Below are 72089 nucleotides of genomic sequence, written 5' to 3'. Positions count from 1 at the left end.
AGGTCATATAAAATGCACAGACATGACTCATCCAAGCCACACTCCCTGGTTTATCATGACCTAATATCAAAAAGTCAAGAGTCCGGTACATTCCTGGCTCGGAACGACACATGTCCACCCCAGTGGTTATATTTACTTACAATACGCTTGGAGACTAGTCTAAGAAAGCATTGTCTGGGATGACGAGGGCAATTATAACAGTCACACTCAAGATGGCAAAAGGTAGGTCAGGATGGACCCCACAGTCCCGGTGAAGGCGCCCCGTGCCTTGAGGCATGGTGGAAGAGCCCAGAGCTTGGATTCCAAAGGCTCCATCCCCCCAGGGCGAAGCCGCTTCCTGGCAAGTCATCTCACCCTTGACATGGGATTTTAACATCCGCCTTAAATGTCTCCAGAGTCAAAGGAGCCAGAGAGACTCAGAATGTGGTGTCAGTCCTCCATCAGGCAACGTTTGAAACATTCCGAGAGTTCTTCCGGTATCAGCCTCCTTCCCCACTGGTGATGGCACAGGGGAGGAACTACAGCCCTTGGGAGGCTGAGACATGAGAACACAAATTCTACATAGCATGATCTCCCCATCAAGAAAAAAAAAAAGGCCAGAAAAAGTCTTTTTCCCATTGTCAGCTGCCCACTGGCTACAAGCAACAGCTGTAGGAAGGCAAACTGCGCTTGCAAGCGTTCTCCCAGCCCAGCTTTGATGAGATCTCCCCTTAAACAGGACTCTACAAAAGTGCAAGTACCTCTTGGGAAGTAACCCTTTTACAAAAGAACAACCCAGCATTTATTTATCACCCTCTGCACACTGGTGTCCCATATCTGCCCACTTACATCCCCTGAAGAATCTTGGATGCTCATATTTCTGGCCTCATTTTCCCAATAAGGAAAACAACGCTCAGGGGTCGGGGATTTGTCCACAGGTTCATAGCTTAGGGACCATGGCAGCAGGGGTCGGGGATTTGTCCACAGGCCCTGGCTCTGTGTCATCTGTTGCTGATGCTGTGATCTCTGCCCCGGCAAGCAGCTGTGGCTTGGACTCAGGATGCCTAGTCTGGGGAAAGAAGCTTAGGTAGGAACTGTGATGAAGACACAGAGACCTCCTTCAGAGTTGAGGACTGGCTCCAGCCAGTTGGACCAAGGCTTGAGAACTCTTCTCAGAAATTTTTCTCTTCCACAATTTTAACTCCAAGCACCTTTCAGGAGTCCCTGAGCCTGATAGCAGTAATATTCACCAAGCCTTTGGTGGTGATGTCTTCCCACAAAGCTATCAGAAGAAAGCAGGCCCTGGGAAAGCCTCAGAAGCAGGAAACCCATCTCTGGCCCTTAACCTACACAACAGGAGCTCAGAGGCCGGCCTGGCCCTGGGGCGCTTCTCTAGAAGACTCCAGACAGTCTTTGTGCGCAAGGATGCTGTCAGGCCTGTGAACTTTGCTGCTGACTGGAGAGATAACAGAGGCATTTCCAGGCCGCGGAACTAATGATGCTAGTTTACCACACAAGAGACAGCATAGCCTGTCTTCTTTATCTTACAGCACAGAGGCTCAGGACCTCGGCCACAGAGCTGGACAGGGGACCTGTACAGAGGACCCAAGCCTTAGCTTCCCTGTAAGCGTTCTAATCCTTCTCAGGAGAACTACCACACATAGCAGGATGTGGTGACTCATGCCTATAACATCTTCGCACTTGAGAAGATGAGGCAGGAGGATCGCTCAGGCTACTTAATGAGACCTTATTTCAATGTCCTCGCCTCACCTCACAAAACAAAAGTTCACCACCAACAAAACCTGCCACAAAACCACATAGAGCATTGGCATGCTCTGTGTTAGCGAGTCCCCTGTTGAGACTGATTCTGATCACCTTTCCCTGACGGTCTCCCGAGGGCCACTCTCCTGGACCTCGTGGCCTGGTGGCGGCGTGGGGGCAGGTCTGTTTTTCCACAGCACAGTGTGAGCTTGACTCTGAAGTGTTGGTGGGATGTATGGGTGGAGGTGAGAGGAACTGTTTGGGAAGGATGAGGAGGTGTGACCTTGTTGGAGGAGGTGTGTCACTGGGAGTGGGCTTTTGGTTAAAACAAACAAACAAACAAACAAAAAACAAAAAACCCAGGGCAATCCTAGTCTTGTTCTTCCTCTGCCTGAAACTCGTGGGCGGATGTGAGCGCTCAGGTAGAGTCACAGTGCCGAGTCTGTCTGCTGCCAACCTCTCCGCCATGATGACTGGCCATGGACTAGCTCTCTGTCAGCCATTCCCAATTAAATGCTTTCTTTTATGAACTGCCTTTGTCATGGTGTCTCCTCATAGCAATAGGACAGTACCGAAGACACATGTTGGCAATGTTACTGGCATTTTTAACTTTTATTGGTAATTGAGAAGTAATTGGATGTATATGGGAGTGTGGTGTGGTTCTTTAAAGTTTTATATATATATATATATATACATATACATATATATATATGTATATGTATATATATGTACATATATATATGTATATATATATATATTTGTTGTTGTTGTTGTTGTATAAACGTAGTGTGCCTGTGACTGGTGCGTGTGTAGAGGTCGGAGGACAACAGATAGGAATCCTCCTCTCCTTCTACCCTGTGGATTCTAGGGGTCTAACCTAGGGGCTCCGGGTGGGCGGCAAGCAGCTTTTCTCTGAGCCTAGCATGATGGTCATGATAGCGGGATACAGTCTGTACCAGCCAGACCACAATACTAGCATGTCTATCACCTGAAACATTTACTGTTTCTCTAACCAGGGAACTGATTCAAACTCCTTTCTCGAGAGTTGGAGGTGCAGCACAGTGTGAAGTGTGGGTTTAGCACGTTTGAGGCTGTAGGTTCACATACACACACACACACACACACACACAATTAAAATATTTAAAAAGGTATTTTCTTCTAGGTCTTTTGAAGCACTGTTGCCTGGTTTGTGTCTGGCCCCTCAGGCGGTCCTGTAGTGGCTGCTCTGCTTGCCTCTCCTTGCTTAGCCCGTGACTAAAGCGGCTTGGCTCCTTGGCAGGCTGCTCACTCAAGCTACCAGATGGCTAATTCCCTCTAGCTGTGTGACTTTAGGCCAATTACTTAAATTGAGTCTGCATTTATCCCGTTGAATAAGAAGAGCGGGACTTAGCCATACAGCCTTCTGCCCTAGAAGCTGCAGCGCGCAGAGGTGGCTACATCCCTTCAGTCCCACGGGCAAGTGTAGGCGCGGGCTGGGGCTAGCGCGCCCCCTAGAGGCCAGCCACAGGAGCCGTCTAGAAAGTTTTCTCGCACTGTTCAGTGGGATCCACCAGCCAGAAAGGGAAGTCTTCCTGCCCTGTAGACCAAGGAAAGGAGGTCATATCTGTCTTGAGAGCCACACCTGAATCCAGTTCTGCACACTTTTTTTTTGCTTGCTTGTTTGTGTGTGTGTGTTGTTGTTATTGTTGTTTGGATTTTTGTTTATTTTTGAGACAGTGTCTCTCTCTGTAACTCTGGCTGGCCTTGGACTTGCCATGTAGACCAAGCTAGCCTTAAATTCACAGAGATCTGCCTCTGTCCCCACGCTCAGTGCTGGAATTAAAGGCATGTACCACCACAATGGGCCCTGATTCCCTTTCTCCTATTTAAGAATACCAGCTCTTACATCAGTCAGAATCAGAGAACCTAGCGCAACAGCCAGCACATTGTAAACCGGAATAATGTTTACAGAAAACAAGAGGGAAAGAACTGCCTGGAAAGAAACAGAATGGGTCAGGGGACTCTGGCTAGAGAAAGCTTGGGAAAGCTACTCAGGGCAGAAGGGATGTCTTGATCCCCACCGGGGAAGAAGACTGCACAAACAGTACCAGGCGGCAGATAGCCCACTACCGACTTGCCTCCAGCAATACTGAACAGTGTATCAAACCAGATGCAGGGCTGTGCACGCGATGGCTGTGCTTGAGGTGAGGATTAGTTGTCCTGTTATTTCCTCCCCTTATGCACATCCTCAGGAGGCTCACAGCACTGTCAGCTGCCTTGGGTCGCATGCCTCAGAAGACCCAATGACTTCTGACTCACTTTCATGTGAGAAGGGTCAGTGCGTCTGTGTCTTGGTTCATGTCTGTCCAGGGCTGGCCTTAAGCTTTAAATGGGGCACCCCCCCTCCCTTGTACTTAGGGATCACTCTGGAAGAGGAGGTAGAAAGAGTGTAAGAAGCAGAGGTGGTGGATAACTCCAAAATAACGGTGTTTTCCAGGCAAGTGCAAATATGGACACATGGCTGTGTTCACGCCAGACAAAAAATCCCAGGTGGAGAGGTAAACCACGCACAAACCCCACGCCTAGCCGAGGAGCTCTGGCAATTGGTAACTACTGGGAGACAGAGACAGTCTTCCTTGGTTTTTGTTTGTTTTTGAGACAGGGTTTCTCTGTGTAGCCTTAGCTGTCCTGGAACTCACTCTATAGACCAGGTTGGTTTCGAACTCGCAGAGATCCACCTGCCTCTGCCTTCCGAGTGCTGGGATCAAAGGCGTGTGCCTCCAGCACCCGGCTCAGAGACAGTCTTCTTAAAGATGTCACCACAAGCAGGCTGACCACACTCCAGAGGATTGCGGGTGGATATGACACAAAGTTGAGTAGGTAGGGAAGGGTGGGTCTGGGAGGAATCGGGGGTGTGAATACAATCAAAATATAGTGTATGAAATTTTCAAAGAATTAATACATTAGAAAACCAAATATTAATTCTTCTGATCTATGAGCATGAGATCTCTCTCTCTCTCTCTCTCTCTCTCTCTCTCTCTCTCTCTCTCTTTCTTTTTTCTTTTTTGAGACAGGAGTTCTCTGTGTAATAGACCTGGCTGTCCTAGAACTAGCTCTGTAGACCAGGCAGACCTCGAACTCACAGAGATCTGCCTACCTCTGCCTCCCAAAGGCTGGGATTAAAAGTGTGTGCCACCAGCACCTGGCCCGACTGGCCTTTTTGAGATATGGTTTATCCATGTAGCTTTGGAGACCATCCTGGAAGGCATGCACCACCGCCACCCAGCGAGATGTCTTTTCCTGGTCTCTTTGTTTTCTTCTATGATTGTCGTCTTGCTTTTGCTTGTTGGTTGGTTGTTTTTTGTGTGTGTGTGAAAAGATTTCACTATGTTGCTTTGGCTGGCCAGGAATGCCCTACACAAAGCCTCAAAGAGGGCTTGAACTAATGGCATGTCTGCCATGCCTGGCCCGCAGTTTCTCCTGTGCCAATCGCCATCTCCTGCAAAGAGAAGCTGATCTGATGAGGGTAGAGAGGCGCACTAATGCGGGTGTCAGATGAGTTATTAGGAATTGGTTTGGTACTATGTCTGTCAGCAGAGTCCTTCCCTAGAAACAGCAGTGAGCCCTCCCCTAGAGCCTATGACCTGCCTGTGACCTGGCTAGCCACAGGTACTTGGTCCCATAACAGTGCCAAGTTCGCCTTTCAATCTGTGCAGAGAGGGGTGAAACACATCATCAAACTGTGTACTCCCAAATCATCCCTCAGGAGACTACTGTGGAAGCCCCTTTAAGGTAGATAGCCAGAGTTTCCCCCATAAAACCCTAGACAAAGAGGGGAGTCCCCTGGGTGAGCTCGTGAATGAAAGAAGAAGCTGTAACAGATAGAGAGGGTGTTATCAAACCGGCAACTTCCACAGAGACTGCGTGGGGAAGCTGAGGCAGTCAGCTAGCCTTTCAGTTGTCCGACCTATCTATTGCTAAATTTCCAGCTGCCTTTGCCCACTGCCGGCTGCAGGCACTTTTATACCATGGGATAAACGATATCTCCGTGGAGTTAGTTCACCTTCTAACTTGTTTCAAGGACATGGGGTTTTAACTCTTGGGTTCTTTTGAGGTACTCTCCTCCCTGACACAGAGTTGGGGGAGCCAGATTATCCCCAGACAAGGGTACTTGAAGGACATTTTGAGACAAACATGTTGTGTGTGATGGGGGGTGGGGAGTCGATCCCTCATCCTCAGCTGCTCAGGGAACTCAAACAACACGTGACTAATATGCCTCATTATATGCCTCAAAAGATCAGGCCGAGTAGTCACAGAGGAGGACCACCCGGTCCTCTCTTCTGTGCTCTGTGCAGTTGAGTGACACTCGCCCTAGGTAATGTAAACTGTATCTACTTACCTCAGATAGGGCACCAATGGTTGGCCAAGGTAAGGATGCCACTGAAGTCTAAAACGATGAACCCAGGAGTGTGGACGAGGGGCTACTTATGAGAAGAAATGACCCAAAGACAACTGCATCTCCAAAGCTCGCCCAAGCGTAGTGACAGCTCATGAAAGCGGGAAGCTTGGCACACAACCTGAAGGTAGATCAACTCAGTGTCATCTTTGTTTGTTTTGTTCTGTTTGAGACAGGATCTCTCTCCATAGATAGCCCTGACTGTCCTGGAACTCAAATGACCAGAAATGCTACTGATGATGTGGGAGCAAGGGTACCCTTATCCATTATCGGTGGATGAGTGAATTGGACATGTAACTGTCTCAATTAGGGTTTCCATTTCTCTAATAAAACACCATGAACAGAAGCAATTTAAGAAGAAAAAGGGTTGTTTCATCTTATGACTCTTAGGTCCCACTCCATCCCTGAGGGCGGACGGAGCAGGAACTTGGGGCGGGACCTGAAGCAGAGGCCAAGGAAGGGCGCTGCTGACTGACTCCTCCACTCGAAGCCTCTGGACCACCCATAGCAGCTGAGCCCTCCCACCTAAATTATAAATTAAGAAAGTGCACCACAGCCTTGCCCACAAGCCAACCAAGTGAGGGCATTTTCTCCTCCCAAACAATTCTTGTCTGTGTCAAGCTGACATAAGACTAGCCAGCATGGTCACTATGGTAATCAGTGTAGAAATTCTTTAAAAGTTAAAAGTAGAACTTCTTTTTCCATGACCTGGGAGCACCACTCCTGGTCACGTACTCGAAGGATTCGACATCTTACTATAAAGCTCTGTTCACAGCCGTGCTATTGCCGCTAATTTATCCCCAATAGCTAGGAAACCGAATCAGCTATATACGGTAGAGAAACACACACCATGAGCTTTTATAGCTGTTGGCCCCCCAAATATAGCTATAAAGTAAAATTATGAAATTTGAAGATAAATGGACGAAACTGGAAAACATTTTGCTAAATTCGGTATCACAGGACCGACAAGACAAAGGCCACATGTTTTCTCAAGTGTGGTTGCTAGCGGAAATGTTTTAGATTTGTAAGCTTCATTTGGAGTATCTGTAAAGGTGTGTCAGGAAGTTAGAAAGGGCCCGTGAGAGGGGGATGGGGGGAGGAAGGGAACAGAGCACGTGTGCTAATGAAGTAGAGGTGACGAGGGCCTGAAGGTCTATACAGTTTGGAGTGAGGAGGGGGCTAACTAAAACTAAGACTATCAAAGGGCTTTTGGAAACAAACTACTTTGTAAGACGATTAAAAAATATAGAAATTCAAAGGGAATTTGAATTTTCAACAAAAATCCCCGTGCCAGGCAGGAGATACCTCCCTAAGAGTTGCTAGCCACAGAGACCTCAGAACAAAATGGGCAATTGCCATTCCTCTTGGTTGCCCACCGAAACTAGATGGTAAGAGGTCCTGCTGCAGACACAAGGCCCTTTGGTTACAAGACACAGAAATGGAGCCGGAAACTCCCTCCTTGCTGGGTAGCTGATATAGGACTGGAAAGTACTCTTCAGGATGCCGGGGAGGAAGAGACATCAGTGTCTTACCCAGTGTGTGAATGCTATAGTACCAACAGCTTCTTTTAGAAAAAAAAAGGGGGGGGGGAACTGGAGAGATTGCTCAGCGGTTAAGAGCTCTGCCTGTTCTTCCAAAGGTCCTGAGTTCAATTCCCAGCAACCACATGGTGGCTCACAACCATCTGTAATGAGATCTGGTGCCTTTTTCTGGCCTGCAAGCATACATGCAGACAGAATATTGTACACATAATAAATAAATCTTTAAAAAAAGAAAAAAATATTCATTTTAAAAATAGTTGTGTGTGTGGGGGGGGCATGTGTGTGCGTGCTTGCCCAAGCCATGTGTGTGCAATACCCATGGAGGCCAAGAGAGGGTGAAAACAAGCAGGAAGCACTTTTAATCGCTGAGCCATCTCTGCAGCCCAAACTGACTGCTCTCTAATTGGATTTTGTCTGTTCTACAATAGGAGATCCATGCCTGGTACTTTAAATCTGGTAAACAAAGCCGGAAGACCTCTGGGGAGCTAGTGCTGTTTTCAGCCTTGGCCAGTGAAGCTTCTTTCCCTAGTGGCCATGGATAATGCAGACACACATACCTGGTCAGAATGATGAGAATGAGCGACTGTTTTGTGTTCAGCCCCAAGTGGAGCATCTGTTTCGCATGCCTCTCTCCCTCAAGGAACATCACAGGATAAGGGCGGGAGGGAGGCGGGGGATGCCCCTGGAGGATGGGGAGGAGCGCTGTGGCACACGCTCTGGACACAACATGGCAGTTGTGTTCATGGAATCACAGCAGTTGGGCTTACTTGCACAAACAAGACCTGTGCAAGAACAAGTCAGTCAGCATTCCAGTATGGACGGGAGGGAGAGTCGGGAGGCCCCACTCCTAGCTCTAACAGCCACTGATGGCTGCTGGGGGAGAGGGAGGGAGGAGTCTGTTTTCTTCAGAGGTGTGGTCACTGGTCGGATGTTCCTACTTCAGTAAATAATACCCATGCAGAGGAAACGAACAGATGAAGGGAAAAGCGCAACCGTAGGTCTAGAGGCTGTCCCCAGCGTCATGGACGCTAAGCCTCCGGAAGCCTAAACAAACGCTCTGCAAACTGTCTTGGTCACAGTGCTTTACCACAGCCGCAGCAAAGCAGCGGATGCAGCGTGTGTCACTCTGTCTAGAGTACACAGTACAGAGCCCCAGAGGCCAGGAGGGCGGTTGGTCCCCTGGGAGCTTCAGGCAGTTGTGAGCTACCCAAGGTGCGTGCTGGGGTCTGAACTCAGGCCCTCTGGAAGAGCAGCCAGCGCTCATAACCACTGAACAATCTCTCCAGCCCCTCAACATTCCTTTCCTGGTATTCATATGAGGAAACCCTCAAAATACTTAGAATTCATGGTGAGAAACACGTGGAGTGCAAATAACAGAAACGTTCTCGAACTTCTGAGAATGTTGACTTTCTGGCGTGCTAAGTCCCCTTAACAATGCCTGGCGAATCGTATGGAAAGGGTGCTTATAAAAAAATGTCCTCTGTGAGAGACATGAAAGAAAGTCAGGGAACCTCTCTGGGGGAGTCAAAGAAAGGATGCGCTTGTGGAATTCAGAACTATTTGGCTCCTAAAAGACAATAGGTTTCTTTTCTCTTTGTCAACCAAGTGTTCTCAGGCAACAGGACGGGAATGCTTATAGTAACGACCACTGGAGGTAGCTATTGTCAACTACACCGATTGACATTTTTAGGTCCCCTTCCCTGATGGCCAGACCAAGAGTGCGCTGTGCCTCTGAAAAGTCTCTTGGCGCCTTAGGTCAGGGGTGTAGAGTTTTTAAAGACCAAACCCACAATGACCGTAATTTACATTAATGCTAGAGGCAGGGCAGAGAGCTTTGAAATGCTCTTTCCTGGCAGAGCACTGTTGTTATTTTAGACATAACACGTTAGTTTGGGTTAATACATCTGCATTATGGTCAATCCATGGAAATCTCAACTGTGTTGCCAAGGCAGATGTGACGTTAGAGGGAGGAGGGGTAGATGGTTGAGAAGTGCCTAAGCAAACACGAAATGGAGTCAGAACAGTATGGCATTACCCTCATCATCCCACTTATTACTCAGAAAGTGTTGGTTCTAGAATTAGGAAAAATATTTTAAACAAAACACAAAAACATTAGGTTGGTGTGGTGGTACACACTCGTGATCCCAGAACTTGGGGGCTTGGGCCAGAGGACCATGAATTCAAAGCCAGCCTGTACTACATAGCAAAAAACCTGCTGAGAGAGAGGGGGGGCAGAGAGACTGTCCACATTTGGATCCGGGTTCCAAGTAAAGGAGACACCTTCCCACTGCCACGCTCACAGCTGCAAGAGTCACCCTAAGGACCTCGACTCAGGCTGAACTAGGGTCAGCCTTTGGTGCTGAAAAGGGTTCAGTAAAGCACTAGTTGGAAGCCTTATTAAAGGAATGAGCACAAACTTGGAGCGGGAGAGCGAGGAGAAGCCCAGAAGGAAAACACAGCCGAGAGCGTGATCCTTACAATGGACCAGCCAAGGCCCTGGGTTGGGGGTGGAAGTCACAGTAGACACTGGTGGTTCCCGAGGGGCACTTGGTAAGATTACAATCCATAACGCGAAAGTCTAGCCTGCCAGGGTCCAGGGAGGTTGGTTGTCTTGGCTGTAGACAGTTTTGTTTGAGATTCTCCTGAAACATCTTGGGCGGGGAATGAGGCCCTACCCAAGCCCGTGCACTTCCGGGCCTTAAACTAACATCACCGTTTCTTCAGCATTAAATATCTGTGCATGTGAAGGGTATTATTGCCAGTGGGGACCTCTGTGGAGGGAGCTAGTTATGCTGGGGTTCTTGTTTCTCTGCTGGGAGAAGCTTCAGCCTCAGTCCTGAGTGACAAGACTGTCCTGGAAGACCGTTTCCTTCCCTCCTGGGTCCCACCCTCACCTTCCCTGTCTTTTCCCTCTTGCCTCACAGCTAACAGCATAAGCCAATAGGAAAACAGAACGAGACAGAAGTAGAAGTTTTCTTCACAGAAGAGGCAGCGCATGACAAACATCCAAAGAGCTGTTTACCACAATTAGGGAGCAGGCAGGCAGTGTGAGCCAAGACTGGCATCGCCCACAGCCTGACTCCCACTCTGCTGGTGGTAATCCCAACAGCCTCTTAATGCCGGCTCTTTTTACTAATCATACACATTGATTTAGGGTGGGTGTGTTTATGTATGTGTTGGGACACATGCATGCCACAGGGATGTGGCATGTGGAGGCCAAAGGACAGCTTGAGGGGACAAATCCCTCCTTCCCCCATATGGGTCCTGATGATTGGACTCAGATTATCAGGCTTGGCGGCAGGTGCCATGAAGTCACAGCTAAAGGGGAAAAAACCTGACATTATTTTTGTTTGTTTGTTTATGTGTGTGTCTGTGTTTATGTGTGCATATGCACACTCAAAGGACATATCAAAGCAAACATGAAGTTTTTTTATTTTTCTCTTTTCATCTTTATGTGTGTGACAAGGATCTCTGCCCAACCATCTTGTAAGCCATTGAGACATTAGAAAACTGTCGTTTTCTCTTAAATTTGGACAATTACATACTGTTTACGATTTGAGTTTGGTTCCCTCAAAATAAATGTTAAAATATCAACTGCTGGAACTGAGTTTAGGTAAAGGAATAAAAGATAGGAAATTAAGTTGAAGTGAATTGAGATTAGCTATTATTAATAAAGGAAAAATAAAGGAAAAAAATCAGTCAGGTAATAATGGTACACATGTTTAATCTCTGCACTGAGGAGACAGAAGCAGATAGATCTCTGTAAGTTCAAGACCAGCCCAGTCTACAGAGCGAGTTCCAGGTCGGTTAGTTCTACACAGAGAAACCACCATCCTAAAAAAGTTAAATTTGGTTTCTATGAGAAAGGAAAAACCAAACTGTAACGGCCTACTAGAGATGAACGGGCAGCAGTTAGCTTTGACAGGAAGCGATAACAAAAATAAATGCTAATCCGAGATTTACATCAAGGATTTGCAAGGTCCAAAAAGAAAACAAACAAAAATACAATGATAGCAACCAAAAAAATGGTGGGGGTGGTTGTCCTGGATAGTTTCATGCCAACTTGACACAGGTATCTGAGGGCAGAGAATTTCAACTGAAAAAAATGCCTCCATAAGATGGGGCTGCAGGCAATCTGTAGAGCATTTTCTTACTTAGTAATTGATGTGGACAGACCCAGCCCATTGTGGCTGTTGCCATCCCTGGGTTGGTGGTCCTGGATTCTATAAGAAAGCAGGCTGAGAAAGGCATAAGGAGCAAGTCAGTAAGCAGTGCCCCTCCATGACCTCTGCATCTGCTCCTGCCTCCATCAGTTCCTTCCCTGTTAGAGTTCCTGTCCTGACTTCCTCCAATGATGAACTATTGCGGAAGTGTAAGCCAGATAAACCCTTTCCTCCCCAGCTCTCTTTGAGGAATGGTATTTCATCACAGTAGTAGTGACCCTAAAACAGGAACTGAGAGGAAGTACAGCAGTTAAGAGTGCTTGTTGCTCCTCCAGTGGCCTTGTTTGATTATCAGAACCCATGTCAGGGGAATCACAGTTGTCTGTAATCCAGAACCAGGGGTCCAATGCCCTGGCCTCTTCCAGCTCCTGCAGACATGTGCACGTACACATGCACATTCTAACAGTTAAAATGAGATTTTTTAAATAAGGTCTCATTCTGTAACCCAGAGGGCCTGGAATTTTCTAGGTAGACTAGACTTGCCTTGAACTAATGGAGATAAGCCTGCTCTGCCTCCAGAGTGCTGCAATGTATAGTTTGTACCACCTTGCCAGCCCTACAGATGAGATCAATCTTAAAATAAAAGCAAATCCTATACACACAAAAAATATATGTATTGAGTGTGTGTGAGTACTGTGTGTGCATGCATGTGTGTATGCATGTATGTGTGCAGGCATTCGTGAGTGTGTGCTTGTGCTAGACAACAGGAAAACCTGCTTGTGGCCAAAACGTCATGTTAGCCTTTTTGTTTTGATTCATTTTGTTTTTTTTTTTCTGTAAACATATTTACTTCTTCTGGTTTGGGAATTTTGTGGACTAAGTATTTCAGACAGCTCACCTTTCTGCAGCCAAAGTGCTTCATTTGCATACACTAAGGAAGTTGCTAGGCAGCTGCTCACAGGTTGCCCTGGTATACGGTCAGGCATGCCAAGGGCAGTTCACACCCAGAAGAAGAGGTTCCCAGGCCAGGAGCACTGGGCTGTCCCTGCTCTGGAATTCCAGGGCAGAAGTTATTTTTTAATTACCAGGGAGAGAAAATATCAGGTCTCCAAGATTTCTTCTCTCTTTTAAATAAAAGTTCAAACACACCACTTCAGGAAGTTCGCTTTTTCTCATGCTTGGAGAGTTTGCTGTAGGGACAATCAATGCTGCTGTTCACCGTGGATGTTCCCACCCTGCAAGGGAATCTGAAGTTTTCTCTGCTGAGCTCACTCTCATGTTGTCCTTGTGAGGACCTCCCGTCTGGACCTGGCATTCTTCTGTGGCGATGCCCTGGGAACTCCTTCCAGTAGAGGCTGATACGCAGGACCCATTAGGGCCGCACAAAGTCTGCTTTGCTACTGAATTTGACTCTGATGGGTAAAGGCACCGAAAATGCTGGCAAAAGAGAAGGAAAAGAAAACAGGCCTAAAAATTTTGAATCTGTACCCAAATTTAAGAGAAGGAAATTTATGATGAGGTTGGCAGTTCTCAAAGGAAAGACATAAAATAAGGTAGGAAAGGGTCCGGCTCTTCCCTGGCGTCCAGCCCTCCTGAGAACACAACCATGCGACACCAACATGTCACTGTCTTCTGTCACACTTCAAAAATGATCAGGTAGTCCTGAGCATTAGGACATACCGCTCAGTCAAGAGCAAGGCCTGGAAAATGGTCTAAAGATTACAGTTCTCACAGCAGGAGAGTTGTCTCTGCAGTGAAGAGCACTGGCTGTTCTTCCAGAGGAGCCTGGTTAGATTCCTGTCACCCACATGGTGTCTCACAAATGCCTGTACCTCCAGTCTCCAGGTATCCAACACCCTCTTCTGGCCTCCATGTGGTATAGTCATACATATGGGCAAAACATCTACACATAAAATATAAATGAGTAAATAAATAATTTAAAAAAGATTACAGCTCTCATCTTACTATTGTTTAGTTCGATCCCAGGCCCAAAATATCACTCATTACAGAAGAAGAAATGCCCTAGCTGAACAGCAGCCTTCCATGGTTGTCTGGAAGATAGTACAGCCTTGAACATCAGCATATCTTCATGAGGCTGGGACCACAGAGTGGCAGGAGTAGCAGCCGAGGTTAGCAAAAGTGAAGTGGATGTCTTCAGAGGTCTACAGAGGTCTAAGATGGTCTCTACACTATCACAATGTTCCTAAGAGTGAATGCAAGGGGGGGCTCCTAGAATTTTGCCTGGTCTACAAAAGGAAACCCTCCAGGTCAAGTAGCCACACACCTGGCCCAATTACAATGGAGAGTCCTGACCTCTGCTCCAGTTCAAGACCAGGGCCCCCCCAAGTTCCTTGAGTAAAGAGGAACCCGGGGCCCTTCTAGGGGAGACCCTTACTACTTCCCACAAGACTAGACTCATGAGTTCAGAATCAAGGGGAAGTGGGTCCAGCTCTTCCTGCTGTTGAATCCAGTAACACTCTCAGAGCAGATTTTCACTTCTCCTCCTGGCAACCACGAGCTCCACTGAATGTTAGTTTCCAAAGAGAAAACCCTCTCCACTGTGTCTCAAAATGGAATGAGGGGCAGCCACTTGGTCATTGAGGCTTTTTGTGCGATTGAACCAATAGGCACAAAGGATTGACTGAACGGATCCTCTTAGTCACCAAAGAGAAATGGGCAACAAAGAGAAGCATGTCTTTCTGGGGTTTCTTTTAATACTCCCCATGCCCAGTGGCCATCATAGAAACAAGCACACAAAACCCCAAGGCAACAGAGTCCCCAGTCCTTTGAGAGTTAAAGGAGGCAGGAGAAATACAGAACGGGTGATAAAAATGGGAGGAATTAGAGACAGCAGTGATGGTCTCTTGGCCAATTAAAGAAATGAGAGCACATTTATATATGCGTGTTTTCTCTTTGCTTGTTATATGCACATGTGCATGGACACCGGAGTCTTCCTCAGTCACTTGCCACCTTTTATTCAGATGTCTTTCTGTGAACATGCAGCTAACTGGTGGGCCAATGAACTTCAGTGCCAGTTTCAGGGATCCATCTTCCTCCACTGCACCCAACCATCTTGTCCTTGAGTCTTATCTAGGATTTAAAAAAAAAGTGTTCATCCACACAAATGCTTGTGTACATAATGCTCAGAGTAGTTCTATTTACAATGTCCCTGTGGTAGTTTGAATATAATTGGCCCCATAGGCTCATAGGGAGTTTACTATTAGCAGGTATTGATTTTATTGGAGTAGGTGTGGCCTTGTTGGAGAAAGTGTGTCTCTGTGGGGGTGAGCTTTGAGGTTTCCTATGCTCAAGATATTCTTATAGTGAGACAGACTATTTCCTGTTGCTTGCAAGATGTAGGAGTCCCAGTAACTTCTCCAGCACCATGTCTGCCTGCATGCCACCCTCTCCCACCGTGATGATAATGGACTAAACCTGTGAACTGTAAGCAACCCACCCCAGTTAAACGTTTTCCTCTATAAGAGTTTCTGTGGCTATGGTGTCTCTTCACAGCAATAGAAACCCTAACTAAGACAGGCCCCAAAGTGGAAAGAACCCAGACACCTGCCAACAAGGGAGTAAGCAAATTGTGCCATATCCATATAATGGAACAGAGCTCTGGATGGGGGCAGAAAGACATCCATGATGTACACAGACAAGTAAATCTCCAAATTATTATTCAGACTGTAAGAAACCAGATACAGAATATATACTGTATTATTCCATTTACATTCAGTCCTGGAAAGCAAAAGCTAATGTATGCATGTAGACTACAGATCATTGGTTGTCTGATGTGGGGTTCCCCTCTGTATGCTGTGAATACCATTGTTTAATAAAGAAGCTGCTTTGGGCCTATCACAAGGCAGAATAGAGTAAGGTTGGAATTCTAAGCAGAGGTAGAGGAGAAAGTAGGTGGAGTTGGTGAGAAGCCATGTAGCTGCCAGAGGAGACAGATGCCCAGAAACTTTTCCAGTAAACCACGAGCCTTGTGGTGGAATATAAAATAATAGAAATGGGTTATTTTAAGATATAAGAGCTAGCTGGCAATATGCCTAAGTGATTGGCCAAGCAGTGTTTTAATTAATACAGTCTGTGTGATTATTTTGGGTGTGGGCAGCCAGGAATGAAGAAGCAGTCTCTACCAACAGTTGTCTAGGGGTTGGGTTGCTTAGAAACACATTGAAGGAAGGGATAGATAGAAAAGAGACAGAGAAGACTTTAAAGGTTGATGGACATGTTGAGTGGTCTCCTTTGTGGTAGTGGTTTATGGTGATACTTATTCACTAAAACTTTTCCAAAGACCTGCTTCAAATTGCTCCAGTTCAGTATACAAAATCAGGGTTAAGGTGGTTTGGGAATGGAAAACTGCAAATACCAGTGTGGCTCTCCTCATTTTCTAGGAGAATGTCCAGGGTCTCAATCAACAAATTCTGCCACACAGGAAGATCCCTCCTGGGAAGGGTCCTCAGTCCAACTGCCTGGGCAGATGTTATGCTATTGGTAGTTACTGGGCATGTGGGATGGTACAGTCACAGACTCCTTTTTTTCTTTGCCAGGTTTGTAGGCTTTTCGTACCATGGTACCCTTAAATCCTGTTTGATTGGTTCTCTGGTTTTTTGAAGAAAGTTCAAGAACTTTGTTCTAGCTGTTCTAGAATTCCTCATGAGCTATGGATGTTGAATCTGTTTTTTGTTTTTGTTTTTGGTTTTGTTTTTTTTTGTTTTGTTTTTTCGAGACAGGGTTTCTCTGTAGCTTTGGAGCCTGTCCTGGAACTAGCTCTTGTAGACCAGGCTGGCCTCGAACTCACAGAGATCCGCCTGCCTCTGCCTCCCCAGTGCTGGGATTAAAGGCGTGCGCCACCACCGCCCGGCTGGATGTTGAATCTGGATCCAACTTTGGGGTTTCTCATCTTAATGACAGTGTAGGAGCATCATTTTATGTCATTTCCTATAGATGTTGCCTTAGATTACATAGTACAGACACCAGGGGCAATGGGAGGTGTCTCAGGTGGAGCAGGGTAGGGGCTTGCCGCTACCAGCTTGTCACCAGCAACAGGAAAGGTTGGAGCTTTCATCTCTTCAGGACATTACATACAGAAGTGGGAATGTATTGATAAATTCCATCACCGTGACAAATGCCCAACCAAGGCAGCTTACAGAGATCCATCTCCCTCTGTCTCCCACATCCTGGGATTAAAGGTGTGGGGCATCATTGCCTGGCCTCTAGTGGCTTAGTTTTACCCTCTGATCTTCAGGCAAGCTTTATTTATTAAAACATAAATAACATATCACTACAGTGAACACACCATGTCAGAAACATAGACAGGGCTGGAGAGATGGCTCAGTGGTTAAGAGCACTGACTGCTCTTCCAGAGGTCATGAGTTCAATTCCCAGCAACCACATGATGGCTTACAACCATCTGTAATGAGATCTGGTGCCCTCTTCTGGTGTGTGGGTATACATGGAAGTAGAATGTTATATACATAATAAATAAAAAAAAATAATGAGAGTCATAAACTTTAAAAAAAAAAGAAACATAGACAAACACCTTTTGTGTGTTGTTCCACAATGTCACAATTTATTGAATTACAATGAATTCACAAGGTTTAGCAGTTTTTTGGGGAGACAGGATTGGGGTTACAAATCAAGAGACCACTGCTAAAACGAAGAGAGCTCACCAACACAACGCACTCCTGAGCAGAGCGCACTTAGCAGTCCAACAGCAGCAGAAATGGTGCTCGTTTTTTACCCCAACACACGTGGGGCTTGGCTGTCCCTCCCTGGCAAAAGTGCAACCTTCTAATCTACTAGCCTTGAAAAAGACGGGGTGGCAGGGCCGCTCTGCCACACTCCAGGATTCATGGAGAAAGGAAGATTGACAGGTGGGATAGGACATGGGGGAGGCGTGGGGGGGTCAGATGTACACCTGCAGAACTCGTTTGACAGAAAAGACAATTTCCCCCACAGTTTCAGTGATGGAAATTTGATGCGCAATCCTGCTTTCGTTGGTGATCTGGCCACAGTAAACGCAGGTGCTTTTATTGCAATCCTAAATCCTACCGCGTGCGCCAACACATCCGGCGATCTTAATCGCTAATGTTAACCCTCACGTCACACATCACACAGTAAATGTCCCTATGCGGAAATGCGTGGTTTATAAAATTAACGCACGTTAGAGAGGCTGTGGCAGGGTTGAAGAAGTTCCAGAAGGTGTCTGAGAGAAAGCCTGCCTTAATAAGATAATGAGGCGGACCTGGCCGGAAGGGAGCTTCTGGCTAGAGTGTCCGCAGCAGTCAGGGTTTGAGAGCAAAGTTGTAAAAGGCAGCTGTGAGGTGAAAGGTCAAGCCAGGGCCTGCAGGCAGGGAACACCTGGGTAGGTCCAGAAGGGCAGCCTGGGCACAGTAGAATCGGCTGCATCAATGCTGAGGAGCCAAACTGAGCAGAGCTCTCTAGGGATAACTGCAGAGGCCCCTGCTTGGCACTTGACACACACACACGGGGCGTCAGGTGATAGGTGACATCGGGCTGTGCCATTTCAGTGCCAGGTGTCCGTCATCTTATGAGGTCAAGGTTAGGGAGTGACACCCCTTCCTTTGTCTGGCCTGTTTGAAAAGTTCTTGGGCCTGGTTTTCCTGTAAGATTGTAATGCAACCACGTGTCCCGTGGTCTCAATTCACCTTCCCCAGTAAACTACAAGGTGGCTCCTCTTTTCTTCCCAGGGATGCGTCATCCATAGGTTCATGCAGGATGTGTCATCTGACAGATGGTGCCCGTTCGAATGTGTCCGCCCAGGGGTGCTCCTTCTCCCTCAAAGTGGAGTCAAAAGTTGCTTAGAAATTGGGGACTCCTAGAGCAAGGCATAGTCTGAAAACCCACCACTTCATACAGCATGTTTTAGCCGATAACTTGGAGGAGAGCCTGCTCTCAATACAGATCTTTTCCATTTAAAACAACAAAACAAAAGAGTAAATGGGGCTGGGGTGATAGCTCAGTCAGGGCAGAGTTTGACGTGAAGCCCGAGGACCTGACTTTGGAACCCCAGGTCCCACATTAAAAAAAAAAAAACTGGGCACATCTATGCGCTTGTAATCCCAGCATCCTGGAGGTAAAGACAAGGAAAACCCTGGAGTTCACTGGACAGTTAATATAGCCAAATTAACAAGACCAGGTTTAGAGATAGATAGATAGAGAGAGAGAGAGAGAGAGAGAGAGAGAGAGAGAGAGAGAGAGACCCTGTCTAAAACCTCACAAACAAGCAAACTGGAGAGAAATAGTCAGAGATTCAACATTGACCTGTGACTCTACACTCATGCACTTACACATGCCTATGCACCTGCACACACTCATGTGCACACACACACACACACACACACACACACACACGAAGGGGAACACACCAGATGAAGGGGAACCTGAATAAAGTAATCCCACACTAGTTCCAAATAGTGTATAATAAGGATTTTTTTTTTATTTAAGGGGGACTCACAGATCACAACAGGGAACAGGAACAGAATCCAGCATCCAGATGTGAGAGCAGGGAGAGAGGGAGAGAAAGTGCACTAGAGAGAGGGCCACACCTTTTGATACCCAAAGCCACGCCCAACCTGGTCCAGCTTCTCAAAGGCCATCAGCTTAAGGAGGTTCCCCATCACACACACACACACACACACACACACACACACACACACACACACACACACACGAACACGAACACTTTTATACATACAAGAGGATATAAACTATGATTACATTTTTATAATTCTGTAAAACTGAAACTAATCAGTAGTGTGAAGGAACAGATCAATGGCTTTGGGCAGACAGGTCAGTATTTTTTCTAACACGTATTTCTGAAGGATGGGTCTGATTCCCAGTACTGTGTTACCTGGGCATGGCAGTAGACACTTGCAATCCTAGCACTTGGGAAGTAAAGGAAGGAAGATCAATAGTTATTTCAAGATTTTCCTCAGCTACATAGTGAGTACGAGTCCAACCTGGGCTAGCTGAGACCCTATCTCAAAATAAGAATATTAATAACATTAGATATCTAGTTAGCATTCAAAGTCCAATTATCCCATTCATGTCAGAATGGATTTTCCATAGTTACTTCAAATATCAAGATTTGGCCCAGCATGGTGGTACACACCTGTAAGGCCAGCACTCTGGATCACCGTATGTTCGAGCTTAGCCTGGGCTCCGTAGGGAGATTTGCAAACAAGCAAATGAAACGAAAGTCAAGATTGGAGTGCGCACTGCCATTGCGGAGGTGTAGCCTTCCGGGCACCTGTGATGCCTTCGCCCTACAGCTCCTTTGCTCATTTTACTGCTAGTGACGAACATGGGTGACATGCTCTGTGGATGGCTAGGGACTGGAGTCTGCAGATCTGACCCTCCTCCCGAGGGTGAGGAGAAATGTTTGTGTCTGCCCTGGAAGTGGGTCCAAATTCAGGTTCAATATCCCGCAATAACGTCATAGGTGATGCATATTTGAAGGAACTAATGTCACAAATATATTTCTGGACCCTCCCATCCTTAGACTGACTCTGGAAAGCAACTTAAGCAGGTCTCTGTGAAAATCCTAATGGGGAAACTGTCTATACACCCCTTCAATTGATTAAACTCCTTCATGTCTCTGCTCGATGCCTTAAATCTCATGGGGCTGAAAGTCTGCAGCTCTTGCTAGCCAGGGCCTTTCAGGTCTGAGGGTACGCTGGCAGCATAACCACAGGACACATGTCTGGGCAAAATGTACAAAAATAAGACTCACCCACAAGCAGCAAGCAGCTGGGTCCCTTCCTCCCTAGCTTCCCTATCTTGCTTTCTCTGTGTTGGCTGGAGGTAGAGTGGTCACGGGAGCGTTTGATGAGGGGATGCTCACCTGAGGAATTCTGCTACTGACTCTTCTCATCACTGTGACCAAACACTTGGCACAAACAATCCAGAGGGAGAAAGATTAGTTGTGCTCATACCCTTCTAAGCATGGGTGTGGGGAGACACAGGGGCTCCCGCTGCAGCTGCCTGAAGGCAGAGGAGAGAAATGCGAGAAGGGGCCAGCATGGGGAAGAGCCCCAGTGACACACACCCAGAGACCCTCTTCCTCTGGGTAGGCTCCCCCACCACCGTTTTCCATTTTCTAACAATGTCACCATGTTGTGAATCCATCAAGCAGTTAATCCATTATTTTGGTCAGAGCCCTTATGACAGTCCCTGGATATGCCTCACAGACAGGAATATTTGCCAGTTACGTGTTTCTCAATCCAGTCAAATTGGCAATCAAGATCAGTTAAGATTTCCTGGGATGTATCCATATAGTTCATATCAACATACATACATACATACATACATTTGGGAAGGTGCATATGCATGAGAATGTGAGACTATATACATGAGAACATATCATACCTTATCATATCATATCTACATTTTCTCAGTGTTCCAGCCTTCTCTGAAGTTCTGGGGCTCTAAATTTCCAATGTGTCTGCTGTTCCAAATGACTAAAGAATTTCTCAGTAGTTCCTATAACGCCATTAACTTTTATGAATGTTTGTTTCTACTTGGAATTTATCACACACGTGTGGCTTGCCTGCCCTCATGAGTGGGTTCATTCTTTGCTCTGTGCTGCATGGCTGACTGCCAAGAGCAGCACTGTGGGCCATGTCCAAGACACCATGCTCAAAGAGGGCTGCACAGCGGAGATGAGATCCCTCTGGATTTCCTATGGACCAGAAACTCCACTGAGTTGGTCCCTGGCCCTCATGCTTAGATAACTGTAACCCAGGATTCTGGCCATTTCCATAATTCTCCCTTTTTCCCCAGATTGAGATGTTTCAATTTTTCAAAGTTAAGTCACTGTGTTTGCCATCACTGGAGTCTGAAAAGTACTGGACAGCTGTGTTTCTTACTTTTCTTGTCACTCGGACCAGACGTGTAGCAATTTATGGGAGGAAAGCAATTTCTGGTGACGGCTAGAAAGGATACAGTCCACCATGGCCGGAAAGGCGAGGCGCCAACAGCTCCACAGAAGCGGGTGTTTGGGGCTTGGATCTGAAACTTCTTGAATCTTGGGTAAGAAAGAGTGGAGACGGCACATGAAGAGTGGAGACGAGACATGAAGAATGGAGAAGGGACACGGAGAGTGGAGAAGGGACACGGAGAGTGGAGACGGGACACGGAGAGTGGAGAGGGGACACGGAGAGTGGAGAAGGGACACGGAGAGTGGAGACGGGACACGGAGAGTGGAGACGGGACACGGAGAGTGGAGAGGGGACACGGAGAGTGGAGAGGGGACACGGAGAGTGGAGAAGGGACACGGAGAGTGGAGACGGGACACGGAGAGTGGAGATAAAGCAGAGCCAGCTACAGACCTCAAGGCCTGATCCTCTTCCTCCAGACAGCCAGGCCTGACAAAGACCCCACAACTTTCCAAATCAGCACCACCATATGCGGACCAAAAATTCATACATGAGGGCTCGTGGGGACTTGTACAACCAGGCCATAGTGTAATCCTGAGCCTCCCGCTTCCCTTCTGAGTTTCGTAGTCTCTCACTGAGGACTAGGTTTGGGTTGGGCAATAAAATAAGAAGGTTCGTACAAGGCAGAAATGTATTTGCTGTCACGTTTAGGGCAGAAGGTGAGCAGCGTAGAGCGTAAGTGTTAGCTTCATGGTGACAAGGACCTTCCACAGTGCTGCTACTATGTGAGATATTTTTTGAGATGACGTCATCTCTTAAGGTGGCTGCTTCCATTGTCTTCTCCTTCCAACCATAAGGATGATGTAGCAAGAAGAGACGTGCCCCACCCTTTAAGAAAACACCCTAGAAAGCTCATATGCCATCTGTAGGCCATAAGAACACAGTAATGCAGGCACTGGACTGCAGTAGAGGCTGGGAAACACCCCCATCACCACATGGTCAGCTAAAAACTGAAGATTCTATTTAAAGAAGGGAAAGGAGAAGAGGAAGAGGAAGAAGAAGGAAGATCTACAGCAGTTTCTGATCCAGCACCTAAAGGGTATTATTCCTTCTCTGAAGTTCAAGTACTGGAGAGCAAGGTCAAAGTTCAGCTTTCACTTTCCTTTGGTTTGAACAGGAATGTCCTCCGGCGGCTCCTGTATTGAGGGCCTGATCTGCAGCCATGGCCTCTATGAAAACTTGAGGAGGATCTAGGTGGAGGAGGAGGGCCACTGGGGGAGCCTCCCTGATGGAGAGGCTGCGACCCAGGCCTTTCTCTGCAGTGCTCCTGGCTGCCATGGAGGCAACAGCTTGTTCTTTGATGTGTCCTAGTCAACAGGATAAAGAACACTTCCTGGCTTGCCATGTGAGCCTCTCCCCTGCTCCAGGTCTCTACTATGCCACCCATACTTTGCTGTTCTCTGACCAGGCTGTCTTCCTGCCCATCATCCCCTCCACTTAGGATGTCACCATTTTTGAACTGAAATTCTCCTTTTACCTCTGTAAAAGACAAACATTTCTGTTTGTCCCTTCACTACAAGAAGAACGGCCATGGCGTTCCCTCCTGGGTTCCTATGGCATTTTCTTTGTATCCTCATCCTGTAGTGATCTCCCCATAAGGCTCTTATCCCAAGGAATGTGTGAGTTCCTCAGAGCAAAGAGCCTCCTGTCTCCACCCAACCACCTACATCCTCAGGATCTGCCCAGGGCTTCACGGGAACCAGCATAAGCATGGCCGTGCGTGAAGTAGTGACAGAAATGAAGACTTGCTTTTAAAAATGACGGAGTCCTATTTGCTTTCCTTAGCCAGACTGAACTAAATAGCGATTACAGCCAGCACTCTGAGGCCTTAAGGGACACATTCGACACTCCCTTATCCCCATGGGCCCTGATTAGGTGTTAGTCGGGACACCATCAAAAATGGCCTGGGGAGAGGTGAGGGTGGTTCATCCACTAGAACTAACCAGTGAGCTCAGGTTTGCCGATAGTAAACGTGCCCCTACTCCTTTCCAAGGTGCACGAACTCGTTCTGAGCCACCATTTACATCCCCCCCCAAGAATAACCAATGCACATTAACTCATTCTGAGCCACCATATACACTATTTCCCCAAGAGTAACCAACACACATTAACGCATTCAGAGCCACCATATGCATTTTCCCCCAAGAATAAGAAAGACTCAGAAACTGTTTACTTGTTTGTTTGGGATGGGGCCTCACTACGTAGTTGTGGTTGGGCTGGAACTTACTGTGTAGACCAGGCTGGCCTTGAATTCAGAGCTCCACCTGCCTATGCTTCTAGGGTGCTGGAATGAGAGGTGTGTGCAGCCATGGCCTGAAGGACTTAAAGATTTACTGTCATTTACTAGAAGATGTAACAGATCTTATGGGCCCAGACAAGGTGTGTTTTAGGAACCTCAAATTCGCAGAGCTTTAATGATGCCAAAGACACCACTATCCCACCCCTCCCCGACCACTGGATCACTAGACTTAAAGACCTGCAGTTCCCAGGCTCCATGCTGCCCTCTCCACAGACTGAAGGAAGATCAGTAGGCTCCCATCCCTCCCAGCTTTGACTCAGTGGTGGAATGGCTCCAGGGTTTTTGCTTCCAGATATCGGATGTGATCTGGAGAAACAGCTCTTCTTTACATTGACTTCCAGGTGTGAGCTGGCGATGGTACCTGGCATTGCTCATCCGTGCCTGGCAAGTGTTCTAACACTAAACTTAAACCAACAGCTCTTCCCATGGGTTGCAGGCTTCCCTTGGACCCCCTCCTTGGGCCGCTGCCATGCCATGTCAGCCACCATGACACCTGCTTGGGCTTTTACTGCTGTTGCCACCACCGTATACTCTCAACCAAAGTACATGCAAGCAGCTAGCTGCAGCTGCCCTTGACCAGGCTGTGCTACTCCCGTGTTCTCTGCACAGCCTTGTGGCACAGAGACAGCCAGTCTCACACTTCATTGTTGTCGTCAGCAGATCTGGTGAGACACCCGGGAATTTTTGAGGTAGGAATGAGTTTAAAGGAATGTTTTATCCACACATTAAGAATGGGGAACCATATTATGATGCAGTGAGTTAGGTATCTGTATGGTTTCACAATGGATGGTTTAAAAATGAAAACATTAAATGAGGAGATAATCAACTCAGCATTAGCTGGGATTGGCATAATGTCAAGTATAATCATTATCAGTTTGGTAATTCATGTTCTATCCTTTAAAAAGTGGGTTGATATTGATTCAAAATATGAAAAATTGACTGATAAGATACAATCCTTAGAAAGCCCTACTAAGGAAACTAAGAAAATATTCACATAGACAGGAGAGGTTAGAGCAAAAACTGCAACACCATCGCATTAAGAAACTGAAGAGGAGTGGCCCAAGGTTATTAGAAAACTAACCTTAATTTAGTGGGGGGGGGCGGGGAAAGTGAGGGGGTAAAGGAACATTGTTAGGTCTCAGAACCCCGGGACAAATGGCTGAGATGCTGGCCATAAAACGCTGGCCACTCAGTACCCGTGGCTCCTCCTAGCATTTCTCTCCTTGCCCCCTACCCTAAACCTCTCTCTCTCAGGAGCTGGCTTCCGGATTCCCTTCCCCTAGCCTGATCCCTAAGTAACTTAGCAATTTTGGCTCCTCTCTTGCGCCCCCTCCTCTCTTTCTTCTCATGGTCAGGTTTAGTCTGTTGGCCACATTCAGCCTGGACTCTTCCCTCTGCCTGCTTTCTCCCTTATATCTACAATAAAAAATCTCTTCCATACTTTAGTAGTCCTCCTTTTATTTCATTTTTTTTTATTCAAATATGTGTTTGAGTGCATGTGGAGGCCAGAGGTAAACCTTGGGTGTCATTTCTCAGAAGCTATCCACCTTGTTTTAAGGTCACTCACTAGGATCTGGTGTAAACATTGCAGCTCAGATAGAAAGGGATCCTGGAAGTCGGGAGCCAAGGAATACCATAACGTCACCATAATGTACCTGGAGCGTACAGCCCTGCTCCAGGGAAAGGTTTCCCCAGTATAACTGTGCTCCAGAAGGGGAGGGTTCCCCAGTGAATCTGTTACAGTTCTGCTCAGGGCCCCCTTAGTGTAACCCCCCTACTCCGCTAGGGGAAGGCTTCCCCAGCGTCACAGTTCTGCTTGGTTCTGCTGGCCCCGCTCCTCCTGGTGAAGATGGTTACTTCAAGATGTTAGTTCCCTGCTCTGCTCTACTGTAGGAAAGAAAGTCTTCACCCAAACCTCAATGAAGCCGTTTATTAGGAGGGAAGAATCCAGGAGGGTGGCTGTCTCTTCTAGGGTGGGAAAAGGTAGCTCCCAACTGAACAGGCACAGGGCTTATCCATGGCTTCTTAGGGGCAGAGTTTTTTCAGGGTGGAAAATTTCAGGGTGGGAATTGGTTGGATTTCTATCCCTGAAGCTCAGAGATTGGTTGGATTTCATGCTCAGAGATTTGTTGGTTTTCCTGCCCAGGGATTAGTTGATTTTTATGTTGAGTTGGTCAGGGGCAGAGTGTGTTTCTTTGGCTCTGGTTTCAGGGTAAGGGTGTGTTTATTTCACAGGCTCTAGTATCAGGGGCAAAATGTGTTTTTTTTTTGGCGGGGAAGGCTCTGGTTTCAGGGTCAGGGTGTGTTTCTTTGACTGGCCCTTTTACCCTACATCTGAGGCTTATTGATCTGGCTAAGCTGGGACCCTAAGGGACCCTCTAGTCTGTGCCTCCCTAGTGCTGGGATTACAGATAAGCACTGGTTTGCTGTCTTTTATACATGAGTGCCGGAGACTCGGGTCTTCAAGCTTGCATGGAAAGCACCTTACTAGTGGAGCTATCCTCTAGAACTGTTATTGCCTCAACCACTAAGAACCATTTTATTTTACTAAGGCAGGGTCTCACTGGGTTGCTCCTGGGCTTGACTTCACTATGTAGACCAGGCTGGGTGATCTCATAGCCATCAACCCACTTCTGCCTCCTGAGATCTAGGGTTAAAGATATATGGTGCCACACCCAGCTCTTTTAATCTTTTTGTTTATGTGAATGTATGTATATAAGTACATGTGAGTACAGGTGCCCATGGAGGCCAGAAGAGAGTGTTGAATCCCCTAGAGCTAGAATTATAGGCCATTGTGAGTCACCCAACATAGGTGCTAAGAACTGAACCTGAATCCCCTGCAAGGGCAGTATGTGATCTTAACCACTGAGCTATCTCTCCAGACCCAAGATTTGCCACTTTTTTAGTTTCAGGTATTTGATAAGTTCACTCATTCATCAACACTTACGGTGGTGAATTCCAATTGTCAGTTTGATTGGAATATGAAAGAACCAGGACATTAATGCAGCATAGTTTGGTGTGTCTCTTCCAGAGAAGACTATTCAAAGGGGAGGTGCCTGTCTTGAGTGTGGATGGCAACATGCCACTGCTGGAGTCCCAGCCTGGGTAAAGAGGGAGAGGAATAATCCAGCTGAGCACTGCCTTTCCCTTTCTTTGTTTCCTGGCTCCCTGAAATGTGGAATGAACTTGTGCTCATATATCATCGCAAGGAGCCTCCTTGCCCCAACGCCTCCCTGCCAGGATGGACTGAACCCTCAAGTGTGAGCCAAGAAAGCCCTTACTCTCATTTCTTGCCTGGTATTTGGTCATAGCAATAGAAAAGGTATGAATACACTCATAGGCTCCCATAGATCTGCTCAGAATCCTTCTTGGTCTTGACACTCAGAGTGAACGCTCTGCCTGCCTAACGGCCTGCACTTCTTTCAAACACTCTTGATTGTCCCCCTTGGGTTTTCACAGGAAATGCCGTGAAATAAGTCCAGAAAAACAAAGCTGGGAAATGTAAGTTTCATGTTTTGTTATTTATAATGGTTAGTAAGATTCTCTGCTTAATTTACAAAATTCCTTCCTAATTGTGATTAATGGATACTTTGAAAGGTCATTCCACATTGTACTGGTAGCTTTGGGACCTCTCCCTGAAGTCAGAACACACGGGAGACTGTGCTACTTTTGCAGTGCTCTGACCAAAATACACCCTGAAAAGAGGAAACACTTAGCTGGGCTCATGGTTTCAGAGTATCCTCGTGCTTATGTGGCAAGCAGTGTACCACCTGAGCTACCTTCCCCGTCCCCATCATTTACTGGAATTATGTTTTTTTCTAACTCAAAACAAGTGAGTAAAGGGGGCTGGAGAGATAGCTTAGTGGTTAAGAGTGCTGACTGCACTTTCAGAGAACCCCGGTTTAATCCCAGCACCCACATGGCAGTTCAAACTGTCTGTAACCCCAGTACCAGGGGATCTAACATCCTCACACAGATATCCCTGCAGGCAGATACCAGCTATAGTTCAAGGGTATTGGGCAGCATCTGCAGCGGGCAGCAGAACCTGACAGTGACTTAAGCATTATGTACATGATACTGGCTCTGAAGGCATGAAATAAGCAAAGGAAAACAAACATAAGAATGACAGATATGATAAAGACAATCCAGGCCTTGAATACGAAATTCAGTAAGGAGGCAGAAACATTGAAGGGGAATCAAGCCGTAAATGGAGATGAAATTGAAAAACCCAATAACTCAATGAGAAAACTCCAAGGGAAAGCCTTACAATTAAAATGAATTAAAACAGAATGTCAGGCCGGGCGGTGGTGGCACACGCCTTTAATCCCAGTACTTGGGAGGCAGAGGTACGCAGATCTCTGAGTTTGAGGCCATCCTGAACTCTACAAAGTGAGTTCCAGGACAGCCAAGACTGTTACACAGAGAAACTCTGTCTCAAAAAACAAAACAAAACAACAACAACAAAATTTCAGGACTGGAAGATATAGTATCTAGACCAAATAAGCAAAGAATATGAAAAGTTAAACACACCCAGAAAGGAACATAACAGGAACTGTGCAATTCTCATGAAAAGAAAACAAAAAACAAAACAAAAACCTTAAAGATTCCAAGTCAATCGCAATGACCAGATCATGAACAAAATCATAAAGAAATTTTCCCCCAAATAAGGAAAGATAAACCCATACAGATACAAGCAGAACATAGAACACCAAATAGACAAAACCAGGAAAGAAAGTCCACATTGGTATCTAGTATATTGACATACACTGAGTTAGGTATACAGAGCAAAGAAAGTGCATTAAAAGCTGTAAGAGAAAAAAATGCAAGTCACATACAAAGGAAAACCTTCAAGAGTAACAGCTGATTTCTCACTGGAAACCTTGAAAGCCAGAAGAGCATGGAGCAACGTGTTACAAGTCCAAAGACTATGATGACCATCCCAGACTAATATAGCCAGCAAAACCTATTTAGCATGAATACCTTAAATATTTTATATCTAACAAACTAAACCCAAAGAAAATATGGGAAACAGTATTTTGGTCTGAAAAGAGGAATGAGCACAGCAAAGAGACTGTAAAAAGAAATATGAAGTCATAATTATTATAATAAAAACTACTACTGAGAACAGAAACAATACCACCAAAAATCAATACCACCATAACCACAATTAACACACATATTTCAATAACTTTAAACATCAGTGGCTTACTGAATGGATCAAGAAACAAAATCCATCAGTGCCTACAAGAAATGTATCTTAGCTTTAAAGATAGGCACAGTCTCAAAGCAAAAGGAAGGACAATGATTCTCCAATCAAATGGGATCAGGAAGCAAGAGGTATTGCTATCCTAATATTTGACAGAACAGACTTCAAATTAAAACTAATCAGATGAAGAAGATAGATATTTTATTCTTAACAAGGGAAGAGTTAACCAAGAAGACATTACTGTCCTAAACACATACACACCAAATTCTGGTGCACTCAATTGCATAAAAAAAAATCTATTGAATTTAAAGATGGATTAACATTAATCCTTTCTACCACAATACTTCTAGAATTGGTAAACAAATACAGTAATGTGGTAGGCTATAGAATCAGTTTGCACAAGTCAATAGTATAATTCTATACACCACCAACAAGCATACGGACAAGATCATGGACACATTCCATTCACAAAAGCATCAAACAAAATAAAATATCTAGGAATAACCCTAACCAGGGAAGTGATGGATCTCTACAATGAAAACTTAAACCTCTGAAAAAAGAGGTAGAGAAAGACACTAGAAATGGAAAGACACCCATTCTCATACATGGTAGAAGAAATATTGTGAAAACAACTACCTTCCCAAGAGTTACATACAAATTCAGTGCAATCCCAAATCACCAAAACACTAATCTCATTCTTCACAGAAATAGAAAAAGCCACCTAAAACTCATACAGAATCACAATCCTGAACAAAACTAGAGAAAACAAAAAACAAACAAAAACCAATGCTGGAGGGATTGCAATTCCAAATCTTAAGATATATTACAGACCCATAGTAATAAAAGCAATATCGTACTGGTACAGATATGTAGACCAATGGAAGATCCAAACATGAGTTCATGTAATTTCAGCCATTTAATGCCAGAAACATCAGCAGGAGAAAAGAAAGCATCTTCAACAAATGGTGCTGAGAAAACTGGATGTCTACAACAGAATGAAATTAGACCAGCATCACACACAGAAATCCAATTGGATCAAAGACCTAAAAGTAAAACACACTGAAACTGTTGGAAGAAAATAGGCAATACCTTCCATGTTATAGATGTAGGAAAGGACTTCCTGAGTGGGACTCCATTTACCCAAGGATTAAGGCCAACGATGGGCAGATAGGACATCATTAAACTATTATCCCAGTAGTCAGAATGGCAGAGATCAACAAAACAACCAATAGCAAATGCTACGGGGATATGGGGGAAAGGGAACTCTCATCCACCATTGGTCGGGTGTCAAAGTTGTGGAGCCACTGTGGAAATCAGCATGGAAAACTCTCAAAAATAATCCAAAATAAAGCTACCACATCACCCAGCTACACCCCTCCTTGGCAAATGTCCAAGGAATTCTCCATCCTACTCCACTGGCACTTGCTCAGCCATGCTCATTGCTTCTCTATGCACATTAGCTAGAAGATGGGTACAACCTAAATGCCCTTGACCAATGAGTGCATAATGAAAATGTGGTACGCTATGAAACACTAGCTGGATGTTTAAAAAGTGAAATCATTAAGTTTGCAGGTTAAATGGATGGAAAGACCATACTGAGGAAGGTAACTGGGGCCCAGAAAGACAAATGGTGCATGTTCTCACTTAGTGGAGGCTCCTAGTTCTAAATCCTCAGATAGGAGTGTAATACTCATCCTCAGTGAAACCTCTCTTTGCAACAGATGGAGACCATTATGGAAAACTACAACAATCAAAACGCAGAGCTGTGGGAAACAGTCCCAGTGGACATTGTTCACTGAGAGAAAAGGGAGTGGGAAGATCGTGACAGTCGGAGAATCAGGGAGTTTGCTCTGAGACTGTGTCTCCTAGTCATGTCAGAAGCTACACCCTGAAAGTCTCATCAGTTTGAGCTGATCAAGGGCAACAGACATGCCAAGGTGGACAGGTGAAAGACCACACGGCCTCAACCCTACGCAAAGAACTATAGGCAGCTAAGGAATATTGAAAGTGGGAGAAACAGTCCTCCCCAGGAAAGAGCACACCAACTGGTTACCCAGTACCAAATGGTCAGCCCTGCAAACATGCACAGACGAGTTAACATTATACAGGTTGAGTGGGTTATAATTAGTAATAAACATGCATACACACACACACACACACACACACACTCATGTAACAACAATTAATGAGAAAAAGAGACCGTGAATTTGAAAAAGAGCAAGGAAGGGTATACACTGTATACATACATGTATTAGAAAGAGACCAGACACCAGTCCAGGCCTCCACAAGTCCAGATTGGTGCCTAGCCCAATCATCATCAGAGGCTTCCTCTGGCAGTTGAAGGGAGAAGATGCAAAGCTGCATAGCAAAACATTGGAGTTCTCCATCAGGTCCCTCTCCTTGTAGCTTGGGGAACCCCACGGAAGAGGAAGAGGAATTGAAGGAGCCAGTGGGGTGGCGAGCACCAGGAGAACCGGCCCACAGACATCAGCTAAGTAGAGTTTATAGGGGTGGGGCTCATAGAGACTAAGGTGTTAGTCACAGAGCCTGCATGGGTTTGAGTTAGGTCCTCTGTATATATGTTATGGTTGTTAGCTTTGTGGTTTTGTGGAACTCCTAACAGTGGGGGTGGGGTTGTCTCTTTTTTGCCTGCTCTTGGGACCCTTTTCCTTCTACTGGGTTGCCTTGCCCTGTTCTGATATAAGGGTTTATACACAGTTTTAATGTATCTGGTTATGCCATGCTCAGTGGATCTCCCTGGGAGGAGTGGACCTGGGGGAGGTGGAAGGACTGGGAGGGGTTGAGGGAGGAAAAACTGCAGTTAGGATGTATTGAAAATAATAAAGAAAAAATAATAAAACAATTTTTTTTGTTTTGTTTTTCGAGACAGGGTTTCCCTGTAGTTTCTAGAGCCTGTCCTGGAACTAGCTCTTGTAGACCAGGCTGGCCTCGAACTCAGAGATCCGCCTGCCTCTGCCTCCCGAGTGCTGGGATTAAAGGCGTGCGCCACCACCGCCCGGCAATAAAACAATTTTTAAAAGTTAGCTTTAAAAAATACAACTAAGAGTTTGGGGCTGGTCAGATGGCTCAGGCATTAAAAGCACTTGCTGCTCTTGCATAGGACTAGAATTTGGTTGCCAAGACCCATACTGTGCAACTCACGACTGCATGTATGTAGTATGGAGGAACAGGCAGCGTTCCCAGTGCCCGGCTAGCTTAAATTACTGCTTGGCCTATTATATCTTCTTGGCTAACTCTCACATCTTGATTTAACCCATTTCTAATAAATCTGTGTATCACCACGTGACTGTGGCTTACCAGGAAAGATTCTAACCTACGTCCATCTCAGGTAGGAGAACCATGGCATCTGCCTGACTCTGCTCTTCTTCCCAGCATCCAGTTCTGTCTTCCCCGCCTACCTAAGTTTCTGCCCTATCAAAAGGCCAAGGCAGTTTCTTTATTCAACCAATGAAAGCAACACAAATACAGAAGGACCTCCTACACCACATGTAACTCCAGCTTGAGGGGATCTGATACACTCTTTAGACTGCTGTGGGTACCTACATGCAAGTGCACATATACACAGACATATACATACAAATAAATCAAAAGAAATCTAAAAATATAACTAGAAGTGGATATATTAGATCACTAAACGTAGTATATTCTTTTTCATATGCCCTCCTTTTTTGTTTTTGTCTTTTAAGATGGAGCATTTCAGTTCATAGTCTAGCCTTCAATCTATGAGCCTTCTTCCTTAGTTTCCCAATACTGTCTTGTACCACTATATCCAGTTAAACATGTCTTTTGAATAAAGAAATACCAATCTGACTCCTATATATTTTCAGAGGTAAAATGTGGGTTTAATAAATACATGTTTACAAGACACATTATCAAATGTTTGTATACCAAATAACAAATACGTATTGTTTATAACTCAATAGCTTCTGGGATAAAAAACAAGAGTGTACTACCTTAAATCCTTAGAACATGTAATCTCTCTCAAATCTAGTATGAACTGGTCCCATTGGTTCTGAGAATGTCTCCTATTCTAACGAGCTCCCCAGATGATTCTGCTGCTCTGCGACACCATGAAAACCACTGTTTTACAGCTAAGGCAGCTATGTTTAATAAGTGTCTGACAATGAAAGCATTTTACACAACCATCAAGTAGTTACAGGCTCTCAGAAAATCAGTATGATGGCCTGCCCTTGTAAAGTGGGAAGAAAACCAGAGTCCCAAGGCTTTAGGAAACTCAACGGAGGGCAGGAGATTAGGCACCTGCTCTCTGCATTCTAGCGCCTGTGTGTTCATTGTCCCACACCCATTACCACTGTGGTAATGCATCCTGACTATGCTTATCTGAGAAAAAGGATGTCCCTGAAGATGTGGTTAGTTCAGTCAGTGTGTTAATTAAAAGGACAGGGACTCACTGAAGATAAATCAGGGTCATCAGAACTCAGTTATCCCAAAACTTCTAAAATTACCATGTAATTAACAAAACAGAGAATGTTTTAAATACAATACTGAATAATACTTAAGTGTTTATTATTCCTTACAGCAAACATACAATTAGATTTTTTTTTGACAGAGTCTCCCTACATAGCCCTGGTTGTCCTGGTACTCACTATACAGACCAGGCTAGCCTCAATTCAGATATCTGCCTGCCTGTCTCCCAAGTGCTGTGTGCCATCACACCTGGCTCATTTAGATTTAAAGCATCATAAATCTTGTAAATGTCGGCCAGTGTAATACACATAATCAACCACAACTTACTCACTTGATGGTCTGATAACTAGTCTCTCACCTTTCAAAATGGCAACAGAGAGCAGCTATATATATATATATATATATATAAAACATAGCAAAAGAAGCAGTTTAAGTTTTAAGAAAAGTGGTCCATGAACAGAGGAAATATAATAGCAAAACTAAGCTGCCAGGTATATAAGTTCCTGCCAGTTCAATTCATCAAAAAGGACAAGAAGACACAAAATTATTGGCTTATGGATGTGGTGATTCAAGTTCAGAATGCAAAAAAAAATAAATAAAAATAAAACACTCAATTACACATCACTGTCAAACAAATACTTTATATAAGAAAAATTCCCTTTAAATATTTATATACATGTTACCATGTAATACTGTTAACCAAACCCATGGTTTATTAGTTTAAATAAGATTAAATAAGTGGCCCCAAATGTTGATTTCACAATGCCTAGATATTGCAAATCAAACTTCAGCATGGTATAATGAAGACACGGGTTCCTCAGACAACAGTAAGAAGGAGCGATTTTCGGGATGAGTTCCCTCTCTAGGTCAGGGAGAGCTTTATTAAGTGGCAAGCGCTGTGTGGTTGTGCAGAAGTGCCAGTTTTGAAAACAAACACATTCAGAAGATCTGCTGCTCAAATAATATTTTTTCAAAACCAGGTGGAGGAGTATGATAAAATTCACTGAACTGACAATCCAGAATTGCACTGTCATCAACTAGAAGAGGGAAAAAGAAAGAAATTAAGTTAGAAGCACATTCAAATGCACACGAAGTTATACAACACACTGTTTTCAGTCAGGGATGTAACCCAGTGATAAAGCACCAGCTTAGCAACATTCCTGAGTTTCAGCACCACAAAACAATTTAATTATAAACTATTTTCTAATATTATAATATTTTAATTTAAAAAATATCTTTTATGTGCATGGGTATTGGCTTACATGTATGTCTGTGTACCACCTTGTATGCCTGGTACCCGAGGAAGCCAGATCCCCTGGAACTGGAGTTACAGATGGCTGTGAGTTTCCATTTAAAAGCTGTTTGTTTGTTTTTGTTTTGCTTTTATTTTTTGAGACATGGTTTCTCTGTGAACCAGACCTGGCTATCCTGTTGTCCTGGAACTCTGTAGACCAGGCCAGCCTCAAACTCACAGAGATCTCCCTGCCTCTGCCTCTCAAGTGCTGAAATTAAAGGCAGCACCTGGCTGACATACCATCTTAAATACAAACAATAATAATGATCTCTCAAAGTTATAAATATCAATAATCTGAAGTCTTTATTTGCCTGTTTTTCTCCATTTTATATGATGTGTATTACTTTATTTAATTTTTTTTACTTTATTATAATTATTTTCTTGTGGTTCAGTTGGCAAAATTCTTGCCTACAGATCCCTGGATCTGGGTCCATGTAAAACCAGGAGTGGTGGCACACTTATCTATAATCTCAGCATTGAGGAGGTAGAGGAAGGAATATCATATATTCAAAGTCACCCACAGCTACATAGTGAGTTTGAGAACACCCTGGGCTACAAAGTGAGTTAGGACAGCGAGGGCTACACAGAGAAACCCTGCCTAAATAAGTAAGTAAATAAGAGTAGAGGATGAAAGCAGACTATTCTAGGATTAAGGATGAGAAAAGATGCAGGACAAAGGGGAAATTAGTTCTATTTTACCTTAAGTAGGATCAGACTATTAAAATATCTAGTTTAACTGGATTTACTCCTCAACCTAAACCATAAAATATTTTTTACATAAAATAATTTGCTTCATGAGCACTTTATATTTGAAAGATTTATTTTATTATTTTAAAGTGTGTGTGTGTGTGTGTGTGTGTGTGTGTGTGTGTGTGTACATGCCCATGCCTGTGGAGTCCAGAAGATAGCTCCAGATCCCGTGACACTGCAGTTACAGGCAGTTGTGAGCCACCCAATATAGGTGCTGGAAACATAATCTGTGTCCTCTACAAGAACAGCAAGCACTCTTAACAGCTGAGTAAATTCTCCAGATTTGAATAATTTTATTTCATACACTCACCTATATTAATTACCTATTCATTTTTTAATTTCTCAGGCTAACTTGTTTAAAATATTAAACTACATTTAAATTTATTTAAATCAATAAAGAATTTCTTTTAAGCTTTCTCAATAATGAAAGAACACTAACCTACACTAAATTTAAAAACACAATTTTTGTTTTGTTTCACTGAGACAGGGTTGTTCTGAAACTCACTATAAGGCTGGCCTTGAGCTCAGAGAGATCTTCCAGACTCTTCCTCTCACGTGCCAGGATTAAAGCTTGGGCCACCATGCCCAGTGGCACCCTTCTGTACTCAGTGGATGCCATATTGTCTTTCCACTGGGCCATGGCTAAACTTGGACAGATACAGAGATTAGAAAGGCCCTTTGGGAAGACAATATGCCAACTCTCAAGCATTCCATTGTCCTTAAGATGAGTTCCCCCATCTCTCCGTGAGGCGCTACCAATAGTGAGTGAATGCTGAGGAAGGGGAAGGCATTCTTCAGAGGTGTTCCACGGGTAAGTTCTAACCCACATCCCATGCTATGCAAACAACAGCAGAACAAAAGACTTGAAAGTACGAAGAGGACTTGTTGGGAAAAGGAGCTCAGTGGGAGGGGATAACAGAAGGTAATGGGGAGTAAAAATAATCAAATGCACATACATGTACATGAAATTAACAAGGTATAAAAAGGAATGAAAGCACGCATACTTTTATGCATACAAAGATATAGAAGGCAAAATCACTGAACGTGACTTTTTAGAAGAAAAGACTACTGGGACACACTGAAAATCAAATCACCAGCTCTGGTCATCATTAAATATTTATCCTCATCACTGCACCCATTCTCACACACTAGCCTACCACTGTTATAAAAGGTTAATAATAGCTTTTATTATAACCGAAATCTAAGAACTTACATAATTAAGGGAATATTTTAGACAGTAAACCACAGGTAGAAAAGTCATATATTTATTGATCTGAAGTTTTCAAGAGAAGTAATAAAAGCAGAATAGAATGATAAAGACATTAGTTATGTTTTTTCAAGGAGACAGGGTTTCCCTATGTGTCTCTGGATGGTCTGGAACTCAGAGATAGATCCATCTGCCTCTGCCTCCCAAGTGCTGAGATTAAAGGTGTATGCCACCTTGCCTGCCTGAAGACCTTAGATTTTAAAGATGAGTATAAAATACTTACTAACAAAATGATGTATCTGACTTATTCCTCAAAATAATCTAAGGAAGGAAAGAAGTGCTGGGTAGAGGAAACCGATAGGTGATCAAGTACCTAGGGCTCATTATAATATCCCTTTTACTTCTGTGAAAGTTTGAAATTTTGCATAATAAAAAATTGAAGGAATTAAGAGTCATGTACACTGACTGATTCTTAGGAACCAACTCATACAGAAATGATAGCACTTATACATACTCATCTATCAAAGCAAAACATTTAATCAGAAATTATTCTAAGTCAAAATTTCTCTCAGAAAAGTGTTTGGTCAAATTTTATAAAGACAGGAAATGCTCAATTCACATAAAATTCCCTAGTTCTAAAATACCTGCTGTAACTTCATTTCCTGGTCATCAAATCTTCACTAGTAATTGGTAGAAAAAGCTTTGTAAATTTAGTGACGTTTGAACTTTCTAGAACATAAAGCTACACCATAAGGGGCTGGAGGGATGGCTCGGTGGTTAAGAGCACTAGCTGCTCTTCCAAAGAACCAGGGTTCATCCAGCTCCCAGCACCCGACTGGCAGCTCACAGCCATGTGTAACTCCAATTCTTCCGGTGTCCTCCATCACCAGGCACACAAGTGGTGCACAGACACACACTCAGTCAAAACACAGATCACATGAAATTAAAAACAAACAAGTGATATAATAAAAGGGGACGTGGTTGTGGGTAGTTAACTACCACTACATTTAACAAACTTTTTAATATGTAGAGAATAAAGCTGGGTGGTGGTATACACCTTCAATCTCAGCACTTGGGAGGCAAAGGCAGGTAGATCTCTGTGAGTTTGAGGCCAGTCTGGTCTACAAAGTGAATTCCAGCATGGGCTGTTGCACAGAGAAACTCTGTCTTGAAAAACAAAATAAAACAAACAAGATATATAGATAGATAGATAGATAGATAGATAGATAGATAGATAGTATGTGTGTCTATATATGTATATATGTATGGAGTAAATATTATCTTTAATTCTGCAGAAATAATGTAATGGCCTGAGTACATTCCATGTGAAATGTCCTTATTAGCAACTTGTTCAGACTTCTGAATGATAACTACAAAATTAACATAAAGCCAAATAACAGGTAACATATACCAACTAATAGATGAGTAACATAATAGCTTACCATACACAACTGGATACACTGTCCCTCGTATACCTGATGCTGGACAATGCATGTTTTTCCCATTCAAATACACATTTAATTCTACATGGTCATATGTAATACCCTATGAAGGAAAAAAAATTAAAGGGTAAAGATATAAACATTGCACAGAAACCCGAGTAAGCTAAAGCACACAGAAACTAAGTGTGGGTCACAGGAGCTTTTATCAGGGCTGACAATCTGGCAGACAACTTTAACTAAAACATTACTAGTGATTATTGGGGAGGGAGGCTTATAATGCAAAATTCCAATTAGAGGTAAAACAAACATAAGAGTTTAAATTATAGTATTATATTTGGATAATACTATTTGGGTCTTATTATTTAAATAGTAAGAGTAAGCCCATATGTCATGAAGACTATTTTAAATTCATAAAGAAAACCCTGGTCTTTCTCTAGAATTTTATCTGATGGGGAAAACACTGTCCCCATTAGGGACCACCTGACAATCTTTTCAAACTATGATGAGATGAAATAATACAAGTTATTTATTTTTTAAAGCTTTAACCATTTTTAACTTAAAAATATTTTTTATTATTTTTGTTTCTGGTTGTGAATGTTCACACATGCAGGTAGGTATCCAAGGAGGCCAGAAAAGGGTGTTGAATCCCCTGGGGCTGAAGTCAGAGGCAACTGTAAGCCACCCAACGTGGACACTAGGAACTGATCTAGAAGAGCAAGTGCTCTTACCCACAAAGTCCCTACAGACAAGCTGTTTCTAAGAAATCATGTATTTCTATCTTTTTACTCTGGTCTCAAGGTAAAACCAATATGTACAATTCCATATGAATGATGCTGGGTATCCAGTTAAAAACAAGTTTAAATGACTTTAAACACCAGGATAAAGGGCACTGCTGTATATACTGAAGACAGTTACAGAGTGACAGTAAGCGCGTTGATAGGTGCTGGAGGTCACTTGAGACAGCTGCACTGCGAGGCACTGGCCGGGCATTTCACACTTAGTCATTCAGTGCTCACAAGACAGTGAGATCCACGTAAGAGATGGAGAAGCTGAAGCGCAGTAACTCACCTGGGGCTGCACAGCTAGAAAGTGGGAGAACTGAGATTTGACCCGAGGTTGGCTTCAGGACACTCTTATTCACCATGCCATATACTACTTTTCTTTACAACTTTGTACAGTTTGGAGTCCCTAGTCAGAAATATGAAATGCTCCCAAACCTGAAACCTTCTGAGTCCTAGGACTACACTATTATACAACACACAGAAAATTTCAAAACTCATCTCATATGATGGATCACAGTCAAAACAAGGGCATACAAAAATACTGTGCAAATTAAACCACCAAAATGGCTCAGCAGGGGAAACATACCTGCCACAGAACCTGAATCTGATCTTGGACCCAAATGGTAGAAGGAGAGAACTTCTACAAGTGGCCCTGTGATGGCCACCAGCTCCATGTGATGTGCTAGCAACCCCATAATACAATATAAATAAAGTTCAAAAAACCTTACAGTGGCTGGGCGTGGTGGGCACACCTTTAATGCCAGCACTTGGGAAGCAGAAGCGCTGAATCTGAGTTCCAGGACAGTCAGGGCTATATGTATTGAGATCCTGTCTCTAAATAAATAAATAAAACAAAACAAAAAAACCTGCCTTACACTGCAGAGATGCTCAGTGGTCATACTAGCTGCTCTTGCAGAGGACTGGGTTTAGTTCCCAGCACCCACGCTGGCAGCTTTAACTCAAGGTCCGGGGTCTGTCACCCTCTTCTGGCCTCCACGGGGCATATACATGTGCACATGCATGCAGGAAAAACACCCATACACATAGTAAATCAAAACAAAATATATAGTACAACTTATCTCCCAGCTGAGTGTACATGGATTCCATGCTTACCCTTCCTTTGGTCCCGTCATATCAAGAACTCTGTGTATATATAAAAATCCCAACATCAAACAAAACCCTGGAGTTGGACCTCTAGTCCCAAGCGTTTCAGATAAGGCATATATTGAACCTATAGTTACTAACTAGTGGCATCACTGACTCTTTGTCTTGAAAAATTAAGAATAGAAACACCATGGTCTGGGGAGACAGCCTAGTGTATGTGAGACCTGAGGTTTGAGACCCAACCCAACAAACCCAACAATAACAGCCACAGTTTAAAAAGAAAGCATAATAGAGGTCAGAGAGCTCTTCCAACTGATAAACCACAAAACAAACAAACAAACAAACAAAAAACCAAGGAGCAGATTGCTTTTGTGGATTTCTGGATAAGTGGGTATGGAACAACTATAAAGATGGAGTGACTCAGATGCTTTCTAGGACAATGACTTCATAGATGTGTACCTAGCCTTAATTCCCTCCCTTTCTAGGTAAGTCAGAAAGGTTCAGGAGAGTCAGTGTGGTGAGGGCTATAAGGATTACTCCAAGTTTAGCAATGCTAGAGTTAAACAATGGCTTTAGAGCTGGGAATGTAGCTCAGCTGTCAGAGAGCTTTCCAGTCTGTCCAAAGCTCAAAGTTCGATCCCCAGCACCACCAAAACTGGGTGTGGTAGTGAACGCCTGCAAGTCTAGAACTTGGGGTAAGGCAGTCTCTCAGAAGCTAAAAGTCATCCTATGTAGGGCTGGAGAGATGGCTCAGCGGTTAAGAGCACTGCCTGCTCTCCCAAAGGTCCTGAGTTTAATTCCCAGCAACCACATGGTGGCTCACAACCACCTGTAATGAGATCTGGTGCCCTCTTCTGGCCTGCAGACATACACACAGACAGAATATTTTATACATAATAAATAAATAAATAAATAAATAAATAAATAAATAAATAAATAAATAAATATATTTTTAAAAAAGTCATCCTATGTAGCTACTGAGCAAGTTTGTGGCCAGCCTGGGCTACATAAGACCTTCTCTCAATAAACACACAAATATACACCGAGTGACTGATTTCAGGCAGATTCTCACCCAATTGCCTGCAACTCCCTACACAGAGCTCAGTCTGGCCTTGGATTTGAGGCGATCCTCTTCTATCTGCCCCTCCAGTGCTGTGGTTACAGGTGTGAGCCATCGATCCTACCTTAAACTATGACTTAGCTACAGCTTTTGTTTCATTTTAGTTTAAAAATACTGAAAATGCACTTGTCAATTTTTTTGTCAAGAAGTCTGTTCTCGTTTTCAAAAAAAAAATCAAAACATAATTACATAAAAAAAGGAATTATGTGATCCTCTTTATGGGACTGTAGTTCAGGCACCCTTCACCACCTTGTGGCACCAAAATCACTGCAAGTTAAGTTATAAACCAGGCAACTATCAGATAACAAAACTCAGAAAATTGAGGAGGATGTAAGAATCTCCACCCCCTACAGCCAAGTTCAGTTCAAGTATTGTTCAAACCTGGTCTTTTTCTTATATGACATCAAAACCAAGTATGAGTCTGTCACAGTTGTCCCATAAAACCTAAGAATAGCTTCCTGTCTTATAATTAATTGCTCCTTCTGCTGCCACTGTTGACAGCGTTGAACAGCTCATCTGCAAGTGTTCAGATCAGGACGATGGAATGGTCAGCTTTCTTGATTCTGCATATACTTAATGTTTTAGGTCTTTTTTTAAAATCAGAATGGGCATGAAAACTCAGACTAATAACAATGTTGACAGACTACAAGTGGCATTCTTAGATCTGCTCATCTGTTGTATCAGTCATCTCAATGAGTAAGATGGGACAGGAAGGCAAAATATGCATCAATTCAGTATCACAAGGAAGAAAACATGTTTCAATTTCATCTTTTATTATAACTACTTTGACAGCCTCAACTTGACAGCAAAATTCTCTTTTAAGAAATAATCAGTTAGCTGGGCATGGCGGCACACTTCTTTGATGTGTGTCAGCACTCAGAGGACAGAGAGGCAGGTGGACTTCTGCGATTTCTAGGCTAGCCTGGTCCACACGATGAGTTTCAGGCCAGTTAGGTAGGACTGCCTAGTGAGATACTACCCCCCAAAATTATTTCTATGATGCTCCATATTATGGATATCTGCTAATGACCTAATATACAAAATCAACTAGTCTTATTTGCTTTCCATTGCTCTGATGAACACCGTGACCAAAGGCGACTTGAGGAGGAAGGGGCTTATTTCACTTTACAGCTTCCACTCCACCACGACGGGAGTCAGGGCAGGAAGGAGCAGAGGGAACAGAAGTAGCGGTATGGAGGAGTGCTGCTTACTGGCTTGCTCTCCATGGCTCACTCACCTTGCACTGCATACGATACATGACCCAGGAACACGCATGTTGGAGCACGACCATTGCACAGCCTCAGCTGAGGTTTCCCCTTCCCAGATGATCCAGGTTTGTGCCACATTGACAAAACAACAAAAAACTAACCAGCGCACAACTACTTTAAAAACGGACAAGTAGATTTTATGATAGCTTATGCCTTTTGTTTCTTTTTCTTTAGCAGGTAACCTGTTTTTTCTCTTTTGAGACAGGATCTTGCTATATAAGCCAGGCTGTTCTGAAACTTCCTAAAACTACTCGCACCAACAACAACCAACACTGAAACAAACAAACAAAAAAGCCTCTATAAGCAAGCTTTGAGACTGTATTTTGGACAAGGTTGTACCCTGGTTGTCTTGGAACTCACTATATAGAGTGGGCTGCCCTCAAACTCATAGAGATGCCCCTGACTCTGCCTCCTGAGTGCTGAGATTAAAGGGGTGTGTCACCATGTTTTGTTCTAAACTTTGGGATTTTTGAATGCAGCTCTTTGAAAGATTCCAAAAGTAGAGGCATTTAGCAGGATAAATTTAACAAAGATCAATACTTGCAGTAGCAGTAAAATGTTGCAATTTCTAATGTTTCTGTATTAGTTAAGAGTTTCTGTTGCTGTAAAGAGACACCATGACCACAGCAACTCTATAAAGTAAAAACATTTAATTAGGTTGGCTAACATTTTCAGAGGTTTAATCCATTATTATCATGGTGCGACATGGTGGTGTGCAGGCAGACATGGCACTGGAGCTGAGAGTCCTGCATCTAGACCCAAAGGCAACAAGAAGCTGTCTGAGACACTGGGAACGGCTTGAGCAAGTAAGACACCTCAAAGCCTGCCTCCAGAGTGACACACTTCCTGCAACAAGACCACACCTACTCCAACAAAGCTACATCTCCTAGTAGTGCCACTCCTATGAGCTTATGGGACAATAACATTCAAAGTAACACAGTTCCTAACTTTAATAAATGTGAAATACTTTGAGAGATCTCTGGCCTTAAAAATACCTAACAAAGCTGGGCAGTGTGTGTGGGAGGTGCATATGCCTTTAATCCCAGCACTCAGGAGGCAGAGGCAGGTGGATCTCTGTGAGTTTGATGCCAGCCTGGTCTACAAAGTGAGTACCAGTACAGACTTCAGACCTACACAGAGAAACTCTGTGATGGCGCACACTTTTCGTCCCAGCACTTGGGAGGCAAAGACAGGCAGAAACCAGTGAGTTCGAGGCCAGTCTGTCTACAAAGTGAGTTCCAGGACAGCTAGGACTGTTACACAGAGAAAACCTGTCTCCAACCTGTCCCCCACCCCCCAAAAACCCTGACATTCTGTAATATGATCAGAAAAACTTTTACAATTATGTGCCAAGGTTTGCAACAGTAGGATACTGTTTAGCAGCCAATCTGTAAATGGTCCTGCTACATGGAAGTATAGGGTCAGTAACCCTCATGTCCCGGTGTGCCAGTGACTCCAGCAAGGACAGTTCAGTCAAGTGAGGTAGTGGTGTTTGGCAAGCGATCTATCTGGAAATGACACTACCTCACTTGATCCAATCACAGGGCTTTGAAATAAAAAGTACAACCTGCCAGGTAAAACCATTCTGGTCAAAACATCTCGAGTTTAGTCATTCACAGTGGACAGGACTGTGACCAGGAGACTCACCACTACATCGCCCTCCTGAGGAAGGCTGTTGGCTGGCAGCCTGCTCTTCTCTTCGTTGTTGTGGTACAGGGCTCCATCGTTTCTCATCACCAGACTATGCATGTCTCGGCCGAGAGGAATCTGGTTCAAGTTCACTTTCTGAGTTGCAACACCTATACCCCAGATTCCTAAAAATACAAGTCAGATACATCACAGATCTGAAGAACACAAACACTGAAGTTATTTCAAAAGGGAATAGCAACTCTTTTACTCCCCCCTGCCCTCACTTCCAGTCAGATCTCACTTTTGAAGCTCTGGCTGGCTTGAACTTGGAGCTCACTAGGTATACTGACTGAGTTGGCCTTGAATTCAGAGAACTACCTGGCTTGGCTGAGTGCTGGAATTAGGAGTGTATCCTTAAGTAATTAAGGGTATATCCTTGTTTGTTTGTTTTTCCTTGTTTGTTTGTTTTTGTAAAACAAACCTTTTAAAAAGCAGATTTCAGGGCCAGCCTGAAGGCTCAGCAGATGAAATGGTAAGCCTGAAAACCTAACTTTATCCTTAGAACGCAGGTGAAAGTGGAAGGGAAGAGCCATGGATTCTATAAAGCTGAACTCTGACGTTCATACCTGCCCACTAGAATCATACACACATAATAACAACAAAGTATACAATGTCCTCCATAGGTAAACTAGGAGGCTAAGAGTTGTAGTGCTTAGGTTTAAACAATCACAGCTATGTTATCTTGGGCTACATACTTAATGTCTGTTTCCTCATCAGTTGGCTCTAATAGTTCTTACAAGGAGTGGTGGTTGGAATGAGAAGGGCTCCCACAGGCTCATATATTTGAATGCTCGGTCTGCAGTTGGTAGATTGTTTAGGCAGGTTTAGAAGGCCTGGAATGTGACGTTGTTGGAGGAGGTGTGTCACTGGGGAGCAGGCTTTGAGGTTTCAAAAGCCCACACCAGGCCTAGTCTTTCTCTGCCTTTGCCTCCTGCCTGTGGATAAGATGTAAGCTCTCAGCTACTGCTCCAGCGCCATGCCTGCCTGCCTGCCTGTCACCATGCTCCACTCTGAAACTGTAAGTCCCCAACTAACTACCTACTTTTATAAGTTGCCTTGGTCATGGTGTCTTTCCACAGCAATAGAAGAGTAGCTAAAACACAAGGTAAAGAAGACACAGGACTACCCAAACACAGCACTTAGGATAGGTCCAAGTTTTTTTTTTTTTTTTTTTTTTTTTTTTTTTTTTTTTTTTTTTTTTTTTTAATGAGCAAGTAAAGCTCACGCTCAATATTTAAAAAATGCTAGTTATTACCATTACTATTTTCTCTTATTTTTTTAAAGCATTGTAGGGGTGGGAGTACAGCTTTGTGGTAGTCTTGGACTCAATTCCCAGCAAAACACGCTCTCTTATTCTTTCTCTCTCCTCTCTCTGCTGTTTCTGAGAAATGGCAGGTTACTGTCTTTAGTTACATTTATAATGAGTGACAAGTACACATGCCATAAACAATAACACAAAGGTTGAACATGAAGAAGAGACAAAATAATTTTCCCAATGCTGGGGCTCTAAATCCAGCACCTCACATACACTAGGTAAGTGCTCTACCACCAGACTGTATTCCCAGAAGCATTCTCTTCTCCAGCCAAACAAAATATCTAGTGTCCTGGACTTTTTCTCAAGCTGCTACCTTTCAGTTTTTATTAAAAAAGAAAAAATTCAGAAGAAACACATGGAAGGAGGTTTGAATTCAATTCTGTTGATACTTTCTAGATTATCTGAATCCATCAGAAAGTTGCATCTGGATTTGACTATCTTGATATCAGAAACATGTACACCTATGAATAGTTCTTCTCCTCAAAGAGACAACTAGAGAATGGCAGCAGGTGACAATATTTTCATGACATTTGCAGGATTCTGCAGTCTCCTTACTCCAACAGAACCGTGTACAGGATTACTAACATTCCAAAATTCATCTGTCCTAGGGATGGCATTGTGGAGAGTGTCCCTGACAGAAAAATCTGCATCTAATTTTTTACTAGGTTTAAGGCTCAAACACTATTTGCTTCTTTTCAGAAGAAAATATATATTTGGGAAGACAATAGTAATTAGGACAGTCCACAACTAGTGAGGTTATCTTGTAATATAGCACAGTGCACAGACTTGGATTTATGCCATCCACTTAAAGCAAAACAAAATGAAAAACTCAAACCAAACAGTACGAAACTACTTTAAGAAACCAGCTCCAGAAGCACCGTGCTGTCCAGGGAACAGACTCTGTTATCCCATTATAGTCTTCCTACTCTGCACTTACCTCGCCCATGAAGACTTCCTGGCTTTTACTAAAAACAAAACCACCAGCTCCCCATATGTAATACTGCTACAGTTATGATCCTAACAGTCATACAGGTTTGCCATACAATTCAAGAAACTCCATAATACTGCAAAAGAGAAGTCTATGCTTTAGATGTGAGGTGTCCCTCCCAATGCCCACATAGATCCCTGCTGGTGGATTCAATCAGGTGGAGGGGACTGCTCTCAACAAGGGGTTAATCCCTTGGCACTATTAGAAGGTGGGCAGTGGGGCGTGTTTGGGAGGAGGACGCTACTGGGAGCACACTCTGCAGAGTAAGTCTTGTACCCGCCAATTTCGTGACATTACTGTTTCCGGGCTCTCATGGAGTGGGCAACTCCGCAACACCTCAGCCTTCCCCCAGGATCTTCTGTCTCCCTATGACTGGGAACAACAGGGCCAGTGACCATGAACCTCAGAAACAAAGAACGAAATAAATCTTTCTCATTAAGCTATTTCCTGGGGTAGGGTGTTGCAAAGTTACAATTTAGCAAACTGGCTAATTTAACCTACATCACAAGAGGGAAGACTTAGGCCCTGTATATAAGAGTGGGACTTTTTCTTAACCTTCTCTTGGATTTTTTTCATAACCAAAATTATTTTTAATATTCAAAATAACCGACTTTTAATACTTAAGTACAATTATAAATTATACTAACCAGTAGACTGGATTTTGAACTCAAAGTAGCTTTTGTTCTGATGTAAAGGTGCACTGGCTAAACAACCTCCGGTGCCACAGATTCTTCTTCCATTTTTCACAATGACAACATCTGTTCCTAAACAAAACACAGATATCAACCACGGTTAATATGTGTACTGTGTGTAAAAGAGGGGCTGGGGGTGGGGAGGGGAGGTAAGTCCACAGGGGCGGTTACTGAAGGTCACTGCCAAGCGTCCACCTCCATAGCTTCCCATCCTACTTTTGATGGAACCTGGAGGTCACCGATTGGTTAGACTGCTGACCAATGAGTCCTTGGACCCTCTTGTTTTGGCCTATCAGTGCCTCAATTACAGGCATGTACTGTCATGCCCAGCTTTCTGTGTGGGTGCTGGGGAGTCCTAACACAGCAAGCACTTTACCCATGAAGCCATTGCCCCTGTTCATTAATTCAATCAACAACAACAAACCAGGAATATTATAAGTCTTTTCAAATATGGTGAATATTGATAAATTATTTTAAATACTTAATTTTCTACTTTTTGACAGACTGATTATATATACTATTCATTTATAGCAACGAGTCTTTTTCAATTAAGTTGTTATAAATATACTAAATTATGCTGAATATTTAAATTATTTGTAAGGGGTCAATGAGAGAGCTTATGCAACCAAGTCTGATGACCGCCTGAGTTTGATCTCGGGAAGGTGTCCTCGGATCTCAAATACAGGTCATGGCATGTATGCACCCCCATAAATGCACACAAAATAAGTAAAATGTGAAACTTTTATAAGTAAAAGGAAACTAACTCCTTTAATTTTTAACCAATAAACAGACAATTTAACAATTTTCATTTAAGCTGAGTCAAAAACACTTATATTGGTACATTTTTCAATTCTAACCAAATGAATTAAGACAATCTATTACAAGGCAGCTGAAGGTCTACTAGATAGCAGTCATTAGCCGCCAGTCTGGTACTTGCTATGCTCACACTGGGGTGGTCGAGTGAGAGCAGAGTGAGTGCATCTATGATGGAAGGGACAGCTTCGTCATGCTGACATTGAACAGGACTTGGTTTCAGGATCTTAACATAGTCACTAAGAGAGCTTCTGCTAGGCACATGGCAGAAACGTAAGCGTGCTTTGTTTGTTTTGGGACAGGGTCTCTCTGTATTGCTTGTACCAGCCTTAGACTTTTGACTCTCCTTCCTCGCTCTCCTGAACGGGATTACAGATGTGTGCCACAAAGCCCCACTATAAATAAGATCTTGCCATCATTAAACACACTTTATTTTCAGAGAAAAAGTTAGTTTCATCTCAAACAACTTCATAGATGACAGCAAGAAAAATATGCTTTTGATATGTAAACCTACTAGTACTTTGGTTCTGAATTTTAGTTTAGGAAAGCAAGCCCATCAGCGATCATGAAGAGCCAGCACAATTCCTATATGTAAGATAAATCCTTTAACATTAATACACGTGACTCCCAAGGTCTGTGGCCATTATATCTCCTCACCTGTGATAAAGCCATAAGCCAAACGGATACAAATATTAGGACTAGGTGGCACTCTTCCAGAAGGGGCTAATAAAGCTAGACAATAGTAATAAATGGCTGAGTTCCTACTTAACAACAGTCTAAACTGGTCCTTCTAAGATCAGACACTGTTAAGGTTAAGTACATTTTTTTATTTTTTTAATTAAAAAATTTTAAGGTCTAACACCTGCCACAAAGTCTGAGGAGACCTGAGTTCGACCCCTGGAACACATGTGGTAGGAGAAAGCTAACTCCTGTAAGTAGTACTTTGACCTCCATGTACACATGTACACACACACACACACACACACACACAGTTTATAAAATGTTAAAAACCCAATTTCTGAGCTGGAGAGATGACTCAGCAGTTTTAGGCACATGCCACCAAGTCTAACAATCTTCCATGTGTTGGAAGGACAGTACCCTTCCAATCCACACAGAAGGAAGACAGGCAGGAAGCTGGAGGCAGGAACTGAAGCAGAGGCCTGCTTCAGTTTGCTCAACCTGCTTTCTTTTGCAACTTGGGACGACCTGCCCAGGGCTGAGATCACCCTGCCATGGGCTGGGCTCATTCACAACAATCACTGGTCAAGAACAAAAAATTTACAAAACTCCAAAATGGCCTTAAGTAACACAACATCGTTTGTATATTTTCAAAAAAAAAAAAAAAAAAAAAAAAAAACAGGTGGGAGGGGTCAGGAGGCAAAGGCAGCAGATCTCTGTGAGTTCAAGGCCAGCCTGGTCTACAAGAGCTAGTTCCAGGACAGACTCCAAAGCTACAGAGAAACCCTGTCTTAATTAAAACAAACAAACAAACAAAAAAAAGCAATTAAGTTGGACACAGTGGTACACACCGGTAGTCATAGATACCTGGAATGTGGAAGGCTGAGCTGGCAGGGTGGCTTGAGCCCAGGAATTGGAAACACCTTGAGCAATGTAGAGAATCTACCCCCTTTAAAAACAAAACAGCAGCAGCAACAACAAAGCCAACCAAACAAACAAAAGGGAAAACAAGTTTGAAACAAACAAAAGCCCAAATATATTCTTTAGGTTATATAACTTCTCCATATCCAAATGCATACAGTGTGTCTCATCTTTCTGACTTAAGAGCAACTCACGCTTGAAGTATTCTAGCTCAACACTCCTCTTTCTTTTCACTGTGGTTCTCATAGCAAGCTTTTCTGGGTTTGAAGAACCTGAATTTACCGGAAGACAAGTTAAGAAAAAGCTTCCATGGGAGGAAAGAAATTGGAAGCTGCTATCACCGTACTACAATCAGCACCTGAGGGTGCTAGACAGCCGTGGAGACGGAAACAGCAAACTGACACAACACATTAGTTAGTTCTTCCTAAACAAGATGGGGAGGAGAGATGGGGAAAGTGCTCCAGAACACGCAGGGCAGGGGCTCGCAGGTCCACTATAGTCCTCTACTGTTACCACAAAACAGTACCTTGTCACCACCTCTGTTCAGTGATGGGGAGATCAACTAGACATGCTTCCTGAAAGAAAGTACAAGATCTGAACATCCACCACCTATAGGGATGGGGAAGAAAGAATTCAGCAGAGCGGCGGCGGCGCACACCTGTGATCCCAGCATTTGGGAGGCGCTCGCTGGCAGATCTCTGTGAGTTCAAGGCCAACCTGGTCTACAGGTCAGTACCAGGACAGCCAAGACTACAAGAGACACCACCTGGAAAACAGATGGTCTGGAAAACAGAGATTAAAGGTATTTATTTAAGTACTGAGATTCCGTACGATGCTAGAGACTTTAAAAATTAAAGTGCTGTAAATCTGTAATGGTATTGTACAGGACACTAAACAATGACTGCATATAGTATTGCGATAGAAAACGGCATGGGCAATGTTTCCAGAACTGTGGATTATCTGGGCAGAAGAGAGTTTTCCTATACGTATTAAGAATGTATGCGTCCCTCAAATACACTGTCCTTTAGACAGTGAGGTGTTTGGGGAAATCAAAAGTGCATTAGTTTATTGTAATAATACGCACACACAGTACTCTGAATGAAATAATTATACCGGGAAATCTCTCCTGCTTGGACAATATTCCAGAAGCTTGGAAATATATGGGGGGGGGGGTCCTAAAAAGTGAAGTAATGGTGTGTGGGAAAAGATGCTATAGAGGGGGAGAGGAATGTTGGGTGAGAAACTATTAAGTCATTGGGAACTGGAAAGAAAAAAACGTAGATGAGAAGAAGCTAGGCGCTGTTCTATTTTGCAATCGCTTGATCCGATGGCAAGAGGAGAGTCAGATGAAATTACAGCGATCCCAACAGTGACTAAGGAGTCCAGCCATGGAGGTTTTAGTGGGAGTGGTATATGTTAGGACCCGTGGTGCTACTCCTGCCTTCTGCAACCGGCCTTGTTGGGGCTTCAGGAAGTGAGGTACAGAACAAGCTTCAGCCTGTAAGTGATAGTGCTGAAGACAGGATTCTGCAAACGCTGGGTGACACCCGACACCCGGGCACGAATGGCGGGCGCCCCCGCGTTCCTCACCTGGGAACACCTGACTGCTCAGGAGGGGATGGAGTCCACCTCCCTCGGACACCGGCACGGCCCCGGACCCATGGCCGCAGCCAGCCAGGCCACAGGGTGTCCGGGCGGCGGCGTGGTCACGTGGTCCCCGCCCCCCTGCCCTCCGCCCCCACGGGCCGTTGGGTTCGGTCGAGGGCCCTTACCCATGTGCTGCGTGTCCAGCTGTACGGCCGGCATCTCCTTGAGAGGAATGTGGCCGGTCCCGCCGTCCCTGCAGCAACGCAGGCAGCACCACGCCGACGAGGCCATGGCGCAGCTACACAGCCCCGCCGCTCCGCCCGCGCCCGACTGTTTCTGGGTCGCGGGAGCTGAGCTTCGCAGCCCGCGCAGCTACGCCTCGGCGGGGAGGCGAAGCCGAGGTAGAAGCAAGGCCCCCGGCCAAGAAGAGAGGACCTCCCGGCAGGGAGGGGCGGGGCGGGGCCGGGAGGTGGGCGGGGCCAGCTGCCGACCGGCTGAGGGAGGGCGTGGCGTGCGGGCAGGGCGACGTCGGGAACTGAACGGAGCCACTGGCCTGACAGACGGGGGAGGGCGGGGCCAGTGACCTGACGGCTGGGGGAGGGCGGGGCCAGTGGCCTGACGGGTGAGAGAGAGTGGGGACTGCGGTATTTCCGGAGGTGGGCGGGGCCAGGGGCTTGAAGGAATTGGGCGGGTAGGCGGGGCGTCGTGCGCCTGCGTGCTGCGGCGTCATTCCCCCCGCCCCCCTCCGGGCCCCAGCCCCGGGTCACGCTAACAGGTGAGTGGAGGAGCGTCGTTCCGGTTCTCCGGGCTCAAAGGCTGGGATTCCCTTGGTTTGGTTTTCAGAAGGGACCTTGCTGTGCTGCCCAGGCTCTGGAACTCGTGCTGACGCGGCGTTCCGTACTGTTAGCTGCCCGGGGTGTGTTTGTGTGTTGTGTTGTGTGTGTGTGGTGTGATTTGTGTGTGTGGTGTGTTTTGTGTGTGTGTGTGTGTGTCCCCGCAGTGTATGTGTGTGGGTGTGTATGGTGTGGCGTGTGTGTTTTGTGTGTGATGTGTGTCCCCGCAGTGTGTGTATGTGTGGGGGGGTGTCCCCGCAGTGTGTGGTGTGTTTTTGTGTGTATGATGTGTGTCCCCTCAGTGTGTGTGTGGGGGGGGGGTTGTCCCCGCAGTGTGTGTAGTGTGGTGTGTGTGGCGTGTGTCCTCGCAGTGACTTTCTAGGGCGGGTTGACGGTAGCAGATCTGCCTGGGGAAGGAGCTAATAAATGCCCAGGAGTCTTCCCAGCGAGCGCTCGGGCTCCGGCACCCTGACACCTGACCCGCGCACACCGCCTGTGCACTGCGCTGTGGACGTGCGGCAGGGCTGGCTCTTTTGTTGGCGTCGACCACTATCCGTGTAGAGGCGTTCATCGCTGGGCTTGTGACTGCGGATTCGCCGGCCGCCACCCTTGTGAAGGGACCACAGAGGGCGGGAGACAGGACCGGAGGACGACTTTTTAAAAAGTTTTTACTGTGTACGCATGCTCGTGTGTAGGTCTGGGTGTGGGTGTGGGTGTGGATGCTCTCCAGCCACGGCGAGGTCTGAGGACGACTTTCGGAAATAGGTTTTCTTTTCCCACCCTGGGGATCCAGGGATCGAATTCAGGCCTTCAGAATTGCTCTGAGGGTCACTAGAACTAGGAAAGGAATCCAAGGAGGCTCTATGAAGGGAAACTTGGAGCTCTTCCTAAGGTTTGCCTTCAGACACCATCTGATGTGCAACAGAATCTGGCTCAAACTCTCTTCCGAAATAACATTTCCACCCTGAAAGTTTTCCCGGGGTTCATCAAATCCTGGGAAACTAAACAGAAAATCCCACTTGTTTATGTTTTTTCAAGACAGGGTGTCCCTATGTAACAGCTCTGGCTATCTCTGGAACTCACTCTGTAGACCAGGCTGGCCTCCAACACACAGAGATCTACCTGCATCTGCCTCCCTCCCGAGTCCACTGTGATTAAAGGCGTGTGCCACCACCACCTGGTAAATTCCCAATTCTTAAGTAATAGTTTCCCATACATAACTTTTTAGTCACCTGGGTATAAATATCCTTTATGGAGATTTTTATTCATAGAATGAGGGAAATTTTCAGGCTTTGTTCTGTTTTCTATTTATAAAATTATAACACTAAGGAAAATATCCAAGGCTTTAGTTACTGCAGAATTGATGTCCAGAGTAATTGGTAAACAGATTGAGGGCTACCCTTGCATATGCACTTTTGAAGTACTCTCTTGGTAACCCCCCCCACACACACACACAACACACTACCCTTGCCTATGTACTTTTGAAGTACTCTCTTGGTAATCCCCCCCCCCACACACACACACAACACACTACCCTTGCCTATGTACTTTTGAAGTACTCTCTTGGTAATCCCCCCCCCCCACATACAACACACACAACACACTACCCTTGCCTATGTACTTTTGAAGTACTCTCTTGGTAATCCCCTCCCACACACGCAACACACACAACACACTACCCTTGCCTATGTACTTTTGAAGTACTCTCTTGGTAATCCCACACACACACACAACACACTACCCTTGCCTATGTACTTTTGAAGTACTCTCTTGGTAATCCCCCCACACACACCACACACAAACAAATATATGTGACAGGATCCTTCCAGATTTCAAGGCAGATATTGTCCCCACTTTGTGGGTGAAGAAATAGACTTAGATTAAAAGACTGCAGCTAACAAGGGTAGAAAACATACGAAGTAGGATTCAAAACCCAGGGTTCTGACTCCAAGCCTCTATTTACTTCGCCAGATCTTGTTGCCTCTGGAATTGTGAAGTTTGAACATACAATTCAAGGTACAACCCACTGAAAATGTCCAGTTTAAAATGCAGATTTGCTCTTCATTTTTGTGTGTGTGTTTATTAGTCTCCAGTTTAGCTAATCTGCTATAACTTATGTGTAAAGAATAAAGTTGTTTTTATAAATTAAACCTGTTGCTTAGAAATGTTATTAAAAGTAGTACATGTATTAGGATTGTAATAATGTCACATCAGTTAAAGACTGTTAAATGGCTGTGACTAGGCTGCTAATGGAGAGGCAGAAATCCCATAGTCTTTTCTGGTTGAAAAGGAATTTGCCAGGGCGCTGCCCAGCATACTTTGTCCTCACTATCGAAACTCGTGCACTCAGCAGAATGCAGCAAGCAGAACCGGTTAGCACCAGGAGCGGATTTTCCAGTCTTGGCAGATGATGATGATGATGAGCTCATAGACTTCCTTACAGCTGGCTTCTATTCTTCTTCCTTTCAAAGGTGTTACCAGTTCTTTTGGAAAATTGGGTATTTTGACAGTCTGCACCATCACTTCAAATAATAATCACAGATAAAGCCTACAAAGAAGTTTTTCAGCAGTTAGAGAGTTGTTTATCTAAGTCAAAAGCAGTAACAAAGAATGACAACCAGGCAGAAAATTCTGTCTGTTCCACACAGGTGAACTGATAGGATAATAATATCAGCATGTGGCCGGCAGCCGAATTTAAACATGCTCAGGGTTTTCTCTGATGGCTTTGTAGAAGGCGGACATTTGTTGAGTGACACTCTGTACTGGGTCATACAATGTTTTCTTCATTTATCAGATTTTAACTCTTTAGACTGATCCAAACCATGTTTTATATTCTTAAAAATTATAAATAGTAACAAACAAAGCCCTCCTCCTGTAAACTAGCATGTTTCTGGTGACTGCGACCCACTCACAGTTAACCTTTTGGAGTAAGGTTAGCTGACATTTATCTAGTGCTTCCGAAGTATTTTTTGCAAATTAACCCTTATAACAGCCCCTGTGAGGGAGAAGTTATTCCGTATTTTGCAGATGAGGAGTCTGAGAAGCACACCCACAGCCCCGCTCCCCGAGGGATGGCTGGCACTGCATTCAGGTCATGCGGTTTGGCTTTTACACCTTTAGTCTAGGCGCTTAGCAAACTGTCTCCCCTAGAGTACTGTGTTAAAGAGACATTCTATATCACTGGGCAGTGGTGGCACATGCCTTTAGTCCCAGCAGTGGGGAGGCACGTGCAGGTGAATCTCTGAGTAAGAATATTTTCTTCCGTTGTTTGAATATGAATGTACCACACAGTCTTGTGTTTGAACACTACCCCTCCCCCCAAATTGGGCGCTCTACTTTAGGGGTTTGTAGAGCCGTTGAGACTGACCCAGCTAGCAGAAGTGGGCTACTATGGGAGGCGCTAGAAGGTTCCAGCTAGAACTGCCCTTTTCCTCGTCTGCATCTCAAACTCCTGCCACCGTAAATGGAGCTGCCCAGACCTGTACCCTTCTGAACCCTTAGCAAAATAAACCATTTCTTCGTGAGTTGTGCTTGTCAGGGATCTTGTCACAGCAACATAGGTGATGAGTATGACATTTATTATTATCTTTTTCCCTTCCAGTCTTTACCCCAAATGTTGACATTTAAATTTATCTGGTGTTAATTATACTCAATTAATTCAAATGTACTGAATTTACAAAATGTATTGTGTGTGTGTGTGTGTGTGTGTGTGTGTATAAAACAACCAAAAATATAAATTTGAATTTTGGTTGTGAGCCTAGCCTTTGATGACTGAGCCAGCTCTCCAGTCCCAAAGTATACATTTTAAGCTGAAGATTTTTGTGCTGCAGTTAATTACTGTTGCTAGTTGACTCAAAAGTTCTCTATTAGCAGCCCCATTAAACCTTACTCACTCCTCACAGGATGTCTTTAAAGGTTACTTAGTAGTTTTAATTTTAATGACTAAAATCATTAAGCAGGGGTTAGAGACTTGGAAAATACAAAGATTAATCACTAGGATTAAAAGAGAAGATTGGGTGAAATAAAGGAATTTAAAAGGGGTACGTAAAAATTAAAGGTTATTGCAAAACGGTTTTAGTATAAAAAATAAGAAAGCAATAGCAAAGGCTCTTTAAGAAGGGTCCTATGAAGTATTTATAATGCTCAGAACTGTAAACCATCTTCCCTCCAGCAGAAGGTAAATCAGGCTGTTGCAAACCAAAGGGAGCTGTGACATCCCTGCCCAGCCGCCAGTCCCTCTTTGTCATCAGTTAGATCTGAGCACTGCTTCCAGGATCAGTTTCAGGAGCAGGCTACTAAGGAGACAGAAGGGAGTATGATGGCTATTCTTGGTTACCAGCTTGAGTCCAGAAATGGAGGGCACACCTGTAAGAGATTTCTTGCTTGTTTTGGAGTGGGGGAATCCAGACCTTTGAGTGGGAAGACACAGGCATTTAATCCAGACCTTGAGGAGAGAAGGCACACCTTTAATCTGGGCCAGACCTTCTACTGATAGAAGGAATAGCGGAAGGAAGTTTTGCTCTTGCCTTGCTAGCACATCCATTTCTTCACTGGCATTGGAGCCTACGTCTTTGGGACTCCAGCATATACTGAAGACCAGTCGAAATATCCAGCATTGTGGACTGAGCAACTACTGGATTCTGGGACTTTGTGTTCACAGTCACTGTTCACAGACTGCAGCCTGTGAGGTGTTTCAATAAGTCCCTTTATAAACATAGAAAGAGATTTATTCTAAAAGTTCTGTTACTTTAAAGAACCCTGACTAATAAATACAGGAAACAAAGCAAGTAATTCCAAAGTTGGTTTTACATTCTCAGAAGAAATATGGTGATTAGGTAGGGCTCAGTAAAGCTGATTCTCAGATATGCACTCCTCATCTATGGGTAGAGAGGGCATCTCACCCTGCAGCTTGCCTGCAAAGGGCAGATAATGTTCTGGACAGTTTTTATAACACAATCTAGTATTTCAGGGAAATCTACAAATGTGCCAAATAATCACAGGTTTCCCATAGCAACTCAAATATTCAAGTGACATGTGTCTTTGACCTACATTAGGGCCAGTGACAAGAGGTCACTGTGTCCATATGTCCATACATGTAACCAAGTAGGCAAAGCTGAGGCAGCCTGGGCTTCATAGCATGATCCTGTCTCAGAAATTTTTCCTTTGACATTTTCAGAACAAAACCAAACAAATGAACAAAAAATTTCTTTGTGTATATATGATATTTATGATAAAACAATATTTCTAACAACAAGGAAGGGCACATGGATTATTATTTAAAAGTATTCCAAACATTGCTAACTTAAGATATGTAACTATCTCATCATCTGTAATTCTATTTTGGAAACGTAAGAACTACAGACTGTCTAAATTTTGAGGTTTGACAGAGACCTGCTTTTTTTGAGAAGATGCTGTCGTGTTGTTTGTGAAGACAGTCGTCTGTGTTGCAGATGTTCTGGGAAGAGAGGTGCAGTTCTCTGGAACCGGGTGGTCACTGCACTTTGTATGGCCTGAGTCAGGGGGTGTGAGACTACCAGAAATTGTTGAATGTGATTGAACTTTTTTTTTTAATGACCAAGACCCCAGGTGTAATCTATAGATAAAACACAACAGAGCCACAACCCTAGCATGTTTGAAAACTACTGAACAAACAAGTACTCCTGAAATTCCCTGAGACCATCAGCAGTGAGCAGATGCTCTGGGGCTTGGCCAAGAGAGCTTTACTGTGGCAAATGGTGAGTGGGCTGCCAAGAGCTGATGCTATTGAAGCCTTTTCTCCTCTTCTTCTTTTCTTCTTCTCCCTCCTCCTCTTTCTCCTCTTTATTGTTGTCATCATTGTTTTGTTTGTTTTTGTTTTTGAGATGGGGGTCTTTCTGTGTACCCCTGGTTGGCCTAGAACTTGCTATGTAGACCAGATCCGCCTCAAACTCACAGCAATCTGCCTGCAGCTGCCATCCAAATGATAAGAACTTTCTCAGTGGCCGAGAGCTTACCCAGCATGCTCTTGGTTTAATTTCCAGTAACACCATTTTTTTTCTATTCTAAAATGTAATCACATGCTTTGATAATTATTTTATAGCCCTGAGTGGAGATGTGGCTCAGTGGTCAAGCTCTTATCAATCATGGTTTGAGCCCTGGGACTGGAAAAACAATAACAAAAGTGTATGCAAGGGGCCATAGTACAAAAACTCCCGACGTGACTGCTCCATCGGGGGAGAGGTTTTTATTATGGGAAAGAGGAAATACGCAGAGGCCCCTGGACGAGTTCAGAGCACAGAAAGGAAAGCAGACCGGACGTGGAGGGAAGGCAGAGGGAAGCAGGAGAGCAGGAGAGAATCGTAGAGCTGACAAGAGACAGAACACAGCAAGACAGTGCAAGGTGCAGAGAACAGACAGCAAGAAAGCAGGCAGCATGGCCAGGGCTAGGGAGGGGGGAGAGCAGTGCAGACAGCGAGACAGTGAGCGAGCCGGGGTGGGCAGAGCCTATGGATGATGAGGAGAACGAATAGCATTTCATAAGTTCCTGAGGAATCTAACTGCCAGGAATCCTTCCATAGCCCATCTTGAGCTCATGTCTGAATACATGGATTCGCTAAGAACTAACAACCCCCCCCCCAGGTTCTGTAGGTGTGATGTCTAGTAGTTAATGTACCTGTCAGTTCCCATTAAACATGTAGCGCAGTCTATAAGAAGAGACAAGGGAAGAGAAAGGAGGACACTTGAAGTGCCCACTTTCTGAGGGGGGAAAAAGAAAAAAAAACCTCCATTTTATCTATCTTAATTCATTGTTGCCTACTGTAGTCATCACGCAGTAAATTGTTTTAGAAGGAAATCATTGAGTACTCTGTGGGGGAGGGGGCAGCAGGCTGAGCAGTCACTGGAGTGCCCGCCTGTAGCATTAGTAAATAGTGAGTGAATTCATGAAGCCCTAGACAACTAAACAGATAGTCATGTTTCGTTTCATTCGAATAGCAAAGTAGCGCATGAGCAGATTCTTAGCCTCCACATTAAACGCACTGAGACAGGTTGCTGTATAAAGGAATCCTGTATACAGAAAATTTAACAAAAGCAATTTCATTGAGTTACAGTTCTCATACTAGGGAACTGAACCTGATTTCTAGTATAGAGTAACATAGTTACCATCAGCCACGTAAGACTCTGTAAGACCCATCAGTAGCTACTCCCCATTTTCCTTACTCTAGCCCCAAGTAACCACCAATAGACTTCCAAACTCAGAGGGTGTAGGTCTTTCTTGGACATTTCATATAATGTGTGATCTTTTAAGTATTAGCTTATTTAGTATGGTGTTTTCATTTTTCCCTATGGTTCCTTTCTATTTATACTTAAGCAATATTCTACTGTGTGCAAGACCATATTTTTGTTTCTCTGTTGTTGTACATCCAAGTTTCTACATTGGGGCAATTATGAATAATATTGCTATGAACATTAATTGTATAGGTTTTTGAGTGAACATATTTCTAAGTTTTCTGGATTGTATACATAAAAACTGAATTGCTAGCCGGGCGGTGGTGGCGCACGCCTTTAATCCCAGCACTCGGGAGGCAGAGGCAGGCGGATCTCTGTGAGTTCGAGGCCAGCCTGGTCTACAAGAGCTAGTTCCAGGACAGGCTCTAAAAAAGCTGCAGAGAAACGCTGTCTCGAAAAACCAAAAAAAGAAAAAAGAAAAAAAAAAAAGAACTGAATTGCTGAATCATGGTAAGTTCATATATAAATGTTTGGAGAGCTGCAGAGCTATTTTTCTGTTGTAGTGCACTAGGATATATAGGGTCTCACTTGCTCTGCCCTCCTTGCCAATGCTTAGTACCATCTTTTTACAATCTTAGCCACCCCGGTGTCTCTCCAAGAGAATCTCATTGTGGATGTGCTTTTCCTAAGTGACCAGTAACACCAAGTAGCTTTCCATGTACTGACCCGGTATTCATGTATCTTTGAAAATAGTTTCTATTCAGGCATTTTTTCTTTATTTGTTTAGTGACAGTCTTGTAGCAGGAAGCCGCTTGTTCATTTCCCTGATGCCCAGACTCCCAAAATAATCACACAGAAATTATATTATTTAAATCACTGCTTGGCCAATCACGTAAGCATATTGCTAGCTAGCTCTTACATCTAGAATTAACCCATTTCCATTATTTTATATTTTACCACGAGGCTCGTGGCCTACCAGCAAGGCTGGTGGCTCATGTCTTTGTCGTTTGGCAGCTCCATGGTGTCTCTTTGACTCTGCCTTCTCTCTCTCTCTCTCTCTCTCTCTCTCTCTCTCTCTCTCTCTCTCTCTCTCTATATATATATATATATATATATATATATATATATATATAAAATCTTCCAGCCTGGCTAGATTTTGTTAAGCCATTGGTCAAAAGTAGCTTCTTTATTAACCAATAGAAGCAACACATATACAGAAGAACTTCCCACACCATTTCCCCTTTTCTGTTTAAATAAAAAGGAAGGAAGACGAGGCACCTTCACCATGTGGGTGGGCATTATCAGTATGTTGTGGGTGGAGAGACAGTAAGTTTTCTTCTGCAATATATACTTTTTAAAAAAAAATATTTATTTATTTATTTATTTATTTATTTATTTATTTATTTATTATGTATACAATATTCTGTCTGTGTGTATGCCTGCACGCCAGAAGAGGGCACCAGACCCCATTAGAGATGGTTGTGAGCCACCATGTGGTTGCTGGGAATCGAACTCAGGACCTTTGGAAGAGCAGGCAATGCTCTTAACCTCTGAGCCATCTCTCCAGCCCCTGCAATATATACTTTCTGTGGTGTTTAGACTCCAGGTTTGTCCTAGACTCGTTTTTTGTCAAACTGATACAAGCTAGAGCCATCTGGGACGAGGGAACCTCAGTAGAGAAAATGCTTCCTTCAGATTGGCTTGTGGGCAGCTCTATAAGGCATTTTCTTAATGAAATGATTGATTAATATGGGAAGGCCCAGCTCAGTGTGGCTGGTGCCACCCTTGAGCTGGTGGTTGAGGGTGTAAGAACACAGGCTGAGTAAACAGCATGTCTGCATGGCCTCTCCTTCAGGTCTACCTCCTGCCTAGTTCCTGCCTTGCTTGCATTCCTGCTTGGGCTGTAAAGGCCAAAGAAATGCTTTTCTCCCTGAGATGCTTTTGTTCAGTGTTTTATCTCAATAGGAAACAAACTATAACAGAGATTGGTGCTAGGGACTGTTGCTGTGACAGACCTGACCATGGTGTGGTGGTAGAATTGCGAAGGAGTTTAGAGCTATGGGCTGGAAAAGCCAGTGAGTGTTCAGAGTTTATGAACGTTTGTAGGAATTTGAAAGTAAGAACACTGAGAGCGGTGACGTTTCACGAGAGACGTCTGAGAGCCTTTCAGGACCTCTATTGGGGTCCTTCCTGTGATATTTTGAATTAAGAATCTATGGTTCTGGTTAGCTGAGGCTGAAGAATCAGGTGTGATTAAGAATAGTCCAGCATCAGCCAGGCAGTGGTGGTGCTCACCTTTAATCCCAGCACTCAGAAGGCAGAGGCTGATGGAGTTCAATGCCAGCCTGGTCTACAGAGCGAGTTCCAGGAGAGCCAGAGTTACACAGAGAAACCCTGTCTTGAAAAACAAAAACAAAAACAAACAAACAAACAAACAAACAAAAAGCACCCAGCATGATTGAGGTGAAATCTTCTTTGAGTATTTCCTCAGGGTCAGCACCCTGGAGCTGTGGTCCAGAGTGGGCCAACACTGCATCTTGTACTCATAGCTGAGGTGGGTGATGAATAAGAGTCTCCCACATGAGGCTAAGGAGGTGGCTCAGTGGTTAAGAGCACTGACTGCTCTTCCAGAGGACCCGGGTTCAATTCCCAGCAACCCACATGGTGGCTCACAACTGTCTGTAATTCTAGTTCCAGGAGACCCAACACTCATGGCAAAACACCAATGTACGTAAAATATAAATAAATAAATAAATAAATTTTTTAAAGAGTCTCCCACATGATTGTGGTACTGGTTTTAAAAGCATAGAAGGGTGTTGAATAGTAACCGAGGCTTGGCGCTCTGGGAGGCCAGGAGAGGCCACTGGTGTAGATGCAACCTCAGTTGCAGTGGAAATCAGGATCTGAGGTCTCAGAGAGAGAGGTTAAGGCTTGGCACCATGCGGCAGAGTCAGAGTCCCTGAAGAGAACCCAGGAGAGGCTACTGGCAAATTGCAAAACCTGTGTCAGATAACTGAAAGAAATTCATCCTTACAATTTTCTTTCTCTAGAATCACTTCAGGTACCACAACTGTATTCATCAGGTAGTAACAAAATCCAAGGGGAGTCTAAGACTGTTAGACAAACTCAGGCAATGGACCTGCTTTTATGCACAACTACAGTAATCCAAGTGATACTTGTAAAGCGACATTAAGTTGTATGTATGTATGTATATATGTACATGTGTTTGTGTGTATGTATGTATATATGTACATGTGTTTGTGTGTATGTGTATTATGTGTATTTATGTCTGGTGTATGTGTGTGTTCTATAATCTGTAAGAGATGAGAAACTGTCAAATAATTGTATTAACTTTTGCTGCCCCTATAGTAGGGAGTGAATCCACATTCAAGATGGGTTTCCCTGCTTCAGTTAATCCTTTCTAAAAGTGTTGTCGTAGTTAGAATGGTATGTTTTCTTGGTGACCCTAGACAGGATGGCAAAGAAGGTTAACCACCAAAGGAGCTGTTTCAGTTACTGATGCTATGCAGACTCCAGGACTGCGACACCTCACAGAAAAAAGAGCTTATTGGGCTTACAGTTTCAGAAGGTGAGTTCGTAACCATCATGGCAGCAGGCAGGCAGGAATGGGGCTGGAGCAATAGCTAAGAGCTTACATGTTAGACAACAACCATTAAGCAGATGGAGAACTAACTCTGAAGAGCATGGGTTCTCAAAACCCTAAAACCCACCCCCGGGGACACACCCCTCCTACAAGGCCACACCTCCTAATCCTTCCCAAACAGCTAACTGTGGACCAAGCATTCCAATATATAAACCTTTGAGAGTCATTATTCACATTTAAACCACCACAGTGGCATTTCAAATTCACAGTGGCTCCCACTGATGTAACAAACATAGAAAAGGATGAATGAGAGAAATGAACGTTATAAAGTCCTGTTCGTTACTGTTCATAATGATACTGAAAGAGTCAGTTGCTCACAAAGACTACTGCTAGGGCATCAGTTGGTTATTTGTTTTTTGTTGCTGTTTTGTTTTGTTTTTTAGTGGTGCTAAATTGAACCTGGGCTTTTTTTTTTTTTTTTTTTTATTCTAGGCAAGTACACTACCCCTGGTCAACCTCCCCAGCCCTCACTGCTATTGAAGAAGCCGTGTTTCCTGCCTTTCTACTAAAATATTTCCCAGGCAGGGATAACTCCAAGGAATGTGAGGCTCTGGGTAAATACTTTCATGGGGCCCTGTCTATATGACATAGAAAATATAATACAAAAATTCATGGGCCACATGAGGGATGGCAATGTATTTTTGAAGATGAACAATCGATAGGAAATAAGTACTTACATATTTGTTTATTCCCAATCAATATGTAATCAAACATGTAATCCTCCTGCCTTAGTCTCCCAATTGCTGAGGTTACAGATATGCCACCATACTGAGGTTTCTTGTAGATATTCTGATTAGAGGACAAATGGTACTTTAATAATTCATTAATGTTTTCTATAAAGAAACATTACCAAAGCAATAGCTCTTTTTTATAATTGCATGAAGGATATTCTATGCTTACTTATAAATATTACCCAATATGAAATAGTATTACATAAGTACATGCATTTGCATCTACTACATAAATATTCACTTAGAGTCAAAAATAAGGGAGAAGTCTCAAGCTGGGAGGAGCAAGGAGTTGCATTTCCTCCAATGCACTGAGCTATCTGGCTGTGGTCACATAAAACATAAATGGTTCCAAAAGAAACACTCAGTGTTTACACGGAAACTGGCAATCCACACAGTAGAATACTGTCAGTGAAGAGACAGGTTAATTCATCTACTAGAAGACATCTTAAAAATAGCAAGACCATTTTGGGGGCTGGAGATGGGACTATGGAGGTTGATCATTATCCTATTTTTGTATGTGATTGAAATTTTGCAAAATAAAAGTATTAAAATGGTATTTTAATGACATCACAATGTCTAGGCACTGCACAGATATAACAACTGGAGTCCCATGTTCTAAAGCCAGAAACCACAACTTAAATGAAGACGAGTATATTAGTGTAAATAATTATATTATTTTACGAGAGATGTTAGAAAACATTTTTGAATGGTTTCTAATGCATCTTTAGGAGAAATGGCCCCTTTGGTCTTGAGAATTTGACTGGCCTGAGGACTAGAAAAAATGCAGAAAATACCCCAGGCTGGGAGCCAGAGGCATGCAGCCTAAGTGGGCAAGCAGAAGATGGGATGGCAGGGGTACATTTCCTCCTGAGTGTCCTCAGCGCAGGGTGTGAGAGGGAAGGGGAGGGCTCTGCTAAAGCTGTGCTCACGTTCGTCTTTTCTGTAATCTCAGCTCCTAAGCCTGAGAACTGCAGTCAGCTTTCGCCTTGATCTAGTGAATTCAGGTGATTTCTTAAGACAGTGCCCGAATAGTCCTGTTTATCTCTACTGTGAATTCCCCTAGATGTTTAAACCTGTGCCCCAGACGCACTGAAATTCCAAACCTTTGCCATCCTCCTCCCACACAGAACCGTACCTTCTTAGCAGTTAGGAAAGGCTTGGGTTGTAGACCTGTAGAAGAGCACGGGCCTAGCCCACTCTAGGTTTGATGGTTAGCACTGTCAAAATGAATGAACGGATGGATGGATAGATGGACGGGTGAGTAAAATTACTGGGGTTTCCTGACACAGTAGTAACAACATTCAGTGTCTCAGCAGGAAATCGGGATACACAGATACAACATTTATTACAACTTGAGAATTTACACTCAAGAGTTACACACTTAGGTATATTTAAATATAATTTTAGTAGAAATAATTGCAGCATATGTTTAGCTCTAGTTTATAACATACATGATTATTTAGGGAAATGTCTACTGATGGCTGTAATTTACTTTTGAATGCATAAAATAATATGGATTGATGAATGCAGAGGGAAATTAATAGATATGATAGTTCAAGAAGAGTTATGTTTGTCAGCTAATGGTATGCACAATAAAATTCCTTCAACTTTGCCCATCTGTAACTTTTTTTACTGGTCTTGAGACAGAGACTTGTGTAGTCCAGACTGGTCTTGAACTCTGTATGTAGCCAAGGATAGCCTTGAATTCCTGATCCTCTGGCCTGTGCGTCCCTGGTGCTAGAATGACGTGTGAATGACCCAGCCTGGCTTATGTTTGCAAATTTACATTCATGTAGCAGGGAGGGGGCTGCTTGTTCTTCCATCCACCTGACTAGCTTACACCTGAAATAATCACACAAAAACTGTATTAATTAAATCACTGCTTGGCCCATTCGCTCTAACTTCTTACTGGCTAAATTTTACATCTTAATTTAACCCATTTCTATTAATCTGTGTATCACCACAAGGTTGTCTCCGGAGGCGGCTCCATAGCGTCCCTGATTTCTCCCAGCATTCAGTTCCATCTTCCCCACCTACCTAAGTTCTGCCCTATCAACAGGCCAAGGCAGTTTCTTTATTTATTAATGGTAATCACAGCACACAGAGGGGGTTCCCACATCACATTAAAATGTTGGAAAAAGATTTAGAAGTATGATGTCACCTTAGATAATCAGGAAAAAGAGGTCATGGAAGTAGGCTGTCTTCTGCTTACAAGGGCTCTGGAACATTCTATAGTTAGTGCATTCCAAGCGCTGATCTCTTGTGGCAAGTCTAGTTACCTTATCCTCTTTCTGTTTTGGATTTTCTGGTTTATCTACTGATTACTAATTTGAAGTGGTTCTTGACCATTACCAAGGCCATGGGTATGTATGAGGGATATGGTTCTGTTTGTACTCCCATGGAGCTTCTGTCAGTGACCAGTACCACTGACTCCTTAGAACCAGAGGAATTTTGGTTCCTGCATTTTCAAATGAATCTGTTTGACAGACAGAACCATCTTTTATAATTAAATTTATTTTTATTTGGGGCTGGAGAGATGGCTCAGTGGACAAGAGCACATTCTGTTCTTGCAGAACACCTGAGTTCAGTTCTCAGCATCTAGTTGGGTAACGCCAGCTCCAGCATATCCAGAAGAGGTTCTGGCCTCTGCCAGCATCCACACGCATTTTTATTCGTGTTCATGTGTATGTGCCTGCTTGTCTATATGTGCATCGCCTGATTCCCTGTTCACCAACCAAGGTCCTTCTGATTCCCAGAAAAGGACATGGTATTCCCTGAGTATTTCTGTCTGCCGCTATGGTGGCTTCTCAAGCAGCTAACAGTCTCATGACTCACTGCTTTCTTAACTACAGAGGTCTAGCTCCCTAGGAAGAATGGTACTGGTATCCTTTTCCTGTGTAAAGGAGACCAATGACAGCTGCTTATAAACGCCGAGTTGACTCTGAATCTTCATGACCCTTTGCACCTCTGTTCTGCTGTATTCATCTCAGTGACAATGAAGACGACGAAATGCTTCTCCGCTGGAGACCCCACATCTCACAGCACAGGACCCACCCCTTTCTCTTTGTATTTTTCCCTTTGTTTTATATTACTGTTTTAAAAAGCTATAGGGTGAAACAGGTAAGTAGATAGGTATATAGATAGGTAGATAATAGCTAGGAAGATGTGTGAGCATGTACTTCCATATATATATATATATATATATATATATATATATATATATAAAGAGAGAGAGAGAGAGAGAGAGAGAGAGAGAGAGAGAGAATCTTATTCTGGAAAACTGTGACTAACATTAATTCATGACCTCTGGATGACGACAAAAGGCACATCAGTTTTGAAACTATGTTGTCATGTTAGTAAGATGAAAATGTGAGACCACCGTTTCAAGGCTCCCGAGTTTTTGTAGTTTTCCAGCACTGGCACCTTCACTGACTGTCTGCCTGTCTCTCTGTCTCTGTTCATCTGTCTCTCAGTGTCTACTCATCCGCCCCTATCTCGTTATCTATTTATCTGTTTATCTCTTTGCATCCATCTCTATCTATCTCTATCCATATAGATATCCATCCATCTGTCTCTCTTCATATATGTATATATGTCTATCTTGCAATATCTGTATCTATCTATTTATCTATCTTTGTATATGGTAAGTATTATTTTATGTGTGTGTGTGTGTGTGTGTGTGTGTGTGTGTGTAGAATGATCTCCCCACATATAGCCTCCATCCCCTATACCACGGTGTCTCTTTGCAGCAATAGAACCCTAAGACAGGTTTGTTCCACCTTCTCCTTCTGCTGGCCCTGCCCTCTGTGCATCTCTAGTGGCTGCACTTTAGGAGTCTCCGACAGAGTGCTTTCGTGCTTTACCTTACACTCTTTCATAACGCCTGTCTTCTTAAATGCATGCATGTCTTACATTTGAATTGTAAATTTAAGATGTTGCTGATGTATTTCCACTCTTCTGTTTGGCAACTCTCTCCCTCCTTCCTTTATTCTTTAACTGTCTGTATTTACTACTTCTCTATTTTCCATCTCTCTCTTTCCTTCCTACTTTAACCATCCAGATCCCTACCCTTTTATTTTCCAACCTTCTCCTTATTTTTTACACTCTCTCTTTAAAAAAAAAGTGTCTGGGGGCTTTCTGCTTCTTTGTTTTCATACAGGTCTCATTGTGTGGCCCTGACTGGCCTGGAACTCGCTTTGTAGACTTGGCTAGCCTTGAACTCACGGAGCACCACCCGCTCCTGCTTCTGGAGTCCTGGGATTAAAATGTAAATCACCACACCCAGCGGTTCTCTCTCCTTTTTAAAGTGTGTTAGCCAGGGTTCTCTGGAGTAACAGAACTGATAGAGCCATACATGAAAGGGATTCATTGGGTTGGCTTACACAATGTGGCCTAGGCAGTCATGCAATGGTTGTTCACACTGAGAGGCCAAGAAGCCACAGCCAGTGAGGCTGGAAGCCCCAATATGGTGCTGACGACATGGAGGATCCCCAGCTGCTTATCTTTAGTCTATGCAGAAGCCCAAAGAAGTTGGTTCTACCATCTGTGGAAGGCTGCAGCTGCAACAGAATAGATGAATTTGCCAGCAAGAGTGAGGGCAAGCAGGCAAAAAGCAACACTTTCTGTCTTCCATGTCTTAATCGGGGTTGCCGTCAGAAAGGGCCACCCACATTTAGGAAAGGTCTTTCCATGTCAAATAATCTGATCAAGAAGTACCCAGGTTACCTTTTAGTTTATTTCAGATGTTGTCAAGTTGACACCAAGATTAATCATCACCCACTCACACAACTCTTAACGACTGAGCCTATGTCTAACCTTTCTCTGCAGTGCTTTTGTCTTTCTGAGGGGCTGGCTGCCAGGACTGCAGGGTAGCCTCCGTCTGCAGGGCAGCCTCCGACTGCAGGGTAGCCTCCGTCTGCAGGGTAGCCTCCGTCTGCAGGGTGGCCTCCGTCTGCAGGGTAGCCTCCGTCTGCAGGGTGGCCTCCGTCTGCAGGGTGGCCTCCGTCTGCAGGGTAGCCTCCGTCTGCAGGGTGGCCTCCGTCTGCAGGGTGGCCTCCGTCTGCAGGGCAGCCTCCGACTGCAGGGTAGCCTCCGTCTGCAGGGTGGCCTCCGTCTGCAGGGTAGCACCCATGAACTGTGTCGCTCTTAGGCAGCAGGAGTCATCATTCCTAGCGACAGAGCCCTGTGTTGAGCTGTATGGTTCTTGTGTAAACTTGGGGTAGAAAACTAATGGGAATTCGTGAGGCAGTGCTAGCCCTAACTCTCAAGTGTCAGGACGCTTGGATTGGGCATGCCCTATCACACTATGAGACCTCTTAGAGCTGGGGAGCTGCCATTTGTCTTTGTATGTCCAGCCCTAAACTTGCCTTCCTAGTTTTGGGAGTAGTAAGTCGCTGTTGCTTGAAGGCAAAATGAAAATTCTTTGTGCTATGGAGCGAGGCCCCTTGCTGCCGAGTGTGTGCTCATGACCGGCAGAGGGCGCGCTTGCACTGGTGGCGGAGGAGCTACTTGAGCATGTCAAATCCAGCCAACTGAGGCTGTCCAATGTAAACCTTCACAAATGCATTAGAATAATCAGTGTACATAAAAAACTCAAATTATGATTGCTCTAAAAGACACAAGACCCTCATAGGATTATCTTAGAGAACACAAAGCTGTAACATCTCACCAAGTGCAGTATGAAGTTTCCAGGTCACTCCTCCTGGAGATTTTAATTTCTAAATTGGAAAGCTCTTGCCGTTCTCTTGGTGAGCCCCTTCATCTTGCAGAGGAAAATGGGGTTTATGAAACTGGTCCTTTAGACTCGAAAGGATGCAACTGCAAAAAGAGAGCAGCTGCTCCCTGAAGAGGAGAGGTGGCTAGCGGGAGAGGAAGTCAACCGAGTTCTCTTGCTGTTTCTCTATATATGTGCATTTAAGTAGACCTGACCTTTCCTGACATTCCTGGGATGTCGTCCAGGAATCCCCTGAAGATGGTGTTCATATCTTGTTAGGATTCTGCTTCTCTAGGGCCAGAATAAATGGCCATGCTGGGAGGAGGAACCAGAATTCCCCATGACTGCTTTGCCAACAAACTCCTGAGGAGGCTGCTGGTGCTTAGACTCCTGTCGTTGCTACCTCAGGGGGGAGGAGAACTGAACAATAGGGGCCTTGACAGAGATGCAGCCATGAAGCAAGTATGGGGGGGGGAGCTTGCAGCACAGACTCAAGGCTGCCTTCCAAAGTCCCAAATAGTCAATAGAAGTATAGGAGTCTTAGAGTGAAAGCCCCAACTCCAGGGGTCCCCAAAGACCAGGTGTGGCACCCATCCCAATATGCCACTAAAGAGGGGATTGATAGTGAAGGGCAGTGACCCCAAATAGGACACGGATGTGGTATGGACTTGATCTCAGTCAAAAGGCTGAGACTCCGTAAAGGTACCGACTTTGAGATGCTTTTAAAGATGAGAGGCAGGGGCAAGAAGTGCACATGAGTAAGCAGTCCCACTCAAGGTGTGGCCGATGGATCCTTGGCACGTGGTCCAAAGAGGTTGTCTCTGTCATCACTTGGGGTGCAGCCTGGTTCCCATAGGATGACTGGGCAGCTTGGGCTGATATAATATGGAGATCTGTCTGTGAGGCTGTGCAACTCCTACACTCCAAGGTAAGCGCCTGAAAACCCTGAGGCGCCTTCTCTGTATCTGGAGCAGGATCTTGTCAGACAGATGTATGAGGTCCGAGTTACTCTGCGCAGCCAGCCTTGAAGAAAGAGGAACTTCTGGAACAGACAGCTTAGCTTTCAGTGCACACCAGTGGTATAGGCAGATGCTACAGGCAGTTAGGCAGGTGACTGACCCTAAACAGAGATAAAATATGAAGGCAGTCACGTCAGGTTTTCAGCCTCATGGGTTCCTGTGAGGAATCAGTACTTTTCAGCCAAAGCTGTTTCTAACCAGCTATTTTCAAAGGATTTGAGAGGGCCAGGAAAATACAGGAAGAGATCCTAGATTTATTGAGTCCCACTGCCACCTCTCTGGGGCTGAAAAGAAAAAGAGCATCTTTCATTGCAGTGGGGGCCCAGATCTCCAGTAATCAAGGAGATCTGGTGAGACAGAGAAAACTTGTAAGAGCCAGACGTGCTGGCTGGTGTCTGTAATCCCAGCTGGGAGAAGAGAGAGGAGCCTGAGGCAGGAGGATCAAGAGTTTGAGGACAGCCTGGACAGTAATGTGAGACCCTGTCTCAGAAATAGGGGGAGCGGGTAAAGCCCTTCAAGGACATCTCTCAGAAAGAAAGAATGGAAGAGAGGAAATCCTTCAAGGGCCCAAATACTGCTGAAAGTCCACACAGGGCACCGTGGGGAGGTTTGAAACTTCTAGGGTTACTCCAGTCAAACTGTTGCGGAGCCACAGAAGGAGTTAATGGCAACACAGGCTGCAAGTGATCGCACTAACTGTAGACCAGTGTTCAGGGGAAATGAGGACAAGCCAGCAGCCAGGGAGGGCCGGGCGATGGAGCGGGAGCACAGCAGGCCGGCAGATTCTCAGGAGCAGGCCTGCCCCCTATCAGGTATTGACCTGGACAGGGTTGTTTTAGCTCTTAGCCTAATCAATGCAGCTGAGGCCTGTTTTAAAGTCTCGTTGTGATTTCAGGTGTATGTTATCTTCTGTTTTGACTGATTTTTTTTTTAATCAGCAGAAGTTTGTAATTTCAGCTTTGAGTCATTCCTCCTAAGTGCTCAATGAACAAGCATGACCCGAAGGAGCCTCTAGAGCCTTTTGAAATGTGAGGAGGCCTTTTATTTATCTGTATAAAAGTTCCGTGTTCCCCAACTACTGTTGACCACAGCAGAAATGTACTCCTCAGGAGGGGAGGGCTCACAGAACAGCCGTGTTTCCTTCTCAGCCAGTGTGGGATGAGTATTTCTGTCATCCTGTTTATTGACAAAGCAGGGAAAACATATTTCTCCTGGGGCAGCGGCATCTACAGAACGGAAGGTTGGCCTGTGTGCTCTACCTCCTTTCTCATGGTGTCAAGCTCATCAAGATTCAGGAGAAGACCCAGCTGGAAGATGGCGTTAGCTCTTTCTTTTCCTCTTAGGCCCCATCAACGTCCTCACAAATTCTGTCAGTTGCCACCTCAAAACACAACATGGGGACTTTCCCTCTCTCCCTCCCTCCCTCCCTCCCTCCCTCCCTCCCTCCCTCCCTCCCTTCCTTCTTCCTTCTC

The 72089-nt window shown here is 44.3% G+C and overlaps 1 protein-coding gene across 1 annotated transcript; it reads right to left on the bottom strand.

Annotated features, from left to right (window-relative positions):
• Positions 1-34422: 34422 nt before the first annotated feature.
• Positions 34423-51902, bottom strand: Spryd7 (SPRY domain containing 7). The gene is made up of 5 exons (XM_038310387.2): positions 51637-51902; positions 47408-47524; positions 44416-44582; positions 38495-38597; positions 34423-34838 (listed from the first exon to the last, which is right to left on the bottom strand). The coding sequence occupies exons 1-5, from the start codon at positions 51740-51742 to the stop codon at positions 34741-34743; spliced, it is 591 nt and encodes a 196-aa protein (XP_038166315.1). The 5' UTR covers positions 51743-51902; the 3' UTR covers positions 34423-34740.
• Between the last annotated feature and the right edge of the window lie 20187 nt (positions 51903-72089).

The sequence above is a fragment of the Arvicola amphibius genome, chromosome 13 (genome assembly GCF_903992535.2).
Source record: "Arvicola amphibius chromosome 13, mArvAmp1.2, whole genome shotgun sequence".
NCBI lineage: Eukaryota > Metazoa > Chordata > Mammalia > Rodentia > Cricetidae > Arvicola > Arvicola amphibius.
The sequence above is the reverse complement of the archived record's forward strand: the minus strand, read 5'-3'. Positions and strand labels throughout refer to the sequence as shown.

Coding starts and splice junctions, on each gene's coding strand:
- Spryd7 (XM_038310387.2), bottom strand. CDS start 51,742: ATGGCCTCGTCGGCGTGGTGCTGCCTGCGTTGCTGCAGGGACGGCGGG. Junction 47,525..51,636: donor GCTGGACACGCAGCACATGG/GTAAGGGCCCTC, acceptor TGTTTTGTTTAG/GAACAGATGTTGTCATTGTG. Junction 34,839..38,494: donor AGTGTATCCAGTTGTGTATG/GTAAGCTATTAT, acceptor TCCCTCTTCTAG/TTGATGACAGTGCAATTCTG.